The sequence below is a fragment of the Glycine soja genome, chromosome 4 (assembly GCF_004193775.1).
Source record: "Glycine soja cultivar W05 chromosome 4, ASM419377v2, whole genome shotgun sequence".
Lineage (NCBI taxonomy): Eukaryota > Viridiplantae > Streptophyta > Magnoliopsida > Fabales > Fabaceae > Glycine > Glycine soja.
Genome location: NC_041005.1, coordinates 38,855,520 through 38,927,608, shown reverse-complemented (window position 1 = coordinate 38,927,608; position 72,089 = coordinate 38,855,520). Strand labels below are relative to the sequence as shown.

At 33.9% G+C, this 72,089-nt stretch overlaps 3 protein-coding genes, 1 long non-coding RNA gene and 1 other non-coding gene across 6 annotated transcripts; 3 read left to right on the top strand and 2 right to left on the bottom strand.

The window, feature by feature from the left end:
• The first annotated feature begins 35,399 nt into the window (after positions 1–35,399).
• Positions 35,400–38,386, top strand: LOC114409652 (UDP-arabinopyranose mutase 3-like). The gene is made up of 4 exons (XM_028373180.1): positions 35,400–35,838; positions 36,744–36,994; positions 37,097–37,265; positions 37,804–38,386. The coding sequence occupies exons 1-4, from the start codon at positions 35,506–35,508 to the stop codon at positions 38,143–38,145; spliced, it is 1,095 nt and encodes a 364-aa protein (XP_028228981.1). The 5' UTR covers positions 35,400–35,505; the 3' UTR covers positions 38,146–38,386.
• Positions 38,387–40,864: 2,478 nt separating this feature from the next.
• TRNAD-GUC lies at positions 40,865–40,936 on the bottom strand. Its single transcript has one exon. It is a non-coding gene; the product is annotated as a tRNA-Asp (tRNA).
• A 756-nt stretch (positions 40,937–41,692) lies between these two features.
• On the bottom strand, positions 41,693–46,432 carry LOC114409651 (squamosa promoter-binding-like protein 16). 2 transcript variants are annotated; one of them, XM_028373179.1, is made up of 5 exons: positions 46,157–46,432; positions 45,098–45,908; positions 44,465–44,601; positions 42,615–43,504; positions 41,693–42,060 (listed from the first exon to the last, which is right to left on the bottom strand). In XM_028373179.1, the coding sequence occupies exons 2-4, from the start codon at positions 45,784–45,786 to the stop codon at positions 42,636–42,638; spliced, it is 1,695 nt and encodes a 564-aa protein (XP_028228980.1). In that variant the 5' UTR covers positions 45,787–45,908; positions 46,157–46,432; the 3' UTR covers positions 41,693–42,060; positions 42,615–42,635. The 2 variants fall into 2 exon arrangements, with proteins under 2 accessions (XP_028228980.1, XP_028228978.1); XM_028373177.1 differs by having other exon boundaries at positions 45,098–46,432.
• Positions 46,433–68,555: 22,123 nt separating this feature from the next.
• On the top strand, positions 68,556–69,361 carry LOC114408174 (GLABRA2 expression modulator-like). The gene is made up of 2 exons (XM_028371264.1): positions 68,556–68,923; positions 69,024–69,361. Exons 1-2 carry the CDS (start codon positions 68,722–68,724, stop codon positions 69,140–69,142), a joined length of 321 nt encoding a protein of 106 aa, XP_028227065.1. The 5' UTR covers positions 68,556–68,721; the 3' UTR covers positions 69,143–69,361.
• A 520-nt stretch (positions 69,362–69,881) lies between these two features.
• On the top strand, positions 69,882–71,260 carry LOC114408173. The gene is made up of 3 exons (XR_003665839.1): positions 69,882–70,575; positions 70,673–71,005; positions 71,103–71,260. It is a non-coding gene; the product is annotated as an uncharacterized LOC114408173 (long non-coding RNA).
• The last annotated feature ends 829 nt before the right edge of the window (positions 71,261–72,089 follow it).

Genomic DNA, 72,089 nt, shown 5'->3' with positions numbered 1-72,089 from the left:
GAGTTAAAAAATTTCGCCTCTCAGAGTTTGGATAAATTGTTACAAAATAACAATAGAAGATTATCTAATTTTCCACTCATGTCACCTCCTAACATCGGTATGATTTCTGAGTGCCAAAATCACCTTGTTTTTTATAAGCTCAACTACGATAAGCAATTACTTTTTATATCAAAGCATTTTTTTTAAAAAAAGAATAATTTAAAGTTAATTTTTTAAAACTATTGTGTATACTATTTATAGTCCATTAATCATGAATTGTAAGACTAATCATATTAGGACTAATTTGATTTGGATAATTTTTTTATAATCATAGATTTATGGAAGTTAAGAGAGTATTCCATTATATCTATGTATGAAAAAATTAATTTAAAAAATTTATTAGCTAAAATTGACAAGCTTAAAAAGTGTTTTTTTTAAATAGTAGTTGTAAGAATATCTATAAGCTAAATATATTCCTTTTATCGACTAAAAATTTCAAAATGCTCATAAAAAATGTCCAAATCTTATAAGATATATGAATGAGATTTTTTTCATGATCTTTTGTTTCCAAGCATATAAATCTGGACATTCAGTCTGGAATTTTTTTCTAAAATTCTGTAAAGTTGAAAGGTTGCATGTGGAGAGTGGTAAACAAAATAACAGAAAGAATGAAATGACAGATGGACATAAAAGAATTGATACTGGATAGAATTGGGCATAAGGAAAGAAGTCCTCCAAGAGATGTTCCCCTCATTCTGTTACATCCTTTACTATTTAACAACCTACTATAATAGAATAACTATCAACCTACTAACTTCGATCTAACAAGTCTAACTATTGGGCCTTTCCTCACTAGTGGGCCCTTTTTTCTTATGAGAACAAACCTTCCAAATTCTGTCTGTCTTTGGCTGGGACCTAACAGAAATTGTCTAAGGACTGTATATGTTTCAGAGGATGTCTATATACTGAGACTGAGTGCAAGAATTTTACTTTTCAATAGGGATTTGTAATCAAGTATTTGTATTGTCTGTTTCGCATACTATTATTATTTTTGTTGAGTTTCCTACCTCGTATGAAATCTGTTTTTGAACAGGTCAATGTATCCATTTTAAGTTTAGGGAAAGTTTTGTAATTGAAGGTGAATGGATCTTCTAAATTTGCAACTTCTATAAGTTAATATTTCTGTAAAAAAATTCATCATCTATCTGATATTTTTATTCCATTTAACTCTCGTATCTTACATTTTATTTCAAGTTCCAAGTTCCAACTGCTGCTTAAACTTTTCTGTTTAGTGAAGTTTCAAAATCTTTAACAGTTATATGCTTTATTATTTGAGTTCTATAATTATTTGATGTAAGGAGGTTCCTAATTTATATTAAGAGAATGGTAGATGTTGAAGCATTATAATTTTAAAGATTACATAATCAAAATCTCATAATTCACTTGATGAACGTTTTTGCAGACCATTGCAACGGTCTATATGTTCCTTGCTGGGAAGGTTGAAGAGACTCCTCGTCCACTAAAGGATGTTATTCTTGTTTCTTATGAGATCATTCACAAGAAGGATCCTGCTGCTGCACAGAGGATAAAACAGAAGGTGTTTTATTACTGATGGTGCTTTGACTAGTTCACTCCTATACATCAACATTTTTGACTTAGGATTTAGCTGAATCTTATTGCTGTTGTTAACTCAAGAGACTTTTTCTTCCTGTCTGTCATCTTTCTCCAATTGTCTAAAATGAACTAGGCTTTTTTTTACCCCTATTTGTTTCTAGACTGTGCATCCCTCCAAGTTGTCAGTGTCTAGGCAACACATGTATGTAGGTTATAATGTCAAACATGGTAGATATGTCCCCAATATTGAAATCCTATAAAATGTTTATCTGGCTTGTAAATTATGAAAGAATGAAGGTTATTTTTTTTATTGCTCAATAACTACTTAAGTTGAACTTGTTGCCTAGAACTTGTTGTCTAGTTACCCTTTTCTCCAAATTTTCTCTACACTTAATATGATAGTTGTGTTGAATAGCCTAAGGTAGTGACAATGTCATACGCAAAAAGGAAGAGACTCCTAGAATGACAGGGGCAAAAAGAGTTTTGCTACAGCACCTGACAGGGGCAAAAAGTATCCTTAGTTCTTAATTTTATAAAAACTTTCACTTTAGTATCTAATATGTTCCTCTTCCTAAAGGATATAAACGCCCAATTGAGTGCCCTAAAATCAGAGAGAAGGTAGAAACCAACTTAAATCTTGTCAATTATCATTCTCTGTGAATTGATTTGAACCTCAACATAGAAATTAAACCACTGAGAGGTTAGCTGAACTGATAGGAACACCTTTTTGCTGAAGTTGAACTAAGTTGATGCATTAAGCTACTGTCAAGTCATGTTTGGACACATACATATCATATTTTTTGCTTTACTTCATAGTGATGATGGATTAGTTAATTTTCAGCTTGCTTAAGTGTGCTGCTTCCAATAATTCCAAGTCAATTATCATTCAAAATAAAAGAGGTAGTATCATACTATCATTTCAAGGATTGGCCTGTAACAGGAGAGTACACAAACAATCATGGCAGCTAATTTGGTTTGGCACCATTTGGGCTATATGTCTATATCTGCATATAGTACTCAATTATGTATTGATTTTACATTGGGGGAATTCTCATAATTGGAAACCATTATTAGCATCAACAAATCCTGAGATTACTTGGATTATTGATAGCTAACAGTTGACTGCTCACCAAGAGTGACCAAGATTAGGTTGACATATAAAAACAGACAGACCAAGAACAAGATTTTTTTTTAATTGACAATTATTAGTTGTTAGTATTATTAGTTTTTTGTCAGCGGAGGAATTTGAACCCGTGACTTTTCCCCTCTCCCCTTCTCCCTTCACCTCTACACCAAATCTTATATCTCTACAACAAAATCTTTGGGTAGCCTTTTGTGTTCCCTTGGTTTAATGCATTATGATCATTTCTGCCATTGTCACATATCTAGATGGTTTTATCCCTGTTTCCCGATCAAATTGGGAATTTTCATAAGAGAACTCAGTTTCCCGATCAAATTAGGAATTTTCATAAGAGAACTCAGTTTCCCGATCAAATTAGGAATTTTCATAAGAGAACTCAGTAAAAAGCTATGACTAGTTTAACAATGGGCTGTCTTTTTGTGCGTCTGTATGCTTCTGTATATCCTTCTTAGTTCTTATGGGTATTTTGTCTTGCAGAGGTTTGCAATCAAATGTTGGAATTGTATGAGCAAAATAGACTTGCACCAGCACAGGGAAGTGAAGTAGAAGGAAGTGCTGGAGGAACAAGAGCTGCTTCAAAGGCTCCTTCTGCAAATGAGGAGCAGGCCTCAAAGCAAATATCATCTCAAGCCCCCCAGCACGAATCTGTAGACAGAATTGCGATACCACAAACAGGAACTGAGAACCAAAGCAACGATGGGAGTGCTTTGAGGACTGAACGTGACCAAGACAGAATTGTTGGGACTAAGCAGGGTTCAGAAGTAGGAAGGAGAGATGAATCTGCATTAAACAATTCTGGCAGCAATGTTGGCCAAAATCTGGAGCGTCGGGAAGTTCCACTAGGTCATTCACCCAATGAAGCAATCAAGATTGACAAGGATAAGTTAAAGGCACTAGCAGCTATGGGAGATAACAAAAAGGAACAATGAGGCAAAATGGCATTAAAGAAACATGTAATGGATGAGGATGATCTCATTGAGAAGGAGTTGGAAGATGGAATTGAATTAGCAGTCGAGGATGATAAAATACAGATTGGATTTGGAGTAATATAACAGATTGGGGAGCGAAATTGCACAAAAGGAATGAAGTTCATGACTTCAATGAACCATTTTAATTTAAATTTCACTAAAATTAGGCTTCTACACTAACTTCTGGAAGGGATTAAAGACCAACAAATTTATTATCATCATAACAATTACCATGTCAAGCTAACATTAAGCTGTATATGAACAAACTTTAACATATGAACAAAATATAAAATTAATAAAACATCATACGAACATCAACCAGAGCTTCAATAAAAAAAAAAGCCACTGCCCCGTTTGCAGCCCAGTCAAAAACGCATTAGCTTCTTCACCAACAACTCATCGATGACATGCGCGCGTCTTCCCTGCAACCACGATTAGCAAACATCACCATTAAAAGAAATTATATATGGAACCCGCGACCTTTATTCAACAGTACACGAACCACTTAACCAAAAACAACCTTCAAATAACCTTAACCTAACAAAGTTTGTAAGTCACTAACCAATCTCTTTCTTCATGAAACTTCAAGCCGGGAAGTTGGAGCGACGAAGTCGACCTCGTCCAGTTCAATGGAAGAAGGGGTAGGGGTACAATGTCAAAGAGCAGAGGTTTAATGTTGAATGTCAAAGAAAGGACCAAGCAGAAAGGTGAACAAACATGCGCTAGGGTTCAAAGAAAGGAGCAAGCACAAAGGTCATGAACAAACACGTGCTAGGGTTCAAAGAAAAGAGCAAGGTAGCAAAGAGGTGAACAAGGACGAGGTTGCGCGGTTTTGTTTTTTTTATTTTGAAGATTACGACAGTTTTTTACTAAAAACCGGCTTTAATTATAACAAACATAACATTCTAAGGCGGTTTTCAATAACCGCCTTAGAATGTACGTCGTAAAATGCCATTTGTAACACAATAATTACAAAAATGTCACCGCACCACTTTCTAAAGCGGTTCCTTGTACAACCGACGTAAATTAGGTGTCGTAAAAAGCGCTTTTGTAGTAGTGCATTTTTCTTTATTCGTATTTTCTATCTCATATATACAAAAAGATCCTAAAAAAGGAGGGAGGCTTACCCCCCCCCCCCCTTGGATTTTTCCCTAGAACCAACCCAAATCTATAATATTTTTTTGTTATGTAATTCTATAATTTTTATTGTGTAATTCTACATTTTTTACTTTTTTTATTAACTAAAAGAAATAATGTATTATATCACAACACAAGGGGTGCCAAACCCATTTACATGTAAACCAAAAGATCCTCCAAGTATGTACAATCCAATAAGTGGTTGTGCATTATTTATTGCACATACACACTAACAGACCATCGACCAAACCACCCCTGCCCCCAATGTTATTCACACTAGAATGCATTAATTACAATCCCAAAAAAGAATTCCTTCACCCACTCTAAACTATCATTCCCTATTCAATAAATGCCCTTATGCACCAGATTCTAAGTATGTGATGCATAGTCCAACACATACTATAGAACCTAGCTTTGCAATCTGCCAATTACCAATCACAATTTATAACCTTCTCATGCATTCATTTTTACGTCTATTCCCATCTTTGTCCCTTCCAAAAAAAGCCACATTAAACCATCTCTCCCAAAAGTCCTGCTTTCTTTCAGATCTATATTATTGGCCTCGAATGCATGCCCCTGGATTAACAATCCATTGTACAAAAGAATAGTCAAAAGTAGCACCATATGTTTTTAACCATGACCATGTATGGTACATAATTTCTTGCAAAATTTCATACTTGTTGATTACCTTCCCTCTAAAAATGACAATTTCTTTGTTTCCACAACACCCAAAAAATACATCCCCATAAACATCTCCATCTTTCATTAATCAGATTACTTTTAGAAACCAAGCAGTGTTGTGCAAAATGCATTTCCACTGAAAAAGGACGAGCATAATAGACTTGTACCCATCTGTGGCAGCACTTTTTCCAAATGTCTGCCACCAATAAGCAATGCAATAATATATGTCTCATAGATTCATCAAAATGGACATTTTCTTACCTTCCTCACTAAGCTTCATGCCTCTTGCACACAAGTTGTGCCTGCTTGGCAGTATGTTTCTGAACAATCTCTATAAGAACTTATGGGCTTTAGGTGGAACCTTTAATTTCCACATTTGCACTATAGTATCATACACCAAATAGTTAGAGTTTAATTCACAGATAGCAATATAAGCCGATTTGACTAAGAATAGTCGTGAGGAGTCATACTTCCACCACCAAGAATACGATCTCGCATTACTCACTGAACACTCTCAACCTCCTCATAAATCCTCCATGACCAATTTTCCCATTCAAATAACTCTCTTTCCCATCAAAACCTCCACCTCCACCCCTCTACACACCACTCCCCCATAATTTCGATAAACATTTCCTTTTGATTTGAATTTAGAAACACCCTTTGGCAATTATGTGCCAAAGGTTGATCCCCCATCCAGATGTCCTTCCAAAATAATATATTTACATCATTACCCACTTTCCTTCCCACCAAAGCATCAAACCATCTCCCAACATTTGTACCTCCACGCACCAAAGACAAGTGTCTCCGCCAAATGGAGGAATTTCTAGAAACTACCGCACTACTAAGCCCTCTCTGACCTCTATATTTACAGACTAGCACTTCACTCCAAATAAGAGTCTCTTCATGCAAAAGCTCCTACCTCCACTTAGCTAGAAGAACATTATTGAAAGAAAAAATATTGCTATCCCTAACCCTCCAAAAATTTTATGTCGACAAATGTTATCCCAACTTTTCCAACAAATTTTCCCCATAACCTCTTGACACCCCCATAAAAAATTTCTTTGAATTCTAATGATTTTCATCCCCACACTTGAAGGCACCTTAAAAAAAGAGAAAAAATAAAGGCAAAGAAGATAAAATGGAGTTAATGAGACACACTCTCTCCGCTAAAGACAACACCTTATATTTCCACCCCACCAACTTACTAGACAATTTATAAATAATAGGTTTCCAAGTCTCGACAACTAGGGTTAGCACCAGTGGGAATACCAAGATATAAAAAAAGAATTTTCATTACCTTGCAATTCAACATGTGTGCATACCTCTCCAAGACCTCCTCTCCCACCCAATAGCCCCTACCTTACTCTTAAAGAAATTTATCTTAAGCCTGAAACCAAGTTCAAAACACCGCAATATACTTTTAATCAAGCTCACATTACTTAACGTGGCCTCCCCCATGAAGATTGTGTCATCCACATATTGAAGTAAATCAACTTGAATTTTCTTCTCCCCCACAACATAGCTCTCAAATAGCTTCTTTTTTTTATCACTTCTCTCATCATCCCACACAATCCTTTGACAACAATATTAAATAAAAGTGTGGTGCCAAAGGATCTCCTTGTTTATGGCCCTTTGAAATCGAGAATTCCTTAGTAGGGCTTCCATTTACCAACACTGAGACCCTACTACTCAACAAGCATCCTTTAATCCACCCTACCCATTTATCATCAAAACCCAATTTATGTATCATATATAGCAAATATTTCCAACTAACCAAGTCATATGCCTTCTCATAATCAACCTTGAAAATTAAACATTTTTCTCTTCAACCTCTTTGCTTCCTCAACCACTTCATTAGCAACCAAAACACTATGGAGGAGCTTCCTTCCACCCAAAAACACATTTTGTCTATTATCAATCACTTTCCTTAACACCTTTTTAAGTTTTTTTTGCAAGGAAATTAGTAAATATCTTATACATACAACCAACCAATGATATAGGCCTAAAATCCCCCAAATTCATAGGATCAATAACTTTGGGTATAAGGGAGATGAAGGAAGAATTACCTCCCACTACTAGAATTTATAGATTTAACATCGCACGATTAACATCGGTTTTTCAAAAAACCAATGTTAAGAAGAGCACGGTGGCATTTTTGTAAATAAGTCGAGTTAGTTAACATTGGTTTTGTCAAAACCGATGTTAACTACTTGAGGTTAACATCGGTTTAGATAGTTAACATCGATTTTTCACTACTTGAGGTTAACATTGGTTATTTTAAAAAAACCGATGTTGTTCTGTTCATAAATTAAATTCATTTTGGCCCCCGCGCGCTCAATCCCTCTTGTCCTTTCTCCTTTTCCTTTCTCATTTCTCCTTCCTCCTGACCCTGTCATTGCCGCAAACGCCCCTACTAAAGCTACCATTACCGTTGAAGCTGCAACTACCGCAAAAGAGTTTGTCTCTACCGCGATTGAGGTACGTCACTACAACCACATTGTGTGCATAAGGAATATGGTTTTGATTCACTCTCAGTCATGGCCACTTATCGATTCTTCGAATGTTTGTGTCAAACTTGTACAGTTTGAAACTTTCAAAATAAATTAGTTCCATATGAATAGTTGTTTTTCTATAATTAGTTGAGGGTTTTTATAGTCCAAAGGATTTCGAACAAAGCACAGTGAAGACCTAAAAATGTTGTTTACTGTTTTGAGAGAATTTTGCGAAAATACGATTTTGGAGTTGTCCACGAAAATGTGTTTCTTTTGTTCCTCGATTTCTCCTCTGTTTGTAAATGATTTTTTAAATCAATTGAGGGCTTTTGCAGAGACATCAATTATGAGAAAAACCCATGCTAGAACTTGTATTTTTCTTAAGAAACGATAGAGTATTTGCACAACCATTTAAGGGCTTTTGAAGGATTTGCACAACCAGTTAAGGGCTTTTAACTTTATTTGATAGTCCTCTCTGTTGCATACCTAGCAGTCATGTTACCTTAGAGGACGTGTGGTTTTAACTTTATTTGAGAGTACCATTTTGTTTCAAAATAGGCTGACCCAATACAAAGGTATTAACTAAGTGTCAAATACATGATTCATTGTGGATGACTAAGACAGTTAACACTGAGAAAATTTCAACATCCTTTCTCCCTCTTCCACACTAAAAAATTGCTTAAACAATTTGAGTTGAAACAATAGTCAAATATAATAGTCTGTGTGTGTTTACTTTTGATTGGGTAAGAACAGTGAATTAAGTTTTGAAACAATAGTGAAATTATAAATCAAATTAACTATGACAAAAATGGAAATTCAAGCAAAAAGGTTTGTTTCCTTTTCACCATTAATTTGAGTTGTACAATAGTAAAACGGTAAAAAGCTTAAGGGAGCAATAAATAATAAAAGTTTTGAAACAAATTGGTCTTAAAGTTTATTTATGTTATAAACTTGAATTGGTGAGATTTCAATTTTACATTATTTCATTATTACACCACCCCAATAAATTGAAAGCATTATAAATGTTTCCTAAGCAGGTTGATCGCGATTATCAAGCTTGGGCCTCTGGAGATACCTGAAGGCAGCCTCTTGGGGCAGGTGGAATTTGAAATAATGCTTGATGGCAATTGCCACTACTACTGACCTTAAATAAAGAATGAATAAATTACACTAGTTAATTCTAAGATTTTGTGAAATTACTTTTTGTTTTAACTTTTTTAACATTAACATTAACCTTGTTTGTAGACTGCTTTTGAGTTGGGAAAAAGGAACCATACCCACCAAATTTTGCATCAGAAAACAAATACTGCTCTTTCATTTCTCAATACAAGATTCGAGTTTTATTATTCTAGTCATCTTTAATTGTGTTATAAAATCTGCAATTAGTAGACAAAAGTAGGTACCTAGTTTTTAGCTCCCACAAAACCATGATTTATCAATAAAATCATTAGTTTCTGATAATAATTTTCAAATTTGACTATTCCTTCTGCTAGCAACCATGATTTAGGTTTGTGATCATTTGGCATGACATTCACTGGTTATCCTGATTTTTACCATTATTTTGAGGGTAAATATAAAATGTACCATGGGATTGGATTTCCAAGGTACTTATCTCAATTACGCAGCCTACTCTAAGCATTATTTCACTTTTTTCTGCAATTAACCTCAGAGTGACTTTACAAAATCCAGTTAACTAACATTAGTTAATGGAGTCCAATGGCATCAATTGATTCATGTTGTTGAACCTACTCAATCCAGTAAGTGGGATATAGTAGCAGAGAGGTTCAATTTCTATTTACTGAACCTACTTTGTAAGTTAGTAGCAGAGAGGTTTCCTTTCTATCTCTGCCTCTAACATACCTAACTAATATATGGAATATGTTGTATCATTTATTTCTCAGAACTTTAAATAACTAGTATTTGAAATGAATTAACTTAACTGTGCTGAATATGCAGAAATAAAACTTGGGGTTTGATTGTAAGACTTTTTTTTGCCAAGGGTACTATTGCTTACTTGAGACCATTTATGCTGTTAAATAGATAACACCTCTATGCAACAGAAAAGAGTACAAAAAAGCCAAAGGAAGAGTTTTATATTCAGGTCAGGTGTAGCATAGGTTAAGGTTCACATAAAGTTTCTGATAGTACATTGGGAACGTACCTTGGATCTGTCAAGGCAGTTTTAATTTTAGTTTGAATAAGTAAATTGAAAAGAATATGTTATTCAACCATTAGTGAATTAGTTAGTTTCAAATTTTATTGTTTGGTTAATAGAAGCTCCTAAAATCACAAACATGATTTCTGTTCAGTTGTAATTTTTTTATACAGCTGAAATTACAAACACTGAAAAGAAGAAAAACATAAGATGTTTGTAATAACCAATCAGCACCTTCAAGTTGACTCTATTATTTTTGGGCAACTCAAACGCATGGTCTGCAAAATCTTTCCCAAAACTAGGTGCCTAAATATTTTGTATTTATAGGCATGAGGAGAGGAGTTGCAACAAGATTATTCAATTGTTATAAGTGCATATCATATGAAAATAATTATTTTGAATATTCTGTATTTTTGTGCAATCTATGTAGGGTCCTCTAAAGGTGAAAGTTGGCTCTTCAGACAAAATAGTAACTGCAAAGAAATATCATCATTGTTATTGGTTCCGTTCCTTTTGTTCCTAAGGGCATTGAAATTGGTGGTACATATCAATCCTTTCCTTTTGTGACATTAATATTTGATCTTCCTCATTCTAGTTTTACTAAATTCAGTGGATTTAGACTTGTGTTCCAGCTAGAAGAAACTAGATTGCTATTAGTTACTAAGCTTGTGGTGGAAAAAAGGGTGATCAATTTTAAACTGGAGATATTTTTTTTATTAGACTCCATTGACATCTGTATGAGGAAATCTTTCTTTAGCATAGATAGATCTTATGATTTTCAATCTGAAAAGTCAATTTAGTGATTCATGCAGTCCTACAGCTTTGTTTTTGCAGTCCACATAGGTAATAAAGTAGACTGAAACAGTCATTATCTCTTCAGCAATTAAAAGTTCCAGAAAACTCCTGAATCTCCTAATCCATCCCCTTTCTTCACATAAGTACAGATATTCCATGTATAATTTAGCTTCCACCCAATTCAAAATTTTAAAAATTCTGTCTGGTCCTATATTTATGTTATGATGAAATCTTCTCTCTAATTTATGACACAAGTGTGATGCTCATGCATAAATTCAAACCTTGTTTCTTTATGTTTTTTCCATCTCTAGATTGCTTGAAAGTATTGTTGAGTATAATTACTTTTTAGTGAAAATTTTCCTAAAAATTACCTTCAGGTAAGACTGTGATTACCAGTGACCATGCACTCAAACTGGAGTCTGTTCCTGATTGGATAGCAATTGTAGGAAGTGGATATATTGTTCCTGATTGGACCACGCACTCAAACTCAAAACTAGGTGTCTAAATATTCAATATTTCTAGCATGTCTATGTCTTTCTTCGTGAGAACATTCTCTGAATTTGAAAACTTTGCTGAGCACACTATGCTCCTATGTCACTTCATTTTTTATTGTTATTTCTCCCTTACATAAGGTTGTTTTTGCCTTGAATTTTCTTGATCATTTCTTAATCAATGTTGTAAAATTGGTTTATGACACTGGAATCATTTTTGAACTAACACACACATGTTACTAGCTGGTAAAGTTCTAGATCCAATTGCTTGTCCACTGGACTACTATGACCACACAATCATGTGCCCTGGACAACTAGAAGTGAAGTTACGCCCCAAATATTGTCTCCTCACTTTACCTTCTCTTGGATGTGTACAGTTTGTGCTATTGACTTCATTTTGTTATTCTGGTTTGTCTCCTTTTATGAGGTTTTGATACATCCCTTCCTACAGTTTCCTCATGTGCAAATATGCACATGTCGTGGATGACAACATATGACTCTCGAAGAAAATTTTCTCTTTATATAATGAGAATTTTTCTATGTGCAAATCTGCATATTGTGCCTCATTTCTGTTTAATCCCTTCCTTTTTCATAATTGCTTAAGCAGATTAGTCTCTGAAAACATAACAGTTTTGCAAGGAGGGAAGCTAAGAAGTAAAAATGAGTTTCATAGTGTCTCTTATACATAGAGTTATCTTGATTGGTGGTTGAGAAAAGCTGTTTGTAGACATTGGAATTTAGTCTTTGTTGCAAATTCTGGGTCCTAATTAGAGTGGTGCTGGGATTGGATTTCCAGTTCACCCAACATAAGGATGATGAACTTTATTTACCATATTAATAATAATTTTGTCTCTTCTGTCACATTTGCAGTTTGAATTTTAATTTTCTTGCTAAGAAACCGTCGAGAATCTGTGTGGTCAATTTTGTGTGTAAATATTCTGTATTTCTAGCAGGTCTATGTCTTTCTTCTTGAGAAGATTCTCTCAATTTCTCTACTGAGTAGCCACATTTGTTTCAAATATGTGTGCTTGCTTTGCTCAGTTTTATCTAATATTAGAATTAGAAGGCCACTCCAACACCCAGTTAATAATTCTCACAGCTACTAGGTCTTTGCTTATTTATTAATGATAATTAACACTTTCATGACTTGAAATTTTTAAACTTCAACTAGAAACATTCAAGTTGCCAACAAATTATACATAAGACAACAAAGAATAGTAAGTTAGTAACCAATAATTTTAGTACTTGTTCAAGAACCGCATAATCCTCTAGAGAAATTTAAAATATCGATACATGATAGTAGCACTTACTTCACGAAGAGCATTGGAGAATTGTCTGCCTTGTTTACTGCATTGGATTTGAATTCTGTCAACATTTTGGTTCATAATTGATAGGTTGTTGCCTTCCTCTGATGGAACCACTTGCCGAGTAAAGCAATTGTGGACATAGTTGATAAAAGGCTTTAAATACACTGTGGCTAATTGGACTATGCTTCTTCTTTTTTCCAGGTTATCATTTACTACTGCTAATTGGCGTTGCTGTGGAAGGTCTTTGATTATAGCATCTCCAGGTATGTACGCACGGACTAGTATGTATATTATTATTTCCACAGACTAGTCTTTTGACTTTTGTCTCAGTATTTATATACACATATACTGGTGTTTGATTTAAAATCTTATATGGTATAATGGTCAAATTTGCAATTACAAGAGAACACTAGATAGATAGCTAGGTAATAAATGTTCTATGAAATTGCATTCTGGCCAGTTTTGTAAAAACCTGCAATTAAATCAATGGCTGGTTTCGATTAGTTAGCTAGTTTTTCTTTTGAGATATAACACAACACAACATATCGGGAAGAACCCTAACCAAACAAGAAAGCAATGGCTACCGAGTTAGGGCAACAGATAGTGGAGCTATCCACCCTCGTCACATGCGCTACTAACGATAAGTCCGCTGATATGTTAGCGGCGCTAACAAATTCGAGGACTTATCGTTAGTGACACGTGTAACGAGGGTGGATAGCTCCATCATTTGTTGCCTTAACTCCGCAACCATTGCTTTCTTGTTAGTTAGGGTTCTTCCCTATCTGTTGTGGTGTGTTATATCTCACTATATTTAATTTGTATGTCATTAATGTGCTTTGCATTAGATTCAACTTTTGTTCATAATGAGTGAACCTTAGATTCCCGTTTGATTGAATACAATGATTCTTGCAGAAAGTTTGCATTAATCATTGTATTGAATCTTGAATTGTCCATTTGGACAGTTTGGGGAGACTTACATTTTTATGGTACATTCATGTGTTAAGGTTAAAATTATTTGTTTAATTTGATGAAATTATGGTACAATGCATTTCTAGTTGTTCTCTGAGTGCATACTTGATTATTGGCGAATTAATGTCACCGATTTCATGTCATGTACTTGGAGACCAATGTGAAATGTTGCCAAAATTTCATCAAATTAAGCAAAATAAGATTAACCTAGACGCATGAATATACCATAAAAATGTGTCTTCCTGAATGGGATAGGGCCACACCTTAAATGAAAAAGTGAGATATCATGCATTGAATGAGTTTCAGAGTATGAAGGAGTTATTTTTTAGATGGATCGAAGTTGGATGAATGAAAGGTGTTTGAGCCCTGCGTATGAGGAAGGTGTGGAACAGTTCCTACAATTTGCTTCAGAAAGAAGTCGACCGGATGAAAACGGGAAGTTTTTTTGTCCATGCATAAATTGTTTGAACGGGAAACGGCAAAAAGTTAATGACATATGGGACCATCTGTTGTGTGATGGAATTAAGAGGAATTATACGACATGGATATGGCATAGTGAAATAACAGACATGTAGAGTGGGCCCCAATCTGAACTGTTTGATGTAGAAATGGGAAATCGCTTAGAGGATATAATTCGTGACCTTGGACAAGAGTCTTTTCAGCAAGCACATACCCCTATGTATGATACATTACAAAGTGATTGAAAGAAGCCTTTGTATCCGGGGTGCAACAATTTGTTGACGCTGTTGTCGGCGGTGTTAAGTCTGGTTAATGTGAAGGCCAGATATGGGTGGAGTGACAAAAGCTTTAGTTCACTACTTCAAGTAGTGCACGATATGCTTCCAGAGTAAAACAAATTGCCTAAAAGTTACTATCAAGCCAAGAAGATACTATGTCCGATGGGTATGGAGTATCAAAAGATTTATGCTTGCCCCAATGATTGCATACTGTACAGACATGAATTTGAAGAAATGTCCAAATGCCCTAGGTGTGGGATATCATGGTACAAAGTCAAGGATGATGAGGAGTGTAGTAGTGATGAAAACTAAAAAAAGGTTCCCCCCCCCCCCCCCGTGAAGGTGTTGTGGTATCTGCCGATCGTTCCAAGGTTTAAGCGTCTTTTTGCTAATGGAGATGACGCTAAAGACCTTACATGGCATACAAATGGCAAAAACTGCGATGGAATGGTCCGTCATCCAGTTGATTGCTCCTAGTGGAAGAAGATAGATCGTTTGTTTCTGGATTTCGGCAAAGAGGCAAGAAATCTTAGGCTTGGACTAGCCAGTGATGGAATGAATCCATATGGCAATTTAAGCACTCTCAACACAGTTTATGGCCAGTTCTACTAGTAATTTACAATTTGCCTCCTTGGTTGTGCATGGAGCGAAAATACATGATGTTGTACATGATGATATCAAGCCCAAGACAGCCAGGAAATGACATTGATGTTTATCTAAGTTCGTTGATTGAAGACCTGAAAAAGTTGTGGGACAAGGAGGTTTTAGTGTTTGATGGGTTTCAGAATGAGACTTTTCAAATGTGTGCAATGCTTTTTTGTACCATTAATGACTTTCTAACATATGGGAATTTGAGCGGTTACAGTGTTATAGGTCATCAGGCATGCCCCATCTGTGAAGAAGACATAAGCTACATACAAGTGAAACATGGTAGAAAAATAGTTTACACTAGGCATCGGCGTTTTCTAAAACCTCATCACCCTTACAGGAAATTGAAAAAAGAATTTAATGGAAGTCAAGAGCACGAAACAATGTCGATACTGTTGACTAGTGAGCAGGTCTTACAGCAGGTTGAACACTTGAATACTATATTTGGAAAGACCCAAAAGAAGGAAAAAAGTAAGAGTTGCATATGGAAGAAGAGGTCGATTTTGTTTGATCTTTCGTACTGGTCTGACCTTGACATTAGGCATTGTATTGGTGTTATGCATGTGGAGAAAAATGTATGTGATAGTGTCATTGGGACACTCCTTAACATTCAAGGCAAGACGAAAGATGGTTTGAATACCTGTCAAGATCTAGCTGAGTTGGGCATACGATCGCAGTTGCATCCAAGGCCTGATGGAAAAAAATATACTTGCCTCCAGCTTGTCATACTTTGTCGAAAAAGGGGAAAATCAGTTTTTGTCAGTGTCTGCGGGGGGTCAAAGTCCCACAAGGGTACTCTTTAAATATTAAGAGTCTTGTGCAGTTGAAGGAGCTTAAGCTGGTAGCATTAAAGTCTCACGATTGTCACGTGTTGATGCAACAATTGTTAGTCGTGGCCATACAAGACATTTTGCCTAACAAAGTCAGGTTAGCCATAACTCGCCTATGCTTTTTCTTCAATGCCATATGTAGCAAAGTCCTTGATCTTGTCAAGTTTGATGACCTGGAAAAGGAGGCTGCAATTATACTGTGCCAGTTGAATATGTATTTTCCTCCTACTTTCTTTGACATCATGGTTCACTTAATTGTTCATCTGGTCAGAGAAATCAAATGTTGTGGTCCTGTTTATTTGCGGTGGATGTACCCGATTGAGCGATACATGAAGATCTTAAAAGGGTATACCAAGAATCTACATCGTCCGGAAGCATCTATTGTTGAAAGGTACATTGCAGAAGAAGCCATTGAATTTTGTTAAGAGTACATTGAAAAGGCTAAACCTGTTGGGCTTCCTGAGTGTCGCCATGACAACAGAATGGGCGGTAAGGGTTCAAGAGGACTGCATGTTATCACTCCAAGTCTAGAAGATTTGTTACAAGCTCACTTGTATGTCTTGAATAACAGTAATGAAGTTTTGCCATACATACTTCAGCATGAAGGTTTAGTCAAACAAAGTAATCCAAAAATGTCAAAGAACTGCGTTTTGAAAAGGCATAACAACACTTTCTTTGATTGGTTTGAAAATACAATCTTTGTTGATGAAAATGCTTCTGAAACATAAGACTTATTATGATTTACAAATCCAGCCACAACTCAGCACCACAACTCAATTTCTCCATAGGCATCATATAGGAATCTTAGAAAACAAAAAAAAAGTCCAGCAACAAGACTACTTCTAAGAATTTATTAAGAACATGTTCTGAACTAAATAACATGCATGAATTAGACTCTAAATTCAAATGATTGGCTAAGAATTGAAAGAATACATGAACAAATGTATCTAGAATTAAATCAACAAAATCAAAATTGAACACAAACTTAGAACATAATGTGACAATTATTATGACTAAACATGACTCTAAGACAACATGAATAAAGTGATTTACACTTAGATATTTTTTTTTCATTTCTAATCAATATTTTGCAAGAAAATTGAGATCTAAAGGTTCAACAAAAGAATATTATGACTGAAAAAAGATAGAACCTAAGATTAATATAAAAACATGATTCAAGAGTAGATCTATAAAATTTGAACCATAGAAATGCAAGAACAAGTGTAGATCTAAGATTTAATCGGTTTATTTTTTGAATCTACTCTAAACAACGCCAAACCACAAGAAAATGGAGGAGATACATGTAGAAGAAGATGAAGAACAAGGAATTAAAGTGAATTGACCAAACAAAAAGATATAGGAAGCAAAAGAACATCACCTAGATGAATATGCTCTTGATACCACATGATGTAGCTCCATGTGGAGCTTGTAGGCCTTGGATCTTCTTCAACAATGGAGTCATTTTCTTCTTGAAGATCAATGGCAACGGAATGGAGAAGCAAGAAAGATGATTGGAGACACCACTTAAAGGAGAAGATGAGTCAAGAACAAGCTCACCACCATAGGAAGTCATGTATAAGAGCTTGAAGGTAAGAGAGGATGAGTGGAGGGAGAACGAAAGAAGGAGCATGAAATTTTGTGCCTCAAATGAGGTCTGCACTTTAAATTGTAATTCTCATATTATCAAAGTTGAAAAAATGCACACACAAGGCCTCTATTTATAGCCTAAGTATCACACAAAATTGGAAGAAAATTTGAATTTCTATTCAAATTTCACTTGAATTTGAATTTGAATTTGTGAAGCCAAATTTGGAGCCAAAATTTCACTAATTATGATTAGTGAATTTTAGCTATGGTTCAACCCACTAATCCAATATCAAGTTCAAGATTCTCCACTAAGTGTGCTTAGGTGTCATGAGGCATGTAAAGCATGAAGGACATGCACAAAGTGTGACTATATGATGTGGCAATGAGGTGTAGCAAGCAAATTCTCACCTCCCCCTTAGGAAGGTCCAAAATTTAATTGGATTGGGTTTCTCCCAATTCATTTAAACTTATCTCCCAAAACACACACACACACATCAAATAGTGCACTTAATGCATGTGAAATTACTAAACTACCCCTAATACAAAAACTAGTCTAGATGCCCTAAAATACCAGAGCTGAAAAATCCTACATTACTAGGGTACTCTCCCTACACTATGGAGCCCTAAATACAAGGCTCAAAATATAATGAAACCCTAATCTAATATGTACAAAGATAAGTGGGCCCATACTTAGCCTATGGGCCCAAAGTCTACCCTAAGGCTCATGAGAACCCTAGGGCCTTCTCCTGCATCTCTGGCCCAGTCTTCTTAGAGTCTTCTATCCAATGCCCTTGGGAGGTAGGATTGCATCAAAAAATTCTTGATTTCTTGTGCATTTGTCAATGCGAGGTTCAACTGCAAACACATATTTTTTGTCAACTTCAAGACAGTACAATAGTCCCACAAGTATGAGGCATTTATAGTAGCATGCACTATGTCTGATCTACTTCCTCTAGGAATGACAAGAAGAATTTGCCTGAAATCACCTCTAAATACAACAATTTTTCCACCAAATGGAACATTGTCATAATTACACATACACATGATGTCATTCAATGTCTTATCTAATGCCTCAAAACAATACCTATGAGCCATAGGAGCCTCATCCCATATAATCAATTTGGTTTCCTTTAAGAGTTCAGCCTGTTTTATACCTTGGTGGATATTACACGTTGAGTTTTGTAATGTAGACACAGGAATAGAAAATTTTGAATGTGCAATTTTGCCATTTGGTAATAACAATAAGGCTATCCCACTTGACGCAATAGTTAACACAATATCACTTTTTGAACATAATGCAAAAGCTAATGTCTTCCACATAAAGGTCTTCCCAGTACCTCTATACCCATAGAGGAAAAACATTCCACCAGCGCCTCTATTGACAACATTAATGATACTATCAAAGATATGCCTCTGTTCATATGCATTTGCATACAAAAAAGGAAGGTAGCTACTACATTAGCCATCATTGTTTCTATTGTATTAATACTACACAGTCAATTAAAAAGAATATCAGTATTTGCTAACCTGTTAGAGAAGCAAAGTATGTTTCAAAATCTTGTTGTAATTGAGCCTTGTCTTAATTTTGTTTAGCATATATATATATATATATATATATATATATTTATATATATTACCTACATGTGACAACACCACATGTCTTGGAAAAGGCATGGTTGGATAATCCTTCAATGATTTTTTGTTGGATTGTAATATATCTTTAATCTCAAGTAATGCCAAATTATGTAACTCTTTTGTTTCCAGCTGCAAATCTTTGGACACAAAAAAGAAATAGAGTATTTAAGTTCTAAAAACTAATTATAACTGAAAAAAGAAGTGATGGTTTAATATATGTTACCAGGTATGTCTCTTATCCTTCTTTGTTGATGAAGGATACCATTAATTAGGCACTCCCATGTTTTAGACCATACATGATTTGGTCTCTCAATGTTGTTTGATAACAACATTGTTACAAAGAATCTTCTAAGGAATTGGCTAGAACCCCAATGGTATGCTTCTCTTAAAGCCTCAATATATTCCTCATCATCAACCAAGAAACCCATAGCAAAGCAAGCTTCTCTAAATGTAGAATACAATTGACCATTGACTGTACGAATTTGTTCATAAGTTGTTGGTCCTTTAACCACAACCAACATCATCCTAAGATAATAGAATTCTCCAGTACTTGGAGGCACCCAATTAAGTCTTCCAATTGTATAGCCTCTTTTACGTGGCTTCCAACATCTTTTATTGGCAATATATGTAAATTTTGTTATGAATTGCAGATATGTAAGATCTTTTGCTTGCTGGAAAATGGCATTAGCTTGCAGCCAAGAGGTAAACATGGACTCTTTAATGGTTGGCTTGGACAACAAGGCATCAATGTCATCACCATCTTCAAATATGACTGAATTCTCACCAGGCAAATGAAAGTACAACCTTTCAACAATAGGTGATCTCTTGTGAATCTGGAATGAAAATATTCTCCAGCAAGCTTCACAAGGAGAAATATACCTACAATCAAGATAGTGCTTAATCTAATCAACAGTTTGTTCAGTTTTTCCATCTTCATTTTCGACAGGCATAAGAGCTGTGGTTATGTGATCATAACCTTTATTAATGTACTTGAATAAATAATTGATGGATATTGATTGATTGCACCATTCTATGTTGAGGTGAGCCTGATATTTCAACAATAGGTATGGATTTATGGTACCACGTATCCATTGTCTAGTGCTACACCATTTCTATCAATATATTTACCATCATTATGCCTTTTATAAACATGACAGCCGTCTTGGTCAACAACAATTTCAGCTTTCCATTTTTCGGGAAATATCTAGAACACTTTCCATCTTTCATGCATGGTGACTGCTTGTTTGTATGACCACATGGACCATGCATCATATGTTTCTTGACACACTCATAGAGTTGTGGTTGTTCAATAGAATATGGTATCTCAGCTGATATGATACGATCAATATCTACAGGAGATGGATACTTGCTCCCAGCATCCAAAAACAACAAGATACGAGCATGTGGCAAACCTCTTTTTTGGAATTCGATTGTGTCAATATCTGCAATTGGAAGATGGATAGGTTAATCACAAGTATACATGCAATGATTAGTTTAACACTAAGAACATTAGGAATGGATAACTAACATGCAAGCACATTTCCTAAAACTTTTATGTCCTTTAAGTCAGACATTAATTGTTCTAGCTTGAGTTTAAAAACTTTTGTTACAATGTCTGGCCGATCTTGTGTAAATAAATTAAGAGCTGAAATAGATCGTTGAATCTCAAGCCAGTACAATTGCAAGTGAATGTTAACAACAAATCCGGAAATCTAACAATGCTACAAATGGTCATTCCATCAAAGTACAATTGATCCATATATCTCCGGCTACCAACAAAAGATGAAGGTAAGACAATACACTTTCCACAATTGGCATGCTGATTTTCAATTGGGTGTTGTGAGTTTTTTAAAGTATTATGTTGAACACAACACAACTGCTTCGATGAGTTCTGATAAACAATAATTGTTCTGCTTCCATCATTGTGTAACCATCAAAATGAATTGCTGAAACAATCTTCTAGACCTCAGTAAAGTTTGTGCTTCATTTTTTGTGGACTGCAGCCTAAAACATAAGAACTCTCTGATAGTTAGTCTATTTCTCTTCCTTTCATGAGAATCATTCATATCTCTATGTTTGATATCACTGCGGTACCCATCTTCACCATAAGGAAACAGCAGAGGATATTGCAATCCAAGATAACCTGGATGAAGTTCATTGATTCTTTGTAATCTTCCTCTTTGCTTTTCAAGTATTATGTCTCGATTTATAGGTTGACTTGCATCACCAACAATAACTGCAGCCACCTCTAAAACTGTGGGCAAATTATAAATCCTTTCATCCTTCTTCCCATCTGCAATCAATTGTAGGTTAAGATTCTCTGCCTAATAGTTATCATATTTGTCTTTCACCATCCTAAAAGACTTAGCAAAGACGTTGTATTCATCAAGCATATATTTTAACTTCGACACAAGCTCTGATTCAAGTAGATTTTGCCTTGCACAAATACAGAAAATGTCATTAGTAATATAAACTAAATAATTTGGTCCATCATTTACCTATGTGACAACAAAATAAAAAGCGGCATTTAGCCATTCAAAGCAAACAAAGTAAAAAAAAACACAGTTTACCTAATTACACCAATTTTGTTTTTAATTTCATTTTCTATATCATATATATACAGTTGGGCAAATTTTGGTGGTTTCCCAACCATTGGTAACAAGCTTCCAATCAAATGGCAAGACTATCCATGAATTTTGTAAATTGTTGAACCTTTTCATTTGAGCAGACTTGTATCTATCTTGGCCCCAAGAGAGCTAAATGCAAACATCATACTATAAGCCCTGATATATTGTTGGTAATTTCTGCTTTTGCGTGATTCATCATCACATAGAAGTTGTTGCAAAAGCATTGGAGGATTCTTGAGAAAAGGAAGTTGTATCTTTCCCATGCTGCAACAAAGACTATATTTGGGATTAGCTTGCTTTCTATTTTTCCTCGTCTTTTCTTGATAGCACATAGCAGCTTGGCAATATGGACATATTTGAGAAGGGTCACCTAGATCAACATATCCTACAAAATAAATGTTATTTAGGTTGACAAAAATGACATTGTGGTTAATTTTCACTAAACCAATGATGTCAGTAAAACCTATGCTAATGTCTTTAGCGGTATCATCAACACAATCTAATAGTTCATTCTCATAATCTGGTACAACGTCATCTGTTTCTACATAACCACAAACAGTTACAACAATATTCTTATTACTTTACGTGTAATTCATTTGATATAGTATTTCAAATTATTGTCACCTGCATCTTCAGCATTCTTATGTGAAGAGGATTCATTAGTATGATGAAGTGAATCATTTGCGTGTTGAGCTCCAAAGGAACAATCAAGGATTTCATTATTCAGTAGTCCAAAAGAAGCTAAAGATGCAGCCACCAAGTCACTGTACAAATTACTACGAATGCTAAATATGTTATTGATAGTTTTCCTCTATCTGGTTGACACATGTTGACTGTTTGGCTAAGTATTAGTAATATATGGTAATGCCATTTGAAAAGTTCTTTGACTGCTGCCACTTGTTCCAACTGCATTAACAATTCCTGTGACATTCATAATAGAAGCTCAGTGTTCACAACATATGTAGCAATACACCTTATAATAGCAGTACAACTTGAGGATATCAGTGTACAGATGCATAACCTATATTTTCATTGAATATGTGTGCCTTTTTGGCTATATTATTCTGACTTCTTCGTAAACGCTTTCCTTGCAATATTAGCTTTCTTTTTAATGCTGCAAATTTAGCAGAACCTATTGTGTTAGAACCCTCTTCCTCCATGAATGGTTAACTAGAAATGAAAGTTCTTGAATAATGACCTGAAGATATCTTAGCTGAATATGATAAAATGAAAATGTTAATTCGTATTTGAAGATTGCCAAAATTTTTTGAAGTTATATTTCTTTAAGAATGAACTGAAGATATGATATTCAAAATCAGTGTTACATCAACTCTAACTCACCCAACAGCTGTGACATAGTGATTTTTTAAATAAAAAAAATTGGCGGGAAAAATGATAATGACATGGACTAATTATATAATATTTTAGCCTAAAAATTTGGCAGGAAAAAGATATCATATTTTAGCCTTAAAATGATAATTTTGTGTAAAATCATCTAATTATAAAATTTTGTCATTTTCATTAGCATTTTAGATGGTAAAATGGTTAGAATGGAAAAGGTGACTTATTGGAAGACTTAGTACTCTTGATTGCTATCCTGTCGCTGGTAACAACACCTTTGTGGTAGCTGGTAGACTTAGTGTAGCTTATACCTACGTTGTAGCCACCTATTAGTAGACTATGAATTGTTTTTATTACCTACAAAATACTATAAATATATATAGCAAAATTTGACATTTCTGCACCAAAAGGTAATAGGTTTCCAGCATACTTAAAAGCAAACGTTATGGTGTTTTTGATAATACCCTCCCACGAGTCAACTTTCAACTGTTCTATATTTCTGTTGGACACTCATATGTTTTGCTATGATTTGTTTAAGACCATTATGTTGCAATTGATTTGGTTTTGTCCATAAATTGTTTCATACAACAGGTGATTCTTTTTATGCTTCTGTATGCTCTGCAATACATGTTTTACTATAAAGACTAAAATGTACATGCATATGCATTTGAAAATCTTGCTATTTTATTTTTGTGGACCTTCAAAAGTTTAGTTTAAAGCCATGCTTTGTTGGCCTTAACTGTGCAGTATTCTTTTCACCTTCACTCTTTGTGGACTTGTCAAAGTTAAAAGCCATGCTTTATTGGCCTTAAAAATTATCATATCAGATGGAAATTATTTGACCGTGATCACATTTCAGCATACCAAATTGCCATGGATTTCGAATTTCATTTGTCATATTATTTAGGAACACTGCATTACACTTAGTTTGAACGAAAAACAAAAGTAATATCCCAAAATTTACAAAAACAAAGCCCCAATGTGAGCACAACATAATTTACAATACTTAAGAAGATGTCAATTGCTCATAACAATTTTCTGTAGCCTGAGGTGCACCACTCCTGCCTCCGCCAAAACCTTGATATCTTTGGGTCTTCCTTTTGCTTTTTAATCCATTCAATTAACACTACCGATGGAGCAGGCTGTGCAATAATCATCTTAGCATTTTCAATTGATGATCTTTGTGCAATTATCTTTGCACCTAACTGGCAATACCACTAGGATTAATTATCAGTAATAAGACTCATTTTTTAGAGAATTACATTATGATAACATAACATAAACCTCTTGCGCCACAGTTAAGAACTCCTTGGCATGAGACATCCTTAGCACTTGCTTGTCATGACATATTTGATGCACCATGTATCCATTCGGATAATTAACAGCATCTTGAACACATCTTCCTTCAGCACTTTCTCTATCTATTAAAAACAATAGATGTTTTCCAATAAGCAACATCACCTGGGGTGGATACAATCTTGGATCAGCATGCTGAAAAAGTCAGAAAAGCAAGTTATGCAACATTAGTTAAACTATTGAAACAATTAGAACTCTATGAAAAATCTGGAAATACCTCAGTTGACAAAATAACATCATGGCAGTCCTCATTTAGTAACTTTGCTACATCAGCATTTGGTAATTTAAACCATGCAGTTCCAAAATAATCATAAACTTAATGAGTAGTTGCAATGCCACAATAAACATTTTTTAATTGACTATCATACAAATGATTTGTGTGCAGAACATAAGGTATGAATTGAGTATGTTTACCTGGGAATTAGTGGAACACTACCTTCAATTTCGTAATGCCTTGTGTCATTATAATCTACCAATCGATGACCATTTTTTATTTCCCACCAAGGCGTATTATCCATGAATCCAACGATTTAGGCCCAAACTATACACAAATCATCCTTTACAATGAAAAGCACCATATGTATATATTAGTAAAGACCACAATAACAACTTCAACAATCCAACTAAATGGTTATATATGAAAGATTAAAAACACTTACCCATCTAAATAAGTGCAAATCTACAATCCTTTTATGGGCATTAAGAATCAGGAATTTAAAATAAACATCTTTTGGAATTGGTCCAAGATTAATCACGGTCACAACCTACCCTTCGGCGGGAGGGCGACGCGAGGGCTCACGGGTGCGTCTTCCATGGGAGGAAAATGCACGGAGTCGCCACCAACGTTTATTCGAGGAAAACGTCGGAAAAACCGGAAAATGTGTGGTCTACAAACTTTAAGTGTGAAAGGTTCGGGAGTTGTATTTACGCACGGGGAAGGTATTAGCACCCCACGCATCCGTCACAAGGGACGACAACCTTTAATCAAGTGTGCAAATATGACTTCGATTTGTTTTATTTTCCTTTTTATGTCTTTTTATGCCTTTTGTATTTTTTATCTTTTTGTGGTCGACAAGGGTGTTTCCCTTGCTCCTACGTATTCCTCAATTGTGATAAGGAAATTAGACCTACGTAGTTCTTTGAGAACTAAACGTTGGTTCAATTGTTTTTATTTTTTTTGCAATATATATTTTGATTGAATGAAATGTCATTTAAGGCGTTGGACCATTAAACGATCTTTCGATTCTTTTGAAAGGAGAGAAAACATTAAGGCATTGGACCATTAATGATCTCTTGGTTTTTTTGAAAGAGGTGACAAAGCTATGTGTTGATTTTAGGCTTTTAAAAATCCACGTCTAACCAATAAAAGCGAAAAGGACCATTTTAAGGCATTGGACCTTTAAAAATGGTTTTTAGGTGATGACAAAGGCTTGGTTTATGAATTGATTTTAGTCTTAGTTTCACTTTGGTTATTAGTCAATTCGAAAGAAAATCCCAAAGAAAAACGTTCGATTGATTTTTCTTTATTATTTTATTTAAAGATATTTTTTTATTATTATATTATTATTTTGCCTCTTTTTGGTTTTAAACGTGGTTATGGCGTGAAAGATTCGTCGGATTTTATTCTAACAGAAATTAAAAGATGTTACAATTCAAATGATCAGTGGAAATTTATTTTATTTTTGATTAGGCGAGAAAATGACTTAAATAAATGACTAAAACACGTCAAAAGGGGGTACGGAAAGCAAATGAAATAAAAATAAAAGCACGCGAAACAAGTGGGGACCACTAAGGGTACACAGAATGAATTGAAAGGTTCGATTTCGGGAACTTACCAATTGAAGACCGAAGAACGACGAAGAACAAACGAAGAACGATGGAAAATCTTCGGGAAATCGCCTCGGCTTGGATTTTCTTCACGGAAACAATTTTTCTCACTAATTTTAAGTGAATCTCAGATACCAGGAGGGTTGAACGAATTTGTTCTGCCCTCCTTCCCCTCTTTATAGGGGAAAAGAGGGAGGTGGTTGCCGCCCAGCTCGCCCAGGCGAGCTCAGCTCACCCAGGTGAGCTGGGTTGCTTCCACCAGAAGGCACCGCCTTCTGTTGGAACATCCTGGAAGGCCCAAGTGGGCCTAATTGCTATTTGCACACCCCTGTTTACTAAATACACCCCCTCTGCCCTTTTTTGCTGATTCTTTTTCCGTAACGTTATGGAACTTTACGAATTACTTAACGATACTTATTTTCTTTCCGTAATGTCACGAAACCTTACGGATTACGCAACTGTCCCCTCTTTGGCTTCTGAAATGTTACAGAACTTTACGGATTGCGCATTAACGCTTCCTTTCGACTCCCGACATGTCGCGGAATTTCACGGATTGCCTAACGATGGGTATCAAGTACCTCGAAGTGGTCAAGCGAAGGTCGCATCCCACCAAACAGATGGTCCCCGGATGAAATTAGGGTATGACAATCACATACACTTTTTTAGGCCTGACTCTGTTATAGAACATGTAATGTTAATCTTAAACAAATGCATCTTTCACCAATGACAAAAGCAATACACATTTGGCAAAAATTGCAATTGCAGTAGATACACATTAAACGAATGTATACCTTATTCCAAAATTAGACATGGTTGGTAAGTTTGGATTCAATATTATGTTGCTCACATTAGGCACCATTTCAATATACATTTCACCTGTTTCATTAGAACGACATTCCACATTAATATATTTACAAACATATGTTGTATCATCAAGCAAGAATGACATTCAACATTAATATTAATGCCTACCCTGAGTCAATGCACCACATACTTGCAGTCTACTATGTTGAATTGCCAAGAAATGAGCATCAACATTGTCATCTCTCACTAAGTCTATTATAACTTTGACATATTCATCACAGAAAACACATTCAATAGTATGCCTGCACAATAATACAGAATTGAACATCAAACACTGTGTAGTAAAAAAATGAATTTGAAGAAAAGTGAATCATACTCTCCATCAGTGATGTGAGCAAATATCCTTTGAATAGTGGTACCATTTTTTTTACAAAGTTTTGCACTGATGATATTGCTGAAATCCACCCAGCTATGTCTTTATTACATAAAATACCCAACAAATGTTATCACAAACTTGCTCATAACATTATAACTAAATCCTATTAGAATAACATATGCAATATGCATGAATTTCAAATGATTCAGTAATGACTTCTAATGGAAGTGGTTTCAGACAACATAGTACTCAATGTTTCAGATCCCATTGACGTAACAACAGAGAATCTTGTTATTTCAAGCTTATATTCATGATTTTCCAAACATAAATGAGCACAGTTCCTCAATACACTAACATTGTGCAAGATATAGATTTTTCCTTCTTCCATATTTAAACTAAGGAGATTCCAAATATCTTCTCTTACAAATGTTTCAATTTGATCACCCTTAAATAATCTAAAAATTCAACTTGGTGTAAGGCACAAACAAAGTTTTCCATAGGTATTGTTCAAATAAGATGTAAACAAAATAAGTAGATACCTGGCTATCAAACAAAACCATTTCGAAACTCTTCATTGCACTTCCATTAGTCAATTGTTTTCCATATCTTATTGACTTGAGCCTTCACAGCCTAACAAGTAACAGAAGGAGCAATAGCCTTCACTGGGATTAACATGTATCCTAAAATTTCAATCACCTTAGCACAACCATATTATGAACACAAGTGTCCTAGGTTTGTAATGAAATCAGCTGCTATTACTGGAAGTGTATGAGAAAATGACCTCTACTCTGTTCTTTCTGCAATTCAATTTCCTTCAACCAAACATTGTCTAATGTCGATCGTATTAACCTGTCATTTCATGTGCACAAAAATTAGTAGGCTCTACTATTAGCAATTGTGTGCAATCTACACCCATCTGGATAAAAGATCTTCGTCTCCAACTATGGCTTAAACCATCACGTCTGTCACTATAACTGCATGATTGTTGTTGTAAAAAAAAAGCTCTTGGCATGTATGTCACTGTTAACCAATTGGTAAAATATCAACATATCAATTACCAATTCGAATACAATTGGTTTGGTTACATTATTATATTCATGTTTGTATCGCGTACAAACACTTTGACCACAATCTATATAAACTGTGAAAAAGAGTTTTATATGTCAAGAGGCTAGAGGCTACCACTTGTTACGTTTACGTTTTATTCCTCATGGTCTTATTGACTTTGTTATATTATATATGTCACAAGATATTGCATAAACATTAATGAGTTTGTAGCAATATTTTAATTATAATCCAAGAAAGACTCGTAATAATGGTTGTTTCAACCTACCCTTCGACGGGCATGTGAGGCGAAAAGAAAAATGTGCGTCTTCAAAAGAAGAAAATGCGTAGAAGTCGCCACCAACGTTTATTTAAGGAAAACGTTAGAAAAAATAAAAAACATGGTCTGCGAATTTTGAAAATAAGGGTTCGAGAGTTGTTTATGCATGGGAAAGGTATTAGCACCCCACGCATCCGTCACAAGGGACGACAGCCTTTAATCGAGTGTGCAAAACATGACTTCAAAATTACGTATTTTCCCTTTTTATATTTCTTTATTTTTTGGGGTCGACAAGGGGGTGCCCTTGCTCCTACGTATCCTCAGGTGCGATGAGGAATTCAGACCCACGTAGTTCTTTAAAAGTGAGAAAGTTTGTGTGTTGAATTGGTTTTATGCTTTTGAAATATTCATTTTTATTAACAAACAAAAAAGGTTGTTAAGGCGTTGGACCTTGAAACGATCTCAAATGACTTTTTGATGGAGAGAAATTTAGTTTTGAGTTGGTTTTATTTTGGTTTTGTTTATTAACTTTCAATCTCTTAAAAGACAACTTTACAACACTAGTGATCGGTTAAGATTAAACTTTACAAAAAAAAACGAGATTTACCGATGATAGATGGCGAAGATGAATATGCGCATTATAACAAGGGAGACCCCTAAGGGTAGATAGATCACATTCAATCCTTAAAATAAAACTAACCGATTGTCGCACGAAGAACACAAAACAAGAAATGGCGTAGGGAATGATCACGGTCGTGATTCGGTAGCACCTCGGGTTCGTTTACTCTTCTTTCTTCTTCTTCCCTCTCAATTCCCTCAAGTGCTGAACCTTCCAACCCCTTAACCCCCCCCCCCCCCAATCATGGTTATTTATAGAGAAAAAACCATTTTGGGGTAGTTGAAGCTCGCCTAGGCGAGTTGGTTGCTTAGCCATGAAGCTATTTCATGGCCTAGGCGAGCCAAATGTTAGCCTGGGCGAGCTGGGGTCTAGAAAAATAAAAAAAAAAGACCCGTTTGCCCCCTTCCTTGGTATCCTTTTGTATTATGGATCAAAACACTGAGTGATTCCTTGCTTTGTGCGGTAACTGGTGTCGAACATCGTAATTCGACTAGAGAGAATCAAAATATCAGTGAATGATAGTCCCTGGACGAAATTAGGGTCTGACAATGGTGTTTCAATTTCAATTTATACTGCCTAAACATTTATGTGTTAACCTATTTGTAGCACTTTTTGATAACAAAACAGCTCTGGTATATAAGGAAGGCACCTTTGCTACATTAGAAAGTGAATATTAATTAATACTGATGAAGTATTGGTAATGAAAAATTGATAACTTTTCATAGTCAACAAAGCATATTTCATAGTCAACAAATCATATTTCATATCTTAATTAACACTGATGACTTTTGTTTGAATTTCATCATAACATAGCTCTGGTATATATGGAAAGCACCTCTGCTACATTAGAAAGTGGAATACAGGATAAACATGTAAGCTTACATCCAAAGCTCAACATTTCATAGTCAACAAAATATATCTTATATCTTAAAAATTAAGCATGCTACATAGAGCATAATTGTTAACATATTACTACACCACCTAAAATAGTCTATTTTGGTGAACCATCACCATTAATAATTGAGATATTACAACACACAAAAGGCAACATTAAGCAACCCAGAAAATAAGCAGGCTTCAAAATCCTATTATCTAATCATGCTTTACTCAGACTTGATATGCTTGGATAACTTGGAATAGGATAACTGAATTGATGACAGGTCTTCAAATGGTACTGATTTCAGCTGAGATTTAGAGATCATAAATCCTCTCTTTGCAGGAGTTACTGACTTAGATGATTCAGAATCAAAATCTCCACTAACTGATAAGGATTGTTGTTGTGGCAGTATATAAATACAACAAATGTTACCTTCACAATAAGTTAAGTGTTAATAAACATAAATTAAACCATAACTTATAGTGTAGACTATATCATCTCCAACAAGCTATATTAAAAAAACAATAAAATTAGATTCATAATTGTCATGTTACAAACCATAAAGATTATTAATTAGATTGACCTCACATGTAGGAAGTCTCTTCAATAATAACATAATTAGATATTCATCCTTTGAGGTTTGTGACATAGAATACCGGGTATTGTTCGGTATAGCCTTAAATCTAAAAGCTAATTTTTTGCCAAGTATCCTATCAATAGCCTCCGAAATGTCCATTGGATCAAATTCACCTTCCTACCAAGGGTTAACATGAAGTTGAAATTGAAATATATAAACAGCACAAGCTGACTATGATGATCAACTAAAGCTTTTAGATTATAGTTTACACCTCATCAATCATTTGTTGTTTAATCTTACTTGCACTTTCTTTAATGAGTACATTGCACTCACGATCCCATAAAGTAAAGTTAGCAGTTTCATTTGGTTGGCCAACTCTCACTTCCAACCGAAACCTATACAATATAACATGATTTAACTTAAGTTATCATAGATCATTTAAAGACACGTGAATTGGAAACATATACATAGCATGTCTAATATAAGAAACACAAGTTTAAACACATAACCTGGCCACAGTTGTTGCACTTTCATTTCCACAACATTGACAGGTGTATGGAAATTTCTCACATTCCACTTTCTTGTTACATTTTGGACAACTCTCATATATCCAACCATTGTCAACTAAGAACTTGGTTATTGTGGCAACAGTAACACAAACACATTCCTAGCAAACACAATATATAAAACTTTTAACATCACATTATTGGTAATCGTGAAAGATAATCAGTCATCAAACTCAATCCTGGCAACCATTAACATGTACCTTTTTCAACTCACAAAGTTCACTCAATGATTTAACTTGAGCATTATAAAGAAATCTATCCTCTGAAGTAGGTTGGGAAGAATAAGAGACTTGACCCAACCTTTGACTGCAAGTCACAACGCTTAGCTGACTCGGGTCTAATCTACAATAAAGTAAGAAAAAGGATAATCACTACTCATTTTCATTTTTATTAAAGAAAGAAGTCTAGTTTCATAATCACTACCCATTTTTATAATCTTCGATGTCCTCTAAATCTTCATTGATAAACAGCCTAGAACCATACATTGAATTTTGAATGGACACCGCATAAGCCCCTACATATGTAATATGATTATTAAGGCAATGACAATATAATCTAGAATTTATCTACATATATCACAAGTAACATAATGACCTCGTGCTTCCTTAATTTTTGCCAAATGAAGCAGAAATATAACTGGTCCATTTTCATTTTTGTCCAGATAACCTTTTAGCAGGAATGCAAAATCCTCCCATAGAGTACAATTGACAATGATACCACTATTACTAAATTAAAAAACAAAACATAACTGTAGGCAATCACGTGGATCATTATAAATATTTCTACTTAAAATTAAAATAACAATGATAGAAAGTACTACTTATCCTTCATAGTGAAGACCACCTTTTTGGATTTTCCATCCAGACTCCATTGCAATACATCAACTAACTCCCTAATAACATCTGCCCATAAGCTCAGGTTTATTAACTTTGGAATCCATGACAACGAGTGGACTGAATAAGAAGTAAATAATAAACATGCATATTAAGTAGTCAGGATTGGCACTGCCAGTAAGAACATCATTAAATAGTGTAAAATTATACACCATTTATGGTATCATTTTAAAATCTTGCTCTTTTACTTTTGTAGAATTGACAAAGTTCAGTTTAAAGGCATGCTTTGTTGGTCTAAATGGTCGAGTATTCTTTTCAACTTCAAAATTTTGTATCATATATGTCTTACCCACTTTAACAACATCATTCCACTTACCAGGATCAACATTTTTAATTTGAGCAACAATCTTATCAGCCTATGCAAATATTAAAAATTAAAAAATGTGATATAAGATGGAAATTATTTGACAATATACATGAATAATTTATATTATACATTCTCATCCATCAAGATCATTTCAATGTTAATCCTTGCAGCCCTTTGAATAACCCTCATATTAATCACACACACACACACTTTCCAAGTCTCCTTTTGAGCAGTGACGTCCATAATGGAGTTCACCTTACGTGTCATGATCAACTACTAACATAGATAACCATTAAATCATCAAGCATGCAAATAAAATGAACCTTTTAAAAGGAACGACGACATCAACAGAATAGTGAATAGGATACTGCAAATAGTAAAAAGAAAGAAACCAAAAAAGGATATGGTGCACTGAGCATCAACATATATATACCAAGAATCTTACCAAGTGAAGTCAGGTTCTTCAAGCAACACAAGTGAACAACCTCTGCACACCAAAGAATGAAAATGCAGGATATTGGTTAGGTTGTGGAACATGCAACTAAAATGCAGAAATGAGAAAGAATTTTACCAACTAAAGTGAGCTTCTTTAACCAACATAGGTCGAAGTGAGGTAAAATCGGAAGCTTATAGTATATCCAACTGGAATCTAGAAAATGAGGTGAAATCAAAAGCTTATGATTTATGCAAAAAAATGGAATCTAGAAATGAAGTGAAATCGAAACCTACTGACAATATTGCATAATGTTTCATAGGCTCTCTCAATCACAATAATTCGTCAACGTGAATCAATCATATCAGATTATAGAATGGGCATAGCCTGCAACCTAGCCGAACTGTAGACTGCGATTTTGAATTTGAACTTGAAATGTTTTGAAATTTGGAAATGAAAAGAGTGGAAAGAAGAAGCAGCAGGAAGCTTGCGCGCCTTTACTGATGGAAGATTGAGGAAGCTAACACATGTCAGGAGGAAATAAAAAATTGGAGAAAACGGAAAACACTGACACGTGAAACAACTTTTCGTTGTTTTATTACTAACATATAGATAGTCATTAGAACCACAAGTTTTACGTGGTTAGTTCACCATTGGTCAGGAACATTCACGCCTCTGGTAGTACAACTTTGTGAAACGGAGAATCTTATTAGAAATAAGTTTCTAACGAACATACGCACAAAAATTATGATCACCGGGCGATTAATAGTAATAATTGTTCACATAATTATAATTTATTAGTGCATCTATTTAACGGGATTTTCTTTCATACAAAAAGAAAAAGAAATATTCGATTCGCGTCATAATTTTAAGTTTTTAAGTGACAAATTTCATATTTGGAAATCACCCAAAAATAAATTCCATATTTGCATATATGGACTCTTTTATGGATTTGGATGTCATCTGGAACTGTAACGCATTTATTTATATCCTTTAAGTACATATAAGGAACATAGCAATTAATAATTGATTTACAATATATACTTTAAAGATATAAAAAAAATAATTGAATATTGTTGATATAATGAAACAATAATGTATCATGAAAATTAGAATTTATGTTAAAACTCAAATAATTATATTATTGTCGTTATTCAACAAGAGCGTTTCAAAGAATCCTTCTTTAATGACAACATTTTAAAAGATTTTTTCTCAACATTTTTATCTCATTCAATCTATTATTCTTAATATCTTTAATTCTAACTTGAATTTTAATATATTTTTTTCAAAAAATATAAATAATTACAAATTTTTCATCAACTAATATTACATTATCAACGTTTTAAATAAATGACAATTTCAAAACACAGTTTACAAAAAAATACTTATAATTGTCCTAATTTCTTGATTGCTTAATAAATTAATGGATTGCCAATTAATTTGACCGTATCAGTAACTAACATTATGTCAATGTTATTATTTGAAAATACTAGTAAATATAAACAAATACAAGAACTAAAATTAAAAAAAATCTTTAAAGGACTAATTTAAAAAAAAAAAAAAAACTTATTGGTGAATGATATTCCAACTATGTTGAGACCCCTCACCCAAAAATCCTCTGTCCCCACATTAAAATATTATTAAAAGAAATAAAAAGATAACAAAAGATGAGAGGACTAAGCCAAATTAAATTATATTAATTATTATTATAAGTATTATCTTCAAATTCAAATTAAACCTATTATCCTTAAAAAATATCCTTACAATTATATTTTCATCTTAAATTTTAAATTAAATCAAATGTTATTTTATATATTAATATTAATTGAATTTATTTAGAATATAATAAAATAGTTTTGATACTAAAATTAAATGCAAGTAATACTAAATTTATCATAGTATTCCTTATCATAAAGATAGCATCCAAAACCCCCAACATTTATTTCTTATATAAATAAAAAATATTCATCCCAAATATTTAAAGAGATTAAAATTAAATGCAAGTAATCCTAATTTTATCGTAGCATATTTTATCAACAAAACAGCATCCAAAATCCCCAACTTTATTTTCTTTTTTCTTCTTTGGATACCAATTCTATTATCTATCTATACCTGACAAAAAGAAAACCTATTATCTATGCATAATACGGAAATAGTTTTACCGTTTACAAATATAATCTTTTAAAACCCATCCATTAATGATTAATTAATCTCACACATACACGCTTTCGGCACGTGCCAAATCCCGAGAGTTTGAACTACTACATAAGCCCCCCACTCCAATGCAGACAAAGTAGTAACAAACACAGCACCATCCTCGTGCTCCTCGAAGCTCGAAAGCAGCAGCAACAAGAACAACAACAACGTTGTCTTTCTCAGCAAAACCTACGATCCGAGGAAGAGGAAGGAACGATGTCTTCGTCATCGGGAAGCACAGCAGCAGCAACGCCGATTCTGAAGGAGGAGGTGGACATAGTGATTCCCACGATACGTAACCTGGACTTCTTGGGGATGTGGAGGCCCTTCTTCGAGGGTTATCATTTGATAATAGTGCAGGACGGTGATCCTTCGAAGGTTATCAAGGTTCCTGAAGGGTTTGATTATGAACTCTACAACCGCAACGACATCAACCGCGTTCTTGGCCCCAGGGCACACTGCATCTCCTTCAAGGACTCTGCTTGCCGCTGCTTCGGCTTCTTGTTGTCTAAGAAAAAGTACATCTTCACCATCGACGATGACTGCTTCGTGAGCACCACACTCTGTCTTTTTATTGGCAAATGTTAGTGTTTGTATTTTTATTTTGAGAAAGGATCGAACTCGCTACCAAAAGGGATCAAACCCGCAACCTTTTTCCTCTTTCCTTCTCTCTTAACCATCCAACCCATATTCTGTCTTTTCATACAATGACCTGCTTATTGTGTTGAATTTCCTCTGTTTTTGGCTTTTTACTTTTTTTCTTGAATGTATTTAACTGTCTCTTTAGCTTTTATTTTCGAAAGTTGGTTTTAGTTTTTAAAAATAAACAATGAAAATTGACGCTCATGCTCAATTCTCACACTACTCGAGATGATTTTGACCCATACTCGAGTTAGGAGCACGACTGAAGAAGAGAATTAAAAGATTTCTCCAAACTCTTTCTATTTTTTTTTTTGTAAGTATTCTTTTTGGAAGACAAACGTGTTTGAAGCATGATTGACTCACTATAAGTGGACAGGACACCTATCCTAAGAGATATTTGACCCTTGGCTTGGGACGCTGTGGGGGATTAGTCTCTTTTGCTAGACCTAATCCTGTTAGTTTCTATATTCTAGTTTTTAATTGTACTAGAAATAATTTTCAAAACAATATAGATTTTGGAGGTGGAATTCTATGCTGATTGAGTAACCGTTCCAGGGAGGTGAACGCTCAATGAAAGTACGTTGAAGGAAGGATTTTCTTTGTTACTTTTTTTTAGTTGTTAATCATGTTACAGGGCAGGCACATTATCTTGTGAAATCTGAGGCCACATTTCTTTTACTGTATTGCAGTTACTGTTAGATTTGTTTGTTACATATATGAAATTTATGGTCATGGAGCAGGGTTTATATCCCAGGTGTTAGATGCGATGGATGTGATGTCCTTTAATTGTTTTTGTTTTATTCATTTTCCAGGTTGCAAAAGATCCATCCGGAAAAGAAATTAATGCCCTGGAGCAGCACCTTAAGAACCTTCTGAGTCCATCAACCCCATTTTTCTTCAACACCCTCTATGATCCATACAGAGAGGGTACAGATTTTGTCCGAGGATACCCTTTTAGTCTGCGTGAAGGTGTCCCTACAGCTGCTTCTCATGGCCTCTGGCTCAACATTCCTGATTATGATGCCCCAACTCAGCTTGTCAAGCCTCTAGAGAGAAACAATAGGTACGCATATAACATAATATCCTTTGCATTTGAATCATGCTAGAGTATATGAGAAAAATTTTGTTTGTATTTTTGAGGTGATGTCTTGAACAATTTTCTCAGGTATGTGGATGCAGTTATGACTATCCCAAAGGGGACTCTCTTTCCCATGTGTGGTATGAATTTGGCATTCAACCGGGAATTGATTGGTCCTGCAATGTACTTTGGACTCATGGGTGAGGGTCAACCTATTGGACGCTATGATGACATGTGGGCAGGCTGGTGCGTCAAGGTATTGTATTCCAAACTTGTGTTAAATTGCTTTGGTGGTCTGTTACTATCAATGGTCTTCATTAATCTCTATGTGACAACAATTTAAGTTCTTACTCAACTATGTGCCTCAACATATTAATATTATTTTAAGGTTTAATTACTCGTTTGATCCATATATCTACACAATCTATATGTTTTAGTCTTTACACATACACCTTTAATTTGTTCTAGTTCTTATACATATATGTTTTAAATCATTTTACGATTTCTGTTTTTAAACATACACTTTTTAATCTGTTTTATTAGTTTCTTATAATTTTAAACGGCAGACACTAAAACAAATTAAAAAGTGTAGACGTAAAGATTGTGCTGATATAATGACCAAATGAATAATTAAACCTTATTTATCAAAGAAAAACTCAAATCATTAGGCAAGGAGAAACAAAAAAATGGATGTTTTCTAATGGGTTTCAAAGGTCTAGTAGAAATTTATGTGAAAAAATTAGCACTCACCACACTCATGTAAGCTCAATTGACCCTTTTATTGATTTATGTAGGTGATAAGTGATCACCTAGGATTGGGGGTGAAGACAGGATTGCCTTACATCTGGCACAGCAAAGCTAGCAACCCATTTGTGAACCTCAAGAAGGAGTACAAAGGAATTTACTGGCAAGAAGAGCTGATCCCATTTTTCCAATCTGTTTCTTTTCCAAAGGAATGCACAACTGCTCAGAAATGCTACATTGAACTCTCCAAGCAAGTGAAGGCAAAACTTGGCAAGGTTGATGAGTATTTCAACAAGCTTGCAGATGCTATGGTCACATGGATTGAAGCTTGGGATGAACTAAACCTATCTGGGGTAAAATCTGAAGCATTGTCCAATGGTCCGGCAAAGTAAATTCTTTATACATGCGGCTCTAAGGAGGGCAGAGGATATGCCTATAGCTATCATTTTGCCTTTTTTTTTTTCTTTTCATATAACAATAAAACTTGAGTGGCTCCTCAATATTTTTTATATTTTGTTCAGGTTGGAATGTAGCTTATTGTTAAACTTTGAAATTTGATAGTGAGATTGTTGCTCTTGGGAAAGGCTTCCCATGCATTCGATTTACCTTTACCGTGACTGTTGTTGTTGGTTCCATCTTAGTCATCATGTCATGTGGTTTAAATCTAAAACTTAAAAACAGGCAGAATGACTGTCTCTGACCGATTATTCTCTGTCCTCCCTTTTTTCACATTAATTTTATTATAGTTTTTATAGAATTTTAAAACTATTTGATGGTAAATATAATTTAATAAATAATATAATTTTTAAAAAATATTAGAAAATATTAATTACAAGATTACATGCTATCAAAAAACTGAATTATAAAATTGACTTGATGATAAAAAAAGAAAAAGAAAAGGAAAAGTTATAGGTTTGATGTCCTCCACTAATAAAAAAAATTAACAATTAACAAATATTTTTATGACATATTCATTAATGTGTGATTATTTAAAAATTACTATATATTTTATGACATAATATTAAAATATTCAACCATTAGATTATTAAATACACATTCATATGAGATGATTATTTCAACTTAATTAACGATTTCTTGTTTGAATCTTGAGTAGACACAAATATGATATAGTTATTCTAATTTAACCACCGATCTCAAATTTAAGTCTTAATTCTACAATTATTTTAAGTACTCTAAAAAATAACTTTACCTTCAATACTAATCATATCTAATTCAAGTAGGATTGTGTTCCGTAACAAATACATGTGACCTCATTAAAAAATATGATCAATTTCATGATGAATGTTTGTTCAAAATATTTTGTGGACTTGTCTATGTTGAGAAAACTTCTCTTGGATTCCAAACCGAGTAGTCTTAATTAATATAAACCGGAATTAGTATGTGTTTGGATACACGATTATAAAATTTGATTTTGAATGAACGTGATTTTAAAGATTTGATTTTGAATGTATGTTATTTTACAGATTTGATTTTAAGTAAAGGTGAGTTTATTACAATGCAATTTTTGTTTGGATAACGGATATTAGAAAATTGATTTTGTCATATAAAATTGTTTGAAAACTTGTAATCAAAATTGATTTTGGGTGTATAATTATCAAAATGAGTTTTAATATCCATATATATTTTTTATATTCTATTGTAATTTAAGGATATTTGTGTAATAAATTTATAGACTCAAGTTAGAGTGGATGCAAAAGCTATTAGAAATAGCTTCAACTTGACTTGAGTTTGGACCACCCAAATCAAGTTTTCAACTGATTACCAAATATGATGGTCAATAAAAAATTAAGTTTGACTAATCCAAGACTCAAGTTTCAACCATGTAAATGCAAAATCAAGCATGCTCTTAATAACTTTATTTTTCCTAAACAGAACTTTGAGTTTCCATAAATAACACTCTTTATAGACGCTTTAACATGAAACACGATTCTAATTTTTAGGAAACCTTATTGAGTTTCTTGTTTTTAGTTCAGTAATTTGTAACGAAAAGAAAATAATCTTTAGGAAAACGTTAGCGTTTGTTTGCAACGTTGGAGTGAACGTAAACGTGACATAATTTTCCTTGTTTTGTGAAGTTGTTAATGAATTATCACAGCTTGTTGGCATGTTCAACTTTCCCATTTGCATGTTCCTTGTGCCGCCCTATGCTCCTTACCCAAAAACAAAAGCTGCTGCTAACAATTCATTTTACTTTAACATGAAAGCCGGCCAAAACCAACATTTAACTGGAATTCCTTCTTCTTTATATTATTAGTATTTTCTTATACATATTCTTTTGATTTAATCTTATTCCAGACATGATCTGAAATTATATGTCAATGCCTCTCTAACGAAGAATAGAAATTAGCATATTCGTCAGTTTACGTGGGAGTTTGGACTAAATTTTTTGTTTAACCCAATATAATATTAATTCGGATTTTTTTTCTCTTTCAATAATACTCTTATTAAAAAATATATAAATAATGATATATAAAAATTTCAAAGTATTAATGACAGATAAATAATGTATTAGGAATTATAAATAAAGGATTTTTTTTATAATTTGTATGCTATAACTTTAAATGATAGATAATAAAACTTAGGAATTGTTGTTTTAAAAGATTGGTCTGATTCTCATTCTATTTCAATCATTGTTTTAATAAGCTAAGTTAGCTATAAGGTACCTGACAATTCCGTAGCATTGTAATTGTGAACTATGATGAGTTGTTGTGTGGTCCTTCTTCAGTTTTTTTTTTTTCCTTTTTTCTTTTGGGGTTTAGCTCACTTTTAATTAATGAATAATGATAATTATACCTCCTCTAATTAATAGTGTACCTCCCTTCCCCATTTTTTTTTATATAACTTAGAGAATATAATTTACGCAGTTTTTATATAAAAAATACAAGGGAATTATATCTAATATTTAAGGAGCTATATATAACAATTGCCTTAATTTATTTAGAGGTTAGGTACTAGGTGGGTTCTAGAGAGAGAGAGAAAAAAAAAAAAAAAAGGCCATCAGTTAGTATCAAAAGTCATGTGTGCTCATACTCAGAATATGGTGAAAACAAAAGCAATTATTAAATACAACGTTCAAAAAAAGTAATCAAACGCCGTTGCCGGGGATCGAACCCGGGTCACCCGCGTGACAGGCGGGAATACTTACCACTATACTACAACGACCTTATTGATCGTTATTGCTACCTATACTTATTTGACATTATAACAAAAATAGTAATATCTCGATTATAAAATTAAGCCCGACAGGAAAAAATAATAAAAAAATCGAAATGCAAAGTGTGGATTGGAGTCCCCCTTTACCAAAACTCATCTAGGTTGTTTCACAGATTTTGTTCACATGGTAAGAATTTTTTTTTTCAGCCTTTGCATTCCACGTTACAACGTAATAATTCGTGTTTGGTGTTTCACGGTGGTTATTACTTAATTATAATCTCTTAAGAAAAAAAAATACTTAATTATAATATATGGGTAAAGCTATTCAGCAAAAAAAAAAATATATATGTATGGGTAATTTAGTAGTACGTTATTTTGGAACCGAACTGTTTGAAAGTTATTATTCATATCTTTCCATGAAGTTGATGGAAACGTGCCATACATATATGTATATACCAACACCATGCAGTGGCAACGTGACATTTCTTTTATTGTTGTACCTACAATTAAAAAATATAGATTCCATTTTTGGATTTCATGACTGTCATTTTTTTTTATAGTAAGAGTTTAAGTGAATTAAATTTCAGGATTCATCACATTAGTCAGAGCTCAATAAGTGCTAATAGAAATACGTACTCGTCATCCCCCCAACAAGGTCCTCACATTAGTAGCGGCATTCAAACCCGCATCCTCGTGAGATACCAGTTTGATTTTTACCAACTAGATTAACCTTTGTTGACCATGACTACCATTGTTACCACAATATTAAGATGGAATAATAATGGATTGGTGCAGAATTAATATTCATCATAGACTTCAGTTTCTAGTTAACAAAAGTCCAAATTGAAGTATTTTTATGGCACGAATCAGAAGGGCACACTTTGATACATCTCAGGCTTTGGTTTATTATTTATATATATCCAGATGGATACATTTAGACTGAGGGACTATTTTGTCCGAATCATTGTTCAGCTTCTTAAAACGAATTAGCCCGAGAGAACCATGTAAACTAGTTAGCAGCTGATACCAATGACCATCTTAAGCTTCTCCTCATTGTGCCCTACATTGTTAAGGAATTGGATGAGTGGCATTGGAGTCTGTCACAACATGTTGCACACAAGCACAAGTGGTTCCTGTACCAATGGTAACAGAAATGTTTTTAAGTTTTAACTGAGCTACACAATATGTCATGAGAGAATTAAATCTGTATGGAGGCTAGATGCACATGGAGACAACAAAACTTACTTGTTACATACATGTGATGTATCATATTTCCATATCAAACGTTTAGCTTAATATTGTAGAATAAAATAAAAAACCTAAACAAATTATATAAAGCGCTCTCGAATTATTTTGAAAATGTAGTATTTATGATTTAAGACCAGGTTGAGGTACAAAATGCTTTTGAGAGGTGGCATTGACACTTCCATTGAACTTGTCGGTGAACTGGATGAAATGTTACGGGTCTTTGTTCTCTTTGAAAGAACAAAGATGAAGGATAACATGAATTGGTTAAAAGAATTTCAATACCAACCAAAATTTCATTTTTCCTCCTACAAAGAAGATTAGAAGAAACATGATTTCAAGGTAGAGAATAATGTGCATCAGTATGCCAAGGTCTGCAGCAAACTGCTAAAGTAGTACGCATAGAGAAATGTGATGAATTTAAAAATACAAGAAAATGTACCTCTTTAAACTTGAAAGCATCTCAAGTAATCCGCAGAGAGCAGGAAGAATCATTTTCTTGTTTCACCTGCAAGGACAGCCTCTGATTCTCGACACGCTGAAGTTGCGACGATAGTTGAAGCAAGTCAATGGTGAGGCTGTCTTCACAGGAAAGGCGATCTTTCACGTTCACGAAATCCGACCCTTGGAAGATCCCATTTGCCATTTCAAAATTGATGATTTCATTATTATCTGATATCAATATGGGACTAAGATGACTTCCATCTACAGGATTGAATTCAGGTGGAAACCTATCTGACACTCCACTTGAAGCCTGTGAACTTATTCCTATCATCTTTTCAGAAACCCGACTCATGTTGTAATGGCTGTGGCTGCTTGGAATAACCATCGGGTGAGCAATGGGAATCCCTGATGATTGGCCCGAAGAGTTCTGGGATTGAGATGACAGAAGAGAGAGAGCACAGCCAGAGTCAGAAATTCCTGATAGTCCTTGAACAGCTGATTCTGTGTCGAAAACATTGAAGTCCTCCCTTCCTAAGGAGCTGTCCTGGAATAGTGATTGTGACCCGGAACTTTGGCCACCGAGGGAAGGAGGATTATATTGGTTATTGTTTTCAGAGAAGATGTTTCCTGTGGCAGATGTAGCACCATTTTCATGAAGAAATGGAAGTTGTTTTCCACTATACGAAGGAAATAAAGATCGTGACTGAGGATGTCCATTGGTAATAGGAATAGAAGAAAGGGGCCTAAAAGTAAAACCGGTGCTGTCTTCAGCTTTGATAGGTCTCCACATGTCACTTGCTCCATATTTCTCAGAAGACAAGACTCCACTGGGGAGTATCTCTTGGCAGATAAAAGACGATGTTAGCATGGTCTCCTGGAATCTGCTATCTGCAAGAACAATACAGATTTTATTAAGTAATAAGGTGAGTTAGTCATTGGTCATAAACAGATAACTTTATTCTTAGAACAAAATGTACCACTCAAGCATGATTATGTACAGTGACTGAAAATCATTTCCTTCAGATATGACACAAATATTCTCTTTGTATAAGTCACTTATGGTTCACATTCACCATGAAACCAAGGAATCCAAAATAAAGCTATATAGGTTACAGAGAAAAAGAAAATAGATAAAGAATGGCAGAAAATCAGCACATGTGGGAGAATATCAGAGGAAAAGAACATTCAGAAAAAAATGACAACTATTAAAGACTGGCGCCTAACCAGCACATGCTGTATATGTACATCCAGTGTCAATCAACATTCAAAAAGCAGCATGTGTTATTCTCTTTTATTTGGTGGTGGGGGTTTGAGAATATGAACACATCTATGAATATATTTCTTCAAGAAAATAACAATTTAAGATAAGGAAAATTACAGTGCATATAATGGGGAGCTATCACATGATTAAAGTGAGTTTACAAAGACATTGCATCAAATCGAAACTTCACAGAAACCTGTCTAACAAATGCGCTACAGAACTCACCAGAAATAATCTCAAAAAATTGAAAAGTTACAAAAGTGAACATAATTTGACTATTTTTTTTATTTTATTTTGTATGGGCATATATAATAGAGAAACTCTTTGCAAAGGTGGAAATGAACTATGAAAGCGAACCAATATATTTTGCTATGCTTCAATTTCTGTATCTTTCATAATCAAGCAGTTAAACAAGAGTTGTGAAGGATTAGTAAGTTATAGCAATTCCATAATCAGTTTTTAACTTCAGCAAATATGATGGAAAAGTAATCAAGGAAAGAAATAGATGCATCTTCATGTACTGCCAAGAAGGATGGAACTTAAGAGAGAAGCTTTATCATAACACAATTTCAGAAATAAGTAATTACCAGCATATGGCTGAAGCAACCTCCCAGCTTTTCCAGAGTGAATACCCACTTGTGGCTTTCTTCGACGCTCATTGTGGCCTGCAAGGCGTTTACGACAGCTACGCTTACCATCATCAAATTCAGCCAGCAAATGAAACCTGGATAGTAAGCTAAACATTACAGCAGCGCTATATACCATAACCATACAGCCTCTTATTTCAAGGTTGTCTATTTTAGAAAATCAGAAGCAGAAAAACTTGTGGAACAAAAAAACTACAGTCAGAAGTAGGACCCAAAAAGGAATAGATCTGTTTAGCTCAAGAAGCATATCCAAGAGCCCAAATATCATTAACCTGAAATATTAGAAAATTGGTTAAACCAACCTTTTTTTTTCCCCAATAAGGCAGATTAAAAGTAACCTGGAGAAACAGTTAGGAATATAATTTGGGAAAGAATGGTATTATGGTAAGGCATAACCACATAGGGTGAAAGAAAAAATCATGTAAAAGCTTTTGAAACTCATGGCATGCAATTTTGGAGGCAAATAATCACAATTTAACTTTCCATTTTGTGTGAAAAAGGAGGTAAGCCTTTGAGAGGGTCAAATCTGCAAGTAAAAAGATGTGAAAATGAAAACTTGGAAGATTGACCAACCTACTACATTGCTGACAAAACCTTTGTTCAATGCCATTCACTATAACTTTGGAAGTCTTGGAGTGAACCTCACAAACTTTGTGCCTCTTGTGGTAGTCTTTGCAACCACTCAGATCCTTGTTACAGCCATAGACTAGGCAGTAAGCAGTCTGAGAATGCGCCCCCGAAGCTCTCACCCTCTTTGGTGGCGTCGACAACTCGGAAGAAGACAAAATGGGGGCTCCCTTGGAAAATGTTGGAACCATGGCATCTCCATGGTCAGCAAACCAACCCAGCTTCAAATCAATGAGTGAATTTCCACCATTAGAGTCCACCAGAGCGTTTGAAAGCTTGGAATTGAAGTCCTCCCTTGAAGAAAATCCATTTGGGGCAGCCACAACAGGACTAGGACTAGTGATTCTGCAGTCAACAACAACATCATCCACCTTTCTGCTCTGAACAGCACCAATAGGATTAGGATCATCACCGCACAACTGCTTCCCCAACATTCCTGGAAAACCCAACTCCCCAAAACCTTGATCCTCAACGTTTTGCTGGCCCAAACCCAACATGTCATTGGAAAAACTACATGGGGTTTTCAGTTCCCAACCAAAACAGGAACCTTTGCTTCTCTCAAGTGTGTTGGGAGGTGATAGTGCCTCACTGGAGACATACCCTTTCTCCTCAGCAACATAGCTCCAAGACTCCATGACTTGACTTGCACACACACACAACAAGGATCAGAGTGCAAAAGAATCCAATCCAAACAAAACAACCCCACTTCAACAGTGTCTCAACAGCAGCATCAGAATGTCAATTCGCACAGATATGGCTTCACTTCACCAGAGAAGAAAGTTAGCAAAGAGGAACCGATAAGCACTTAAAAGCCTTCATAAAAAGCACTGTGCAGCAGTGTGTAAGGTACACGAGAACCACAACAAGGGAAAGAAAAGATAGAAAAGCAACACAATCTTGTTTCTTTTATATTTTAGGTGAGTTTCTTAATTGATGAGAAACCAAAATAACTTGAAAAAGCTGATAAGGAGATAAAAAAGAGAGAAGAACTTGAAGGGGAGGTACCAGGACAGCAAAGAAACTACAAAAATGTCAGAACCCCCACGTGATATGAATCCAGAAACACGGTGGGGAACAGGTTAAGATAATATGCTGAATGCAAAAGAGTGTGTCAGCTCAAGCCAGAGGACTGAATGGAGGCAAAAACACAATCCAGATAAATGAATGGGAGAAAAAGCCATTCAGCATTCAGGAGCTTGGAAAAGGAAAACATTAAAAAGTTGCTTAAATCTTGACAGAGAGAGAGAGAGAGAGTCACTTTACCACTGTACTTAGAAGTAGTGGAGCAGTGGAATGAGGCTGAGGGTAATGCAACTCAAACTCAAAGAAAAAAAATTAGAAAATTTTATAAAGTTGTAACATGAAAATTAAAAGGTTGTAACTATATTTTATTTTATAATATTTTGTATTACATCAATTATCTTATTTTATATATTTTAATTATATAAATATAATTTTATAAAAAAATGATAAATAGTAATTTTTAGAGATAGTTTAAAATATTCAATAAAATATAAAATGTTGTTAAGTATTTAATTATTTTTTAATCATCGTAGTTAGGTAACTTATAAGTTTTAGTCCTTTGTATTTATGGGATTAATTCTTTTGTCTTTAAAGATATATTATATGATAATCAAACTTATTTTTTTTATTAATTAAGTGTGTTGTCAAATAAATTATATCTATTATATGATATTAAGTACCTAATTATGAATTTTAAATTTTTTAATTGTTGCCGATAAATGAAATATTCCTTATTGTTTATTTGGTTAACTTTTACTTTCTTTTAATTCTGTGTTTAGTTGAGGGAAAGAGGAAAAAAATATTAAAATTGAAAAGAAATAGTATGAATTCCAAGTAAATCCCACATTTTTTACACTTTAATTAAAAAAAATCTTCCATTTCTATAATCTTAACCAAGTAGATCCTAATTGATGGATATTTGTCTAAGATGACTTTCCAATGAGAGGGTAAACCAGGGAGATCTTACTTTGTCTTTTGCTTTGTTAAGTAACATTGCAGCATTATGCAATGAGATCATCAGGTCATCAGGGTTGATGTAAGATAGGATGGAAATATGTTTCAAAAAATAAAATCTTTATTTTTTCTCAAAAAGTAAAAATGTGATGAGTGGTATCCTAATGTAAATAAAGCCTTTTCTGAAGCAAAATGAGTGGTTTAATATCTGACTACTGTAGTTGGTAGTTAGCGTCATTTTCTTTTTAATTCTTGAGCAAATAATTGCTATCGTTGACTCTAAAGTTGGGACCAGGTGTGATTCAGCAACAATTTTTTAATTGACCATAAAAGTTTGTATTTTATGTGGTCATGACTGCGCCATGAGATATTTGGGTAAACCTTTTCTTTTCTTCGAGTGAAGAGTTTAGCAAAGGAGTATTACATTATCGGTATACCTTACATAGAAATTATTTTAAAAAAAATATTTTAAAATTAAATTTCTAAATAAAAATTATTTCATAATTTATATATTTTTAATTTGAAAGATGTTAGGTTTAAAACAATTTAACCCTTAATTCTAATGATATAAATAAGATATAAGACTGGTTAATTTGTGGTTAGGGATGGAGTCAAAAAAATCATGTAAGGGAGTCATGTTGGAATTTTAGGAGATTTTTATAATATAACGATAATCATCAAGAATACATTACGTTAGATTATTAATAACAGTTTTAGGAATACCTGAATTCGTAATGATTGATCAAACAAACACAACGGATCTTAATATGTAGGTAATCAGTGACTTCATGGTTCTTCCTCAATCGGAACATATTTATTCCTTAATAGGATCTTCGTAACTCTTTAGATGGAAAGAAGAGAAACTATATGTGATGACTCAGTATATTGGAGACCATAGCCTTAATAGGATTCCCGTTATCCCCTAATAGACCAACACTGACATCTGTTCATTTAAGTTCATATCATCTGATTTAGTTGTCTAACAGACTCACTTAATTTGATCACATAAAATAAAACCCAATAATGATAAATAACTTATATAATTATCTTATAATATTAGCCAACATTAATTTTTGGAATAGACAATTCCAACAATCTCCCACTTGGGCTACATATTGTAACAATGACATCAAAAGTCCTTAAGTGTGCATCTGTATGTTATTTACCTTTAGACTTCCACCTTAACAACTTGGTTCATCTCATATATCAATAATGAAATCATTGTGGTTTTCGTCACTACAACCAATGTAACTAGACCCCAATGACTACCACATCAGTACACTCAATGACATAGGTCAATATGGATAAACAATATGGAAATTACATGCAATGTGATCTTAGTCATGCCTATTTCCAACTGGTCCAAACTTTATTCTTTATAGAGATCTATCCAAACACAACATACATATTAAAACAAAACAAGCTGATAATGAAATGATAAATTTCAACTTTATTTTTGCAAAAAATCCAAACAACAAAATGTTTGTAAACCATAAGATATAGAACATAAGTAAGACTCTCACTAAACTAAGGTACGATCAGGAATTACGCCCATATGAGCAGTGTGCACATGAAAAACATTAAGTGTCATACCTTTAGTAAGTGGATCGACTAGCATGAAATGAGTTCATATATGTTCTATACAAATCTATATTTTTTGAATTCTTTATTTAACAACCAAATACTTGATGTCAACAAACTTTTACATGGTTGAATCCTTAATAAGACTGCTAAGATATTGTCCCAATAAACATCTGACGGCTACTTAATGTTGGCGATAACAGGCAAGCCAGTTACAATAAGTTAGCAATCATAAATTCTAGTATGATGTCTCATAGCAAAATATTAACTCCACCAACATGGTTAAATGTGGATCCTTATGTGGAGTGATTGCTATTAAGACATTCCGAAAAAATTGAAGTTAGAATACCCAATGATCTCTAAACTTCTAGACTATCGATGTGAAAACATGTAGTTTCTTGTTCTCTTCAATTAACACATAATGTGCTTTACTACTTTCTAGTGTTGCATACCAAGTTTACTCATATATCACCTTAGGACTCCCACAAAAAATTGTTTTATGACAATAAAAAATAAACTTCAGAAAACATGATAAATTGCAATATATCTGTTTTGCAACAATAAATCGTATGATGATAGTAGGATGTTATCAACATATAATACCAAAATAATAAATTTACTCCCACTGAACTTTTAGCACACACAATCATCAACCAAATTTACCTCAACACCATAAGAGATAATCTTGATGAACTTTGTAATACCATAGATGAGAGACTTGTTTAAAAGCATAAATGAATTTCTTTAGTTTGCATACCATAAACTTTAGATCATGTTAAACAAGGTTTTCTGGTTGCACCGTATAAAGTGTTTCATCAATGTTTTTGTTTAGAAACATAATTTTTACTACCATCTATGCAAAACAATTATCAAAATGATCTACAGTGTCATTATAGTCCTAAGAAATCAGAGAGAAAGTCTCTTTGTGATCAATGTCTTCCTTCTTGTAAAACTTTTGGCGACAAGAAATTTTTTATATATCTCAATATTACCCATTGAATCCCTTTTGACTATAGATATTTATCTACAACTTATGGGTTTCACACTTTCAAGCAATTTGACGACATCCCAAATGTCATGTTCAACCATCAATTTTATTACATCATTTATGTCATTAATCCACTTGAGAGTTAGAGTACAACATGACTTGACTAAGGTCAATTAGACCTTCTCAATCAACCTAATGTCATATTCATGTTCTTCAAGAAATATGACATAATCATATCAAGTTACATTTTCCCTTTCCTTAGTGGATCTTCTTAATGACACTTCTTGAGGCTATTGAGTTTGAACTTTAGATGGTGCTTGAGAGAGAGACTCAATGTTGTATTATCTTTTAATAATGTTATGAGTAACATCATTATTTAATTACCATATCTATTTCTTGAACAATGGTAAGTACAAAGACTTATCTATTATTAATAACAAGTTATTCTTTAAAGATAACACTCCTTATGTTTCCTTCCCCTCCAAACTCAATTTCCTCAAGGAGTCTTGCACATTTCAAACATGATCTTAAAGTGAGATTTTAAAACTTATATATGTGAAAGCTTTAAATGTAACTAAAAAATTGTAACTAATTATCTTTAAGTCCAACTTACCTTCATGCAGCCTATAAGGCATTGCTTCAGCTGGGCATTCCCAAATGTGCATATGCCTAATGTAAGGATTTCCTTGGCTCACACCTACAGGGATTCTTAGTGACTACTTTAATGTACCCTAAAAAGATATAAATTGCATTCTTTAATGTCTTTCCCCAAAGCAACTTTAACAGAGAAGAATCAAACTTCTTAACATATCTATGCAAGTCTAGTTTCATCATTCTACAACTTTGTTTATGGTAGGTTTACCTAACATTATATGTTGTAGAACAATTTCACAATTATTGAAGAAAACATATAGGGGACTCCAAACATTGCACCTTATGTCGTATCTACCATAGTATCCCCCACGGTCAGATTTGACAACCTTAATTTTCTTTCCTAGTTGAAGTTCAACTTCAACTTTGAAAGACTAAATGTCTAGAAGCCAAAACTTCTCATAATTAAATAAAGATGAATCATCTATAAACATAAAATACATTTGTTCATTCCATGAATCCATAAGGAATAAAACACAAATATATGCATGTATTAGTTCTAAGACATCCTTATTTCTTTCAGCACTTGAATTCCATTTTGTTTGTTTATTTTCCCTTTATATACTCAATATAGACTATAAGGTCCAACTAATATAAAAGATCCAAAATTTCATATAACACAAACATCCAAATTCTGCATTAAGAGATATGACTTAAGCATTTATGTTATAAAGTAACCAAATTCTCATTTAATTTTAAGTTTTGTACCACCCAAAATTGTTTGCAATAGGAACACTCATATATCCATAAAAGAAATCATAACTTACAACATTTGAATCACACGAGAGGCTAACTTTATTATTTCTAATTGAACAAAAATAACTGAATTTGTCCAAATTAAAAATAAAATTTGGTTTAATAAATAGCTCAATATATATCTCAACCAAATTCGAATGAAAGTGAGCCTTTTAAAGCAACATAAAAGTTCTCATAGCTTCAACTGCAACTTTATGTCATCCCCACATTGAAGAATCTTTCACTATCACTTGGCGGATGAATCCATAGGTAGCATCTAATAGACATGCTTTTGTGAGTAGTAGAACCAAAATCTACCAACTAACATCATTCGGTACAAAACTAAATTAACTTTAAAACAAATAAAAAATGAGAATTTTATCATTCTTCTCACACTAAATAGTGCAATTGGGACTCCGTTTTTTTATTTGTGTCATCCTACAAAAGCAACAAGGAAATTCTTTATCTTGTTTTCTTGTTTCTTTTCTAAAAATAAAAAATTATGCAATATCCTCAGATGGAAAACTTATATGATGATTACTCCAGTCAAATAATGATTATCTTTGAACATTTCATTATTCACATGTAAAATCACACTATTTATAATCACCACATGTTTACCATCACAAGCATGTAATTATTCTGCCAAATTGTGTCTTCCTTTGGGCCGAACACAATTCACATGAATAATTCAATGCAACATCCATGTAAATTTAATCAAATCAACTTATGCAATAGAGGTTACTTTGGAAACATGTTGTTTCAATCAATTTAACAAAAAATACAAGACAATTTAATATAATAAATGGGAGGTCTTAAAATTACACAACTTTCACATATAATTTAGTTATATAAAAATAGATATAACAGACATGTAATTTTTTTGCACAAGATACCTAACACAACATTAATTCCTAGAGAAATTAATTTGTAATTGGTACTCTCAATAATCAAATATTGACAATAAATTCTGTCAAATAATAGTCTTTCTTTGGACCGACTATTATTCACATGAAAAACCTTATAATTGACACACATTTATCATTACATGTACAAAATATTATTTGGCCAAATTGTGTCTTTCTTTAGGCCGAACACAATTCGCATAAATAATTTTATACAAAAATCTATGTAATTTTAATCAAATCAATTTTCACAATAGGGATTATGTTGACAATATATCGTGTCAATCAATTTAATTAAAAAAAATCACTAGATATGCAAATAAATGGTAAGGATATGTTACTACTAAATTAACTTCAAAACAAATAAGAGCAAGAGATTTACCTTTCTTTACACGTCATGCAGCGTACCTTGGACACTCTTTCTTCATGTGTCGAGATTTTTTGTAGAAGTAGCAAGTAAATTCTCATCTTTCTTTTGTTTCTTTTGCTGAGAGCACTCCTATTTTTTTTTTAATTATGAGAGGTCAAGCTTAAATGATCACTTTCATATTTGTCTTTCTCGAGTCTCTCTTCCTCTTGCACATAATGAGATATAAGCTCATTAATGGACCATTTGTCATTTTGAGTGTTATAGCTCACTTGCCCAAAGTGTAGAGGAAGTGAGATCAAAACTAAATGCACGAGCAGGTCTTCACCAAGCTCTATCCTAAGTGATTTCAGTTTTGATGTCAAGTTAGACATTTTCATTATGTACTCCCTTATATAACTTTTCCCCCTTTTTTATCCAAAAACAAAAAACAAAAACTGCATGCCCAAAAACTTCCTTATATATATTATGAATAGTAGCTATCAAGAGAAGTCGTTCACAAAACCAAATAAAAATGCCAAAAAATAAAATACACTCAAATTTAAATCAAATATCCAATATGGTAATATTTGAATTTACCAACAATTAATATGTGTTGTTCCAAAAAAAAAATTGAATTCATATAACCAAAGCAATCCAGGTATAATTAGAATCAAATAACTTTAAATCTCAATAATCCAATAATAATGGTGGCTCTGATACCACTTGTTGGAATTTTAGCGAATCCTTATAAAATACAAATAATCACCAGAAACGCATTATGTTAGATTATCAATAAGAGTTTTAGGAATATCTGGACCCATAATGATTGATCAAACAAACACAACGGAATCTTAATCTGTAGGTAACCGATGACTTCATGATTCTTCCTCAATCGGAACCTGTTTATTCCTTAATAGGACCTTCGTAACTCTTTAGATGGGGAGAAGAGAAATTATATGTGATGGCTCGGTATATTGGGGACCATAGGCCATAGCCTTCTTATAGTGTATTAACCTAATAGGATTTCCATTATCTCCTAATGGGCCAACATTGACATATGCTCATTTAAGTCCACATAACTGAACTTGACACCACACTTTAACCCAAAACCTTAAGGCTTAGGTTTATAGGTCTTGTCTTCACTTATATGGTGTTCAACCTTCCCATTCCTATACAATGTGGGACTTCACCTCATACTTGTACTCCAACACCCTTAATGTGTCTCTGCCTTTATTTGTGATAAAGTTTAATAATTTCTTTGTACTACAAACTATTCAATCATATGTTGAAAAAAAGGTAGATTATAGCTTGTTTTGTTTGTTAGCACATTTTTGAGTTTCATCTAATAAGAACACAATCAAGAACTTCAATTATCTTAAAGATATATAAGTCAATTGATGTTTACTACAATTCAATCTTAGGGATTGATTGGTTGTGTGGTAGAGAATTGAGAAAAAAATATTTGAATTAAAGTCGAGAGAAAGAAATGTGGGACTCATGCTATTTTTTTAAATTTCTTCTTGAATAGTATTTTCTTCTCTTCAACCAAACAACCTCTTAGTCTTGGTCTTAGTAAGAAGAGATAAGAAAAAGAGTTTACCAACTCTCATACCTTAAAGAACATACTTGACATAAAAATAGAATTGACAAGATAATGTTGTTGATGAAGTCAATGTACCAAAAGCACAAAGTAGGAAACATCCAACTACTATGTATATAAAGTATAGAAGGAGAAAAGAAGGAGGAAATAAGCTATACAATTTATCAAAATATTTGTGTTAGAACAAGAGTGTTATTTTTAAGATGAAGAAGCTCTTGATAACTATTTCTCTACATCATCTATAAAAGCCTTAAGAGTATAAAAGATACAAAGTTCAAGTTTTAGAGATCTTATAACTACACTTACTAAGCCATATTTATTTTGCAAGCATTCAAAAGAACTTTTTTTATAAAACTTGTAAATATTATGTGAGCATTTAGACTATAAGTTATTATACCTAGACCATAGTCTAGAATTATGTTTTTCTTATAGATCTTTATAAAGCCTATTGAGCCTAAATAGACTTGTAAAAAGAATACATGGGTGTAGTTCCTAGACATGGGAGTTTAGAGAATGCTCGGGGTTAAGCCTAACATGACTTATGGAAAGAATACTTGGTCATAACCTAAAGAGAAAAGGTAAAAAGGATTCTTGTAACAATGTGGAACGTGGTTCCTAAAAATCCATGGGTTAGTGGAAATCATGATAGTTACCCATTGAAGCATAACTCTTTTTGAGTTAAAATATTTTAATGACAACAAACTTTTAAAAAACAAATTCTAAGTCCCTTAGATTTATGTTACTAATGGTTTTCCTTTATTTATTTTAATAGACAAGAATTAATCAAGAAGCATGAAGAAAGGTGTGAAACATTGACTTACAGTAAAGGAATCTTAAATCTGAAGTTTGTCCCACTTTAGAAGCAAGAAACTAGAAGTAGAAGGGCAATCATGAACTCTATGTCAAAGTGCAGATGTTATAAGTTGCATATGACTAGAAGAAGGATTTTAGAGGTAAATCAAGTCAAGGGGTAGATATTAGAAGATACACATAACTTAAAAATCATCAAAAGATGCATTACAAAAGAGAACAATGAAAAGATGCGTGTCTACATAGTTTAGAAGCACACACCAAAAGCTCTGAGGAAGACGACATGCAACAGTGTGATGAGGCATTGCCATCTAAAGTTACAAGATCTTATGTAGACATAGAGTATCTTGAATAAAAAAAGAGCTACTCACCAACTGCAATTACAATACATACAAGGCAACCAAGAACAAGAAAAGAAATCTTAAAGAAATTTGCAACAATTTAGAAAAATGACAAAGACTCACTTTTTCTGAACAAGCAAACTTATGACTATGTTGGAGAAAGGAGAAGTCATGAGCCACTAACAACAACAAGCACCAACAACCATAATTTCAAATTTAAATTATATGCAAGTTGTTCTAACCAAGGAAGAAGGAGGAACCAATTGTGTCCAATAAGATACCCCAGGTTTCAAATAGAGTCTTCCTTAGCCAAAGCACTTTTGGATTAAAGCTAACCTTTATCAATATAAAATAGTGTTTGCAAGCATATTGATTTTGTGGAATAATAGTAAAAGAAGGTGTTGGACAAGTGGCTTCAATAACTTAAGAGGGGGGGGGGGGGTGAATTAAGTCTTACAAAATTTCCCACTAACAAACTTTTAACCCCTTTTTGAATGATAGGCTCAAAATGCAGAAGAAGAAGCAACAATCAATTTAATCGATGTTCTTTAAATGTGTAAGATAAAATAATCAACAATAAAATAACTGAGATAAGGGAAGAGAGAAATGCAAACTCAATTTATACTGGTTCGGCCACTTCCCGTGCCTATGTTCAGTCCTCAAGCAACCCACTTGAGATTTTCCACTATCTCTGTAAATCCTTTACAGACTTTGAACACATCTTGGGATCCCTCACCCTTGTGTTCAAGATTCTCCAAGAGACAACCCGTCTCTTGATTACAACTCTCACAATCCAAGAGACAACTAGTCTCTTGATTACAACTGACTTTCTGAGATGAACAAAAAGATTTCTCTCCTTTAGAGTAGATGATACAAATTGAAGATCCTAGAGGAATTTATCTCTTTTAGAGATTATAATACAATTTGAAGTTCCTAGATGAATTCTCAATAGATTTGCAAGTGTTTTCCCAATAGTTGTTGAGAAAGCATTTGGCAATTAAGTTCTTTTAGAATATCTCTCTCATGCTTTTTGAAGTCAGACACACATATATATAGGCCCATTGCGCCTTTTCAAAAATGGTTTGAAGAGATGTGTCTTTTCAAAAAGCTTTTTCTGAAATTCTTCACTGGTAATTGATTACAGGTTTCTAGTAATCGATTACATTGTTATATTTTGAAGGGTCATAACTTTTCAAATTGAATTTCAGGAGTTCCGTTGCTGGTAACGGATTACACATCAATGGTAATCAATTACAGCTTTTAAATTCAAATTTCAAAACCCTTCTAAAAGTTGATTTTCAAAATTGTCTTCTAGTAATCAATTAAACTGCCTGGTAATCGATTAACAGAGCCATGGATGTTGGAAACAATGTGTTTTGAGGCAAAAGCTTGATCAACCAATGAGATTGTTTGAGGCCTTATCTTTTTCTTGATCTTGTTTACTTGACCTTGAATTAATTTTGAAGCAATGCTTAACCTTTGAATGTTTGGTGAAGTAACCTTGTATTAATCTTAAAGCAATGCTTAACCTTTGAATGTTTGTTGAAGCAACCTTGTTTGATTCTACTTTGGCATCATCAAAACCCTGTATTCATACATTCACAAAAGGTACCCGACTAGGTGTAGTTAATTTTGTCCAAATAAAAACCCTAAGTGAGTGGGAATCTCAAAAGAGCATCCATGTGTCTATCATTTTGAACAAAGAAATGGACCAGGCCTATACATGAAAGGAATATACCAACATGCCCAAAATAACTAACCTAACGAATTATGTAGAAGCAAAGACTTTGACTTTGATGCTTTGATGATGCCATATGATCATGATGTATTGATGCCATATGAACATACGCTTCTTAAGTTAAGATCAAGACAAAAATCCAAGAGATTCAAGATACATCATCAAGAAGATCTCTAGTGATTTAGGGAGGGAATTCCAAATTGAAACAACAAGAGGTTTGACCAAGAAATTTAAGCTAAAATGTCTTTTTCAAGAGATTTAATCTCTGATAATCGATTACCAGAGGATGTAATCGATTACCAGTGGCCAAAATTATTTATAATAGCTATTAGAAATTTGAATTCAAATTTTACACTGTGTAATTGATTACACATGGATGGTAATCGATTACCAGCAGTTATTGAATGTTTTAATTCAAAATTTTAAAGCCTGTAATCGATTACACAAGTCTTGTAATCGATTACCAGAGGAGATTTTCAGAAAATTATTTCCAAGGGTTACATCTGTTCAAATGGTTTTTACATGGTCATCAAAGGTCTATTTATATGTGACTTGGAACACGAATTTGCTTAGAGAGTTTTTTAGAATAAAAAGGTCTTATCCTCTCAAAAAGCAAAATCATCTTATCCTCTTAAAAATTCCTTGGCCAATACACTTGTAATTCAATAAGGAATTATTTGAGTGCTCAATTGCTCAATCTATCTCTTTCAAGAGAGATTTCTTCTTCTCTTCATTCTATTTCTCAAAAGGGATTAAGAGACCGAGAGTCTCTTGTTGTAAAGCAATCTGAACACAAAGGAAGGGTTGTCCTTGTGTGGTTCAGAACTTGTAAAAGGCTTTTGCAAGATAGTGGAACTCTCAAGCGGGTTGCTTGGGGACTGGACGTAGGCACAAGGGTGTGGCCGAACCAATATAAATTTGAGTTTGCAATCCTTATTCCCTTAAACTCTTTTATTGTTTATTGCTTTTTGCTTATTGTTTCTATTCAGTAATATTAATTTGCATAATTATTTAGGAGTTCATTTTTGAAAGAAATCTTGGGAATTGGATTAAAATCAAAGTAGAATTTTTTAATTAAGAAAAGTCTGTGATATCTTAATTCAACCCCCCCCCCCCTTCTTAAGATATCTGAGGTCACTTGTCTAACAAATTAAACATGCCCAATGATGGATATAACATGTCCCTTCCGAGATGCTAATTTAGCTTTAATTTTGTCTACAATTGGTTGCAACCAAGCTCACTTAACCCTTCCTTTAAAAAGAGGGACCTATAAATAGGGGAAAGGAAATCTTCCTTTAGGGAAACCCAAAATTCTTTGGATAACACTAGATTTGGTAGGAGAAATTTTACCTACATAGAACCTGCATTTTTTAGGATACAAGAATTGTTTAGAGGCTTGCCCATAGTTGTGAAGAAGCACTTTAATGATTGCTAGTAGTGCCTCTACAAGACACCATTATGTCATCAACATACGAAGAATGTGATGATGTCTAAGGACTTCTAGGAAGAGTGATAGGTTGAAATTGGCCAATGTGCACATGATACCTTTATTGATAACTTCCTTTACTAGGCCAAAAAGCATAAGAGATATAAGATTTCCTTGGTGGGCACCTCCTCTGTGTTACATATGGAGATTCAAACTGTGAAGACGAGGTCGTTGAGCAATAGGCTTAACTTTTAATGCCTTAAACAATGTTACATTGGGTTGACATTTCCCATCTCGAAGCGGTTGCGAGAGGCGACAACTTTGAAATGGGAAAAAAGCTAGGGCATTTGAGTCTAGGCAAGTGGCTACTCATGGTTGTGGTGGTGTGAAGTTTTCAGTGTGAATGAAAGGTTTTGGATCGAGAATCTAGAAAATATCTACTAAGACTTGATGTAAAATAATAGTTTTTACTACATCAATTATATGTATAATTGATGTCAGATGTGTAATTTTACATCGGTTATTCAAATAATCGATGTATGCAAGATAATTTATTTTTTTTACAAAAATGCCATAATACTTTTTTCAACATCAGTTATTTAATAATCGATGCAGTTTTGGCAATGTTAGATATAATTTATATAGTAGTGTTAGTCTCTTAAGATTTATATTTAGTCCTTGGAATTATTCCAAAGGAACTAAAAAGAATATTTTTAAAATTTAAGAATTAAAAATATAAGTTTTTATGAAGGACTAAAATAAATAGACCCTAATTTGAGAGACATACAACATAATTAAACCTTATGTTTATTTTGAGAAGAGATTGGTAAATCTGGACATTTTTATACCCTTGTCAAATTCAAGCGGTCTCAAAGGTAATCCATATTTATAAAGAATTTTTCAATGAGTGAATCTTGCATTCCCACTCTAATACAACCCCTCCATACATATTCTTAATTGTTTAATATATATACAGTATAAATGCCCCCCCTAACTAAGCCTTCCACAATAATGTTCGGTCTGAGCAATCCAATGTTTCATAATTGAACAATCCTTTCATACCAAATATTTTGATGATTACAAAGATATTAATTATTGATGGACTAATGGTTTACTCTTAAGTGAACATGACTTACTATATATGAGCACGTGATAATGATACTCTATCCTATGCTCTTACTAGTGATCGTCCATTCCTAATTGGAATTTGTTTTTTAAAGAGTTATATTCAGCACCAACACACTCTTGTAAATAAGCATCCAATCATTTGTGAAAATTAGTGTCTATATATTGTGTCTTTATAATCGTGTCCAATGGACTTATTCACTTACACAAACCATTTTATATTAAGTATAAGTGACGTCCAATCATGTACAGGATTCACATTAGCAAAAAAGATAAGTGTCCATACTAACTTTCTTATACATTCGCTTTGCCTCTCTTATTTTCAATGTTAACAATTGAATTTCAACTATGTAAGGAAAAAATATATGAGAATAGAAGAAATCAGAAGAGCATATTCCTCAGAGGTCGTTATTGGTGGAAAGAGGTGCACCTGCAATTATATGTACATTTATTCAATCTCTTTCTCTCTCCAAGCAAGAGACATGTTACACAAGTTGTGACACTCTCTACCTCGACATACATATAAATAAGAAAAGCATATAAAAAATGGAATTTAATTAAACCAATTTTATTCAAATCACATAAACAAATTCACGTCGGTAAAAAGGTCACATTCACTTCATTATTACTAAATAAAACTTATTAAAAACATATTCGACTCAGAATAAGGTTGTCCAAGTTTACAAAAGAACTCATGTTAAGCAGTGGAATAAAATAAAGTAAAAAAAATGTTTACAACATCATGCAATTGAAATAAAAACTCATGCCCCAAATGTCACATCCTATCAGAGCATTGTGTCTTAGCGTCCTTTAGCACGAGGTTCTTCAAAGTCATCCACTTAACCATCTGCTCCAATGAACACAAGGTTCAAGATTATCACAAGATCCCAACACAAACAACACATAGGGAGTGAGTTATCACACTCCTAAACAGATAGAGATAAGCAAAATCACATATATCTAATATAAGTATAATAAACTCAACTTAGCACAATTTGCATCATCTTACAACTAATTGCGTAACATCACTTGTCCCAAGGATTTAATCACACAACCACATTCCACACCTTCACATTAATCACGTGTTCAGAATAACACATCTCAAGTACACCACAATGTCTCACAATCACACAATTCATTATCCACCATCATGTAACGAGTCACAATATTCATTACATAGGCGTTATGCAATAGATACACTAAGACTCAATCCTATATGTAATGTGGTACCATGTCAGTGAAAAACCTCATCGGGTGCCTAGGAGTACATGACAAGACAGACCACACACTGGTAAGTTAGGTCACTCTCACTAGGTAAAATCATAGGGAGACCAGTCAGGGTCACATTATTTTGTGAGAATGCTCCAACCATGGGGGATCGGTACAGGCTTAAAGACACACTCAAACTGGGTGTATTTACCCTCAAGGCCTAGACTCGAAAGAGTCAGGGCCCCTCCCTCTTGATTCAAGTCCAACCTAGAAAACGTTTTAACACACAAACTCTATCTATGAACTTTACAAAACACACGACTACTCAATTGTTCTCAAAATAATTTTATCTTGTCGCCCCTCAAAGTGATTAAACTCGTTGGGTTCCCACAATGGTTCCCATCACAATACTTGTCGTGCATTAACTCATTGCCCATAAAGGGTCTTATAGTCATGTGATTGTATGGTTCATAGCTCACAACTCAATGCACACAATATCTCAATACACATGTATCTTACAATCCAACACATATTGAATTTATCACATACACTCAATCTCAATCACAATGTTATAATTTCAAAACAACATGTTACAATCTCAATCACACCTCATGAATCATATACACATCACACAGTATTAATATATACATGGTACAAACACATACTTTACCTATGAACTATGCAATATACACAACTACTCAATTGTTTTCAAAATCATTTTAACTCGTTGCACCTCAAAATGATTTAACTCGTCGGGTTCCCACAGTGGATCTCATCACAATACTCGTCGCACAAAAACTTGTCGCTCTTAAAGGGTCTTACAATTGTGTGATTGCACAGTTCATAGCCTCAATTCAATACATATAATATCTCAATACACATGTATCTCACAATTCATCACATATTCAATTTATCACTTAAACATAATTTCAATCACATTTTCATGATCCCAATATAACAATTTATCACACTAACCTAGTAAATCTTGTCCAACACAAACAAATTATACAAAAATGATTTTCACAACATGGAGAGTAAAACCCCTTAAAAAAATTTCACATAATCATATCAAAATCAAAGGAATAAAAATCATAGGTCAAAGACACGAAAACACCAAGAGCACTTAATTTTATCAACCAATTTGCATTAGGACATCAATTGGTCCATCAAACACAACAATATTGTAATTAAAATTGTAAAAGAATAATTACACTTCAATAAATATACCAAAATAAATCTCAATTTAATCTTCTAAGGATTCCTACACATGTTCATTCTAACCCCAATTGCGATAAAATCTTCCCTTACCTCTAAGAAGGCTTATGTGTGTAGTCCGACAATAATAGTGGCATCTCTAGCAGTTCCCTAAGATTCCTCAAGCTTTTCCTCTGGTTGTTCTACTAGGATTTTCAAGTGTTAGAGAGAAGTAAAATGGATTGGAGCCTTCATTTCACTATCTTTATGCGAGGGAAATTTCTCTCACCATACACACTATTTCACAAATCCCAATGGTGAGTATGTGTGAAAAGGAGTTCCTACCTTGGTGTTTAAATTTAACAATGATCCAACGGTTAACCAGTCTGAGATCACAATTTTACTAGGATAGGTTTGTGCATTTGCAGGAAAAAGAAAGCTTTATGCAAGGGACATTTCTCTCACCAAAGAGATTATTTCGCCAATCCCAACAGCGGGGATGTGCAAGAATGAGTTCCAAACCTGATTTTTAAATTTTATGACGATCCAATGATTAATGAGTTCGAGATCATAGTTTTATTGGGATGTGTTTGAGTGTATGCGGGAAAAGAAAGGATTTTGGGAGAGGGAGAAAGGAAAATGAATTTGAGAGGAAAAGAGAGCTTAGAAACGTGTCGTAAATATAAAAATTGACCTAATATGTCTCTATTTATAGTAGGGTACCCTCAGCATATTATTTACTTTATTTTATAAAAATGAACTCTAATTTACTCTTTATCAAATGAACAAATAAAACATCATTTTTTTCATTTCCTAAAAAACACATTTATTTTATTTACCTTTAAAAAATTATTTTAATTAATAAAACTATTTTATCCTTATTTATTGAATTATAAAAGCCTCATTATTTTTCTAAAACTCTATTTATTTTTAAATAAAACCCTTTTTAATTTATTTTACAAAAAATCGAGTGTTTTTACATAAGTCGCCAGCTGTGAGGCAATGATCATATTAAAGAAGACTCTAATCCTGTAATAGATCTCTTTTGTAAAATCTATAAAAGGCAACTCAAACACTGCTATGAACGCACAAAAATGAAGAGAAAATCAAGCAAGTGAATTTGAAGTGCTGAGATTTTGTCAAGTCATTGGATGATACTAAACTAGGCTTAATTAGTTATCCTTTACTCTAGAATGTTATCTAATTGTATTCACACTTAAGTGCTTATCCACTCTTTGAGTGTTTTGAATCTGTGTATTTATTTTAAACCTTGTTATTTGAGAAAGTCAGGAGTGACTTAGTGTTAAACAATACTTGCATATTCTTAGATTCAGGGGAGTTTAAGGGGTGTGTCAGAAGTGACCTAGAGAATACTGCTGTAGTCAGGAGTGGTAGGAAATAATATTTGTTTGTAATCAAGTTTGAATTAGTTTCTCCCTTTACAAAGAGAATTAGATGTAGCTGAATTTGAGTGAACCAGTATAAACTTAGTGTTTCTACTTCTCTCTAAAGCTATCTTACTTGTATTCTCTTTGCTTATTTTGGCACTTTGTCACACAAGTTTACGTGGGAAAACCTTTATGAAAACCTATTTTACTAGCATTGGAGGATAGTCTATATCTGTCTCTTAACAAAGTGGTTTTCATTCATTGGATGATACTTTCAAAATTTTGTTTGACATATCTATTTAAGAAAATCATACTCATTGTGAAAAGACTTTCATTTTCATCTAACACACTATTCAACCCCCTTATAGTATGATATTTGCTATTTCAAATAACTCAAACATATAGTATGTATATGAAATGTTGTAACATAATTAAAAGATCCCCAATCTCTTAATTTTAATAATGTATGTAAAATATAAAGTTAACGGTACAACTTTCAAGTACAGTGTAGAAATATATCCTTTAATTGAAACATTAGTATTTAAAATAGTGATTTGATATTAATGCATACACATGCATAATAAAATTTAAAGTTATTAAATCTTATCATTAATTATTAATTAGTAATTATAAATCTTTATTTTATTTATTTTTAATGCACACATTTATTTTAAAGAATTTAAATCCAATTATTTTCACAAGAAAAATATTTAACGCTAAAATCAAAATAGTATTATTACATCGAAGGTTGTTGATGTGACACCCTCTACCCCTCACATATATATTAATAAAGGAATAAAAATTCAAATATTAATTAAAAGTATTTTTAAAACATTTTTAAATACAAGCCTTTCAAATGGGTAAAAAGCTCACATTCACTTTCTTCTACATCATATTCAAACTTGTCCCAATAAATAATAAAGTCATCTCGGCTCAAAGAAGGTCATCTAAGTTTCATACAATTAATATAGAACCTATATCCTAATGTCACATCCTATCAGAGCGTGGTGTTCCCGTGTCCTCTAGCATGAGGTTCTTCATAGTCATCCACCTATTCATCTGCTCCCCCGAACACAAAGTTCAAGATCATCACAAGATCCAAACACAAACAGCAAACCGGGAGTGAGTTATCACATTTCTAACTACTAGAGAGAAACAACACAACGTATAGTAGCCAAATACAATTTACTTAGCATATCTCACACTATTTCATCACTTTGTCATTCATCAATCACACTTTTCAATCATCAATCACAATACACAGGAATCACACACTTCGATCAAGACATAATAACAAATCAATTTCATAATAAACAATTAGCAAGCGTATGCAACAGTTATGCTAAGACTCAAGCCTATATGCAATGTGGTACCATGTCAGTGAAAAACCTCGTCGGGCGCCTAGGAGTACATGACAAGACAAACCACACAATAGTAAGTCAAGTCACTCTCACTAGGTAATATCATAGGGAGACCAGTCAGGGTCACAGTGTTTTGCGAGAATGCTCCAATCATATGGGATCAACATAAGCTTAAAGGAGCACTCAAACCGTGTGACCCCCAAGGCCTACACTCCAAAGAGTCCGTCAGGGCCTCTCCCTCCTGATTCAGGTCCAACCCAGAAAACATTTTAGCACACAGACTCTATCTATGAACTGTACAAAACACACGACTCCTCAATTGTTCTCAAAATAATTTTAACTCGTCGCCTTTTAAGGGTCTTATCATTAACTCGTCGCCCTTAAAGGGACTTAACATTAACTCGTCGCCCAAAAAGGGACTTAGCATCAACTCGTCGCCCTAAAAGGGACTTAACATCAACTCGTCGCCCTAAAAGGGACTTAGCATTAACTCGTCGCCCTTGAAGGGACTTATGATCGTGTGATTGTACAATTCATAGTTCACAACTCAATGCACATATATATCTCAATCATATACATACTCAATTTATCACATACACTTAATCCCAATCACAATGGTATAATCTCAATTTAACATGTTATCACACCTCATGAATCATATACACTTTACCTATGAACTATGCAATACACACATCTACTCAATTGTTTTCAAAATCATTTTAACTCGTCGGGTTCCCACAGTGGATCCAATCACAATACTCGTCGCCCTTAAAAGGTCTTACAATTGTGTGATTGCACAGTTCATAGTTCACAACTCAATACACATGTATTTCATCATCCGTCACATGTTCAATTTATTACATACTCACAGTTTGAATCATCATTTCATAACCTCAACATAACAATTTATACAAAAGATTTTATCACAACATGGAATATAAAACCTCTGAAATAGTTCCTCACAATTGTATCAAAATCAATTAATCAAAATCATGGGTTAACACAAAGACATCAAGAGCACTAAAGTTTATCAATCAATTCTCATTAGGACATCAATTGGTACATAGAACACAATAATATTGTATTCATAATGATGCAATCCTACCCCGCAAGGGCATTGGATAGAAAAACTCCAAGTAGATTGGGCCAGAGATGCAAGAGAAGGCCCTAGGGTTCTTATGAGCCTTAGGGTAGATTTCGGGCCCATGGGCTAAGTACGAGCCCGCTTATCTTTGTAAATATTAGATTAAGGTTTCATTATTTTTGGGCCTTGTATTTAGGGCTCCATAATGTAGGTAGGGTACCCTAGAAATATAGGATTTTTTAGCCCTTGTATTTTAGGGCACCTAGACTAGTTTTTGTATTAGGGGATGTTCTTTTGCTTCCTCTATCTTTTTGTTCGGTGAATTCTCTTTAATTCCTTGTTCTTCATCTTATTCTCCATGTATATCCTCCATTGTCTTGTGGTTTGGTGCTGTTTAGAGTAGATTCAAAAAAAATATACCGATTAAATCTTAGATCTACACTTGTTCTTGCATTTCTATGGTTCAAATTTTGTAGATCTACTCTTGAATCTTGTTTTTGTGTTGATTTTAGGTTCTATCAATTTTCATTCATAATATTATTGTGCTGAACCTTTAGATCTAAATTTTGTTCCAAAATATTGATTAGAAAAAAAAAACACAAAAATCTAAGTGTAAATCACTTAATCCATGTTGTCTTAGAGTCATGTTTAGTCATAGTAATTGTCACATTATGCTCTAGGTTTGTGTTGAATTTTTATTTTGTTTATTGAATTCTAGATACAATTTTTCATGTATTCTTGTCATTCTTAGCCTATCTTTTGAATTTTGAGTCTAATTCATGCATGTTATTTAGTTCATAACATGTTCTAAATCAATTCCTAGAAGTAGTCTTGTTGTTGAACTCTTTTTTGTTTTCTAAGATTCCTACATGATGCCTATGATGAAGTTGAGTTGTAGTGCTGAGTTGTGGCTGGATTTGTGAATCAAATAAGTCTTAAGCTCTCTTGAATTGTGTTATTCAAGATAATTGAGCATAAGCAAACACAAATTGTAACTATCCAAGCCTTAAGCAACATAAACACTACTCTTGATTTCTAGGTTGAAATCGCTGGTGCTGGCAGCTTGAACATACAAAATTGTATAAATTACTCGGAATTGGTCACTATGAGTTTTGAGCTGAAAGTTTTACTGAATTTTCTAGACATCTGGAAAAAAATTACAAAAAAAGAACCAAGCGATTTGGATTAAAGGAAAAAATAAGAAAAATTACACAAGTTGGCAGAAAAATCAGTGTCCAGGAAAAAAAAGTGAAAGGGAAGTGTGCTTGTTGTTTTGGCTCAAAAATTTGTTCTATAATTGGTGCCTATTTTATACCAATCCTAGTTCTGAAATTTAAATTGAAAATTATTGTGAAAACAAGTGCCAAAACTAGAGGTTTCTTGAGTCTTTTTTTTTTTAGTTTTTCTACTCTACTCTAGAGCCATTCTAGGTTTCTCTTTGAGTCCTAGCTTGCTTTTTTGTGCTTTTCATTGCTTTAATTGTTGAATAATCCTTGAAAATTTGTCTTGTTAAAACTCTATTGGTTTAGCTTTCATTTCATTTATTTTTTGTCTTTGGTTATTGCTTGTCTCTTTGTTTCCTTGTTTGTGAGTTGCCATATAGGGAATTGGAAAGGAGGATTGGTGCCACATGATGCAAGCTCCACTGGAGCTTGTAGGCCTAGGATCTTCTTCATCAATGGATTCCTTTGCTTCTTGGAAGATGAATGGCAGCGGAATGGAGAAGGAAGAGGGAGAGGAGACGCCACTTCAAGGAGAAGATGAGTTTAGAAGAAGCTCACCACCATAGGAGGCCATGGATAAGAGCTTGGAGGAAGAAGGAGATGAATGAAGGGAGAGGGAGAGAAGAGCACGAAATTTTGTGCTCTAAATGAGCTTTGAAATCTGAAGTTTAATATTCAAATGATCAAAGTTGAAAAAAATGCACACACATGACCTCTATTTATAGCCTAAGTGTCACACAAAATTGGAGGGAAATTCAAATTTCACTTGAATTTGTGGAGCCAAACTTTGGAGCCAAAATTTCACTAATTATAATTAGTGAATTTTAGTTATGGTTCAGCTCACTAATCCAAGATCAATTCCAAGATTCTCCACTAAGTGTGCTTAGGTGTCATGAGGCATGAAAAGCATGAAGGACATGCACAAAGTGTGACTATATGATGTGACAATGGGGTGTAGTAAGCAAATGCTCACCTCCCCCTCTAAAATTTAATTGGATTGGGCTTCTACCAATTCAATTAAATTTATTTCCAACCACACACATCAAATATCCACTTAGTGCATGCGAAATTACAAAATTACCCCTAATACAAAAACTAGTCTAGGTGCCCTAAAATACAAGGGCTAAAAAATCCTATATTTCTAGGGTACCCTACCTACATTATGGAGCCCTAAATACAAGGCCCAAAAATAATGAAACCTTAATCTAATATTTACAAAGATAAGCGGGCTCGTACTTAGCCCATGGGCCCGAAATCTACCCTAAGGCTCATAAGAACCCTAGGGCCTTCTCTTGCATCTCTGGCCCAATCTACTTGGAGTTTTTGTATCCAATGCCCTTGCGGGGTAGGATTGCATCACATAATCATAAAGAAAAATTATAATTCAATAAACATCCCAAAATAACACTACTAGAAAATATGATATTTACGACGCGTCATCTACGACGGTTCTTGAGAACCGTTTTAAAATAAGGCACGGTGGCAATTTTGTAATTAGGAGAACAAAAATTTGCTTTTACGTCGTACATTCTAAGGCGGTTATAAATAACCGTCTTAGAATATGACACGGTGGCATTTCCGTAATTATAAAAAATTTGAACAACGACGGGTTTAAAGCAAAACCGCCTTCGTATTCCTTCACGACAACTTTCTCTCTCTCTTTATTTCTTTACCCTCTTCGCATTCCACCCATTGCACGCTAGGGTTTCTGCGCACGCTCCACACTGCTCCCGATGCTCCCAATGCCTTTGTTCACGACGTTTCAGTGCTTCGCAACTTCCTCGCCGACACACGCAAGGACGACGCCACCGTTTAGGTCCCCGTCCCTAAGGTTCTACCGCCGCTTCCACCTCCGTCCAACGTTGTTCCTCTTGAGTCCGCCTCCATGAAGGCCAAGTGCATCGCCCTCCAGCACAAGGTCCCGAAGGAACACGCCGCATCGTCATCTGACAACACACAAAAATTGGTGCACTGGAGCCCCGAATTGGTTACCGAATCCACCTTCACCTCTTCCCCTCACAAACCGCGCTCCAATCCATACTTTTCCTCTTCTTCTTCCTTCTCCCAACCTCCCACAACGTTCATGGGTCAGTATTTTTATATTTTAAAATTTTTTATTTTGTAAATCCTGTTTTGCTTTCCCTTTGCATTCGCGTGGATGCGTATTTTCATTTTGATTGTGACCAGAGACGGTGGTGACTGTTCGCAATGTGCTGGGAAGATGGGGCAAGAAGGCCGCAGAGGCTACTAAGAAGGCTGAGAGTCTCGCTGGAAACGCGTGGCAGCACTATAATTTTTCTGTTTAGTTCTTTTATTTTTAATTTTGTCGTTTTTATTTGTTTTTATTATGCTCTTTTCAGACATGCAATTTTGTCGTGGAAACACTTTATAGACTATGAATTTGGAAGATTTTGAACTGAACTTGAGCAATTATTTTGTAGGAAAGAGTTGAACTGCAGGAGTTTTCGCAAGGATCGTGCCCTCCTAGCTTGGCTTTGCAAGGGATGTTGTGGTCAACTATTGGTGATCAGGTTTTAGTTTTCTTCGCTTTCAAATTTTTCAGCTTTTTTTATATGTTGAATTTTCCAATAATTTTTATACTTTTGAAGTGATATTGGTAGGGAGAGAAAAAAAAAGTGGGGGAGGGGGAGCAGTGGTAGTAGCATTTGTATAATCTGTATTTTTTAGTCCAAATCTGTATAATCTGTTTTTGTGAGTAATGTGAGAAATATATTTTAGTCCAAATCTGTAATTTTTTTTCCTTCATGTGATTTTACAGCGCCACTACAATCACTGGGAGCACTGCTTTTGTGATCTATAGGAGCAAGTGGTCAGGGAACTTTTAATTAACACTTGTTGCTTTGAGAATTATCAACCTTGATGACCAGCTTATTGCAACTTTTTATTTTGAAGTTTCCATTTGACTTTTTCATCTTTAATTCATGGGCTTGGCCACTGATTTTCCTGCATTACTAAGAAACTGGTTTAATCCCTTTTTCTTTTTATTAATCTAATCATCATTCATATTCGTTTTGCAGCTTCTTGCCTCACCAATTCTAGATGGAAAAGCACTTCTGTATTCTTTCATATCAACTCCTGAAGTAAGAATAGGAGTTGCCTTTGGAAGCAATGGAAGCCAATCACTTCCTGCCACTGAATGGCCTGGTATTTCTTCTTGGCTGGTGTGTTTCCACTAAGTTTAATATTATTCTTGTAGAAAAGTAACAATATACTACTGTAATGATACTGGTGTGTTTCCACTAAGTACAAATTATACTACTGCAATGATAAACCTTCTTGCAATCTTTTTGTGTTACAAATTGATGGCTGGTATGTGTACTGTTCCTCTTCTAATCTACTAGTATACGTTTTTGTATGCCATACCTCTTAGAGTAATTGTGAAAATACAAATAGTATATTATAATATAATCAAGTATCTTTGTAGAGACAATTAAAACACTGAAAGAATAAGGAAATGAAAAAGGCAATGTAGGCAAAGAAAAATTGTAAGAAATGGAATGGCCCTAAAGAAAATTGGAATTAAAAATAGTAGAGAAGAAAACTGAATTATAAAGTTTGGAATTGGAATGGTGATGGACTTTTTGGCAAATGATAGTAATTGAAAGTAGCATACACCGGCAGACAGGAAAAACATATAATATACAAAGTTTTGAACAAGTCAAAGTGAAGTATGGCTCATCCTATCACCAAATTCAAATCAGTTCTCATGCAAGTTTTGGTAATTCCATCCTTACTTCATTTTCTTTGAAGTATGGCTCATCCTCTTTTTAATTGATTATTGATGGACTATTGGAAGTTGGTTCCTGGGGGTGCAGGGGAATTGAAGAAAATGTTAACAGAACCTACAGGATTGCACGTTCAGGATCGGAAATTGATTTACAAGAAAAAAGAGAGGGATTCAAAGTCATATCTTGATGTTGAGAGGGTCAAAGATGGATCAAAATTGGTGCTGCTTGTGGACATTGAGAGTAGAAAAAGAAGGTTACTTGAGATGTTAAAAATTGCTAAGAAGGAGAAGACATTAAAATCCTTGACAGAAATAAAGGTGGAGGTTGATAAACTTGCCAAGAAGGTAATAGCACCTAGTTTCACACTATTAATTTCCACAACGTGAACTAGTGTACCTATTTTTGCAGAGAAGAGAGCAGGTACTAAACTCTTGATTTTCTAAACTGAAATCTATATCAAATGATATTTTTGGGTGTCATTAACGTTGTACGTTTTGGGAAAAAAAATTATGTGAAGATTAGGAGAGTTCAGAAACACATTGAGACTCTAGATATGTTGAGGATGGCAAGGGAATGACAATAGTAGGTGGTTGCAGATACAGGCGGGCCATTCCTGTTGGTCTTCGAGGGCTCTTAGACATTGATGCCGATTATGGTATCAGGAAAGCTTTCCTACCACAGGTACACAATACACATTTAACTTTTACCCTTTACAAGAAATGAATTTTCTATTAAAATAACCTTTGTTCCATTACCTTGTTATTAATTGCAAGGTTCCCATTTCGTTTAGATAACTTTTTCTGTTTAGCTTTATAATTGTACTCTTTTAATATTTTATTGACCTTGAATTCTCTATAGAAGCTTGCTTGTAATTCACTTCATTCATTTGTTTTAATTGTCTATAGCCTAATTCACTTCAACGGTAATTTACGTGTTGGTTAAATTCAAGACTCTATTTACCCAAAAAAATTATTAACAACTCTAACAAAATATTTCATTTTTTTTACTAAGAGTCGGTTAAATCCCATGATTTTACCGTTAATCAAACAATTGGATCATAATAGCTAGTATAAACTAATTTATTTTTGTAATTGAGTGTATATATATATATATATATATATATATATATATATATATATATATATATATATATATATATATATACAAACCGTCAAGCTTCATATAGTTAATGAGATGTGACGTGTTTCATTTTTGATACTCCTTTAAAGTTTTAACTTTCTGATAGCTTGACTTGTGGTCATTTTTCATAGATGCGTCAAAGGCTCCTTTTGGAAATCAATCAACAACTAATCAAGCAGCTAGCCAGAACTGCTTAATGTTTCGGTAAAAATAACCAAGTTCTTATCCAGCCTGTTTTTTCATGCTAGATAACATAGATAAACTTTTCTTATAACAGGATCAATTATGCATATTACAATGGTGAATTGAAAACAAGTATTGCCCCTTACATCTTAAATTTTATGATGACACCCAAAACTATGTT

What these genes read in the sequence shown, in the direction of transcription:
- LOC114409652 (XM_028373180.1), top strand. Translation starts at nt 35,506, where the DNA reads ATGTCTTCGTCATCGGGAAGCACAGCAGCAGCAACGCCGATTCTGAAG. An exon ending in CCTCTAGAGAGAAACAATAG is followed by an intron (nt 36,995 to 37,096) that starts GTACGCATATAA and finishes CAATTTTCTCAG; the next exon opens with GTATGTGGATGCAGTTATGA. An exon ending in GGGCAGGCTGGTGCGTCAAG is followed by an intron (nt 37,266 to 37,803) that starts GTATTGTATTCC and finishes TGATTTATGTAG; the next exon opens with GTGATAAGTGATCACCTAGG.
- LOC114409651 (XM_028373177.1), bottom strand. Translation starts at nt 45,786, where the DNA reads ATGGAGTCTTGGAGCTATGTTGCTGAGGAGAAAGGGTATGTCTCCAGT. An exon ending in TTTTGTCAGCAATGTAGTAG is followed by an intron (nt 44,602 to 45,097) that starts GTTGGTCAATCT and finishes CTTACTATCCAG; the next exon opens with GTTTCATTTGCTGGCTGAAT. An exon ending in GTTGCTTCAGCCATATGCTG is followed by an intron (nt 43,505 to 44,464) that starts GTAATTACTTAT and finishes TTGTTCTTGCAG; the next exon opens with ATAGCAGATTCCAGGAGACC.
- LOC114408174 (XM_028371264.1), top strand. Translation starts at nt 68,722, where the DNA reads ATGAAGGCCAAGTGCATCGCCCTCCAGCACAAGGTCCCGAAGGAACAC. An exon ending in ACCTCCCACAACGTTCATGG is followed by an intron (nt 68,924 to 69,023) that starts GTCAGTATTTTT and finishes GATTGTGACCAG; the next exon opens with AGACGGTGGTGACTGTTCGC.